General features: G+C 35.7%; 6 protein-coding genes and 1 non-coding gene across 12 annotated transcripts in view; 4 read left to right on the top strand and 3 right to left on the bottom strand.

Annotated features, from left to right (window-relative positions):
* Positions 1–3,147, bottom strand: part of LOC103960281 — a 4,822-nt gene extending 1,675 nt beyond the window's left edge. For 4 of the 6 annotated variants that reach the window (XM_048579073.1, XM_048579072.1, XM_048579071.1 and 1 more), the window contains exons 1-2: positions 2,196–3,147; positions 140–433 (exon numbers count right to left, since the gene is read on the bottom strand). In XM_048579073.1, coding sequence (XP_048435030.1) covers positions 140–433; positions 2,196–2,247 — 346 coding nt within the window. In that variant the 5' untranslated portion in view covers positions 2,248–3,147. Of the gene's footprint in view, positions 1–139; positions 434–703; positions 790–2,195 lie in introns of those variants that run through there. The other 2 variants (XM_048579074.1, XM_048579070.1) reach the window with 2 other exon arrangements.
* Positions 3,148–13,274: 10,127 nt separating this feature from the next.
* TRNAG-CCC lies at positions 13,275–13,345 on the top strand. Its single transcript has one exon. It is a non-coding gene; the product is annotated as a tRNA-Gly (tRNA).
* A 1,938-nt stretch (positions 13,346–15,283) lies between these two features.
* LOC103940825 (protein rough sheath 2 homolog) lies at positions 15,284–16,578 on the top strand. Its single transcript, XM_009351006.3, has one exon. It carries the CDS (start codon positions 15,318–15,320, stop codon positions 16,437–16,439), a length of 1,122 nt encoding a protein of 373 aa, XP_009349281.2. The 5' UTR covers positions 15,284–15,317; the 3' UTR covers positions 16,440–16,578.
* A 5,933-nt stretch (positions 16,579–22,511) lies between these two features.
* On the bottom strand, positions 22,512–23,816 carry LOC103960283 (AP2/ERF and B3 domain-containing transcription repressor TEM1-like). Its single transcript, XM_009372733.3, has one exon. The coding sequence runs from the start codon at positions 23,579–23,581 to the stop codon at positions 22,670–22,672; it is 912 nt and encodes a 303-aa protein (XP_009371008.1). The 5' UTR covers positions 23,582–23,816; the 3' UTR covers positions 22,512–22,669.
* Positions 23,817–35,334: 11,518 nt separating this feature from the next.
* LOC103940823 (AP2/ERF and B3 domain-containing transcription repressor RAV2-like) lies at positions 35,335–36,703 on the bottom strand. Its single transcript, XM_009351004.2, has one exon. The coding sequence runs from the start codon at positions 36,371–36,373 to the stop codon at positions 35,408–35,410; it is 966 nt and encodes a 321-aa protein (XP_009349279.2). The 5' UTR covers positions 36,374–36,703; the 3' UTR covers positions 35,335–35,407.
* Positions 36,704–43,637: 6,934 nt separating this feature from the next.
* On the top strand, positions 43,638–44,284 carry LOC103940822 (small polypeptide DEVIL 3). Its single transcript, XM_009351003.3, has one exon. The coding sequence runs from the start codon at positions 43,773–43,775 to the stop codon at positions 43,923–43,925; it is 153 nt and encodes a 50-aa protein (XP_009349278.2). The 5' UTR covers positions 43,638–43,772; the 3' UTR covers positions 43,926–44,284.
* A 23,196-nt stretch (positions 44,285–67,480) lies between these two features.
* LOC103940830 (transcription factor CYCLOIDEA-like) lies at positions 67,481–70,307 on the top strand. Its single transcript, XM_009351011.3, has 2 exons — positions 67,481–69,307; positions 69,406–70,307. The coding sequence occupies exon 1, from the start codon at positions 68,141–68,143 to the stop codon at positions 69,263–69,265; it is 1,125 nt and encodes a 374-aa protein (XP_009349286.3). The 5' UTR covers positions 67,481–68,140; the 3' UTR covers positions 69,266–69,307; positions 69,406–70,307.
* Positions 70,308–72,089: the final 1,782 nt, after the last annotated feature.

Genomic DNA, 72,089 nt, shown 5'->3' with positions numbered 1-72,089 from the left:
GTCTAGTGTAGATGAACTACAATGACATTAAGATCATCAATTTCTATTGTTCCCATATTGCATACCCAAAAGACCTTCGGCGTTCCAAAATGTAAGCATGTACAAAATCTTTAAAATGCAATGGATTGGAGAAGCATACTTGAATCTATATCGGGAAGAACAGCCAGCTTTTGCACTTTCATAATGTGAGGCAACTGCTGCACACAAGAAGTTATTTCTAATCCAATTATAGGACTAGAGAGGTGCAAAATGTGTAAACCTCCATCAGAATCCAAGATTAGAAATTTGTTGGGGGACAGTGCTTCAGTAGAAAGTGCCTTAGCTGGTATCACTCTTTTCGATTTTGAGGTTTCAAACTCCTTTCCTTTGAATTCCACAAAAAACACTCCCTCTTCACAAGAGTCTTGTTTCAGTTTCACAGACCTCTGCTTGACTGCAAGGTTAAACACAGCGTTAGAGGCACTAGTCAATTGGCCAATGGTAACACAAGTCCATGTGGATCTAAAACCAAGAATCAATGGAAGTCACTTCCATCTAAAATGGACAGGTGTTGTTATCCGGTGAACATACTACAGAACTATATATGCTGCATGCCCTAAGGGGGACAATTTCCGAGGGGATCGAGGTTAGCAATCTGTCTATGAGCTAGAGATTTCAATTCCATGATAAGAAAGTTAAGTTATTTTTCTAATCAGTAATTTACCATCTAGAGGCATCCTTATGATTTTAACCAAAGGACAGCACCCTGCTTACATGAGTAGCACCCATGTCCTAGGCCACAAGAAATACCTAAAAAACAATTTGTCAGTGGAAATACAGATAAACGCATAGATAAGATACAAGTATTGCAGGCTTAGAAACAGGCCTAACTAATGTAACATGAATAGATATGTTTTTTTTTTTTTTTTTTTTTTTTTTTTTTTTTTGTTGAGAAGTAACATGTTACAGCTAAAGTTACAACATATAATGGAAAAGATCTTGTATTTAATCCGTCACGTGCTGGTGATAGACCAGTCATTGTGAGAAAGAGTTTGTGTACATCCATTGTAACACGAATTTCTCATAAGGATCAATAAGTTATCGGATGGATATAAAGATCCATGGGTAGATTATATTGGCTTAAGACAAAGTGATCATGACGCTTTAATGGTAGCAAGAACACCAAAAAAGCCGGATACCAAGATTTCAACGAAGTAATACAGGACTGTTTTTATAGGCACTCATGGTAGGTCATTTTAATCCCAATCATGATCTTTCAGATTGCATGAATTGTGTATAAATTGAAAACCACATTATTCATTCACTTGATCAAATGATGGCAATATCTTTTTTACTTACATGCTGCATAAAAAGTACACTGATTTACTAGAGGATCCAACCTCATCTTAGTGGCTAGCTATTTTACAGTACATCCAGATAGTCAATCTAATGCATTAAGGATATGCATATGATTTTTCAACATCACGAACTTAATTTAATTCATGATTGAAAGTCAAGGACTGAAGGAACGCTAACCACATTTCTTTCTTTCTTTAGTTTTCAAATAAAAAACCCTGCTCTTAACCTGAATTACTTCCCCCATCAAACCTTGACCCTTACACCCCTAAAGTGTTAGCACCAACATGGATTTCAACAACTTCCCAGCCATCAAAGCTTAGTCTTTTCCATCATATGAAAACAATAAATCTTACATGCAATCCTTGAAACTTCCAAGAAAAAACTACACTGAATACTTTTGACCTTTATAATCCTCTACCGCACCTATTCATTTATGAGTTACCAGTTCTTGCACAAATCCCATAACAGGTAATGAGGATTGCTCGAATTTTCAAGACACAACCTAAGATACACAAATTAACTCTAATAAGCCTACCATTAACTTAGAAAAACAGAGGCTTTAGGACAAAATGCAGTCGCAGTGCGTTCGCTTTCCTTATTGATTGTATCGCTAGAGTGGTTATCAGAATTCCAATAGGATTTCTTAAGTTCTCGATTACTTAGATGAACAGTACATAAATCTTTCACATTGCAAAAGAGTTCTATTATCGAACTCTATTAAGTACTAACTCAACAAGGGGCAAGCAATGGACACGTAATCGAAAGTACAAAAGAACGTTTGTGCATTGCATTTTCTACATACAGGTAAGATAAGATCAGCAAAAAGTAATACCAAAACGCAGAATTTGCATACTTACCAGAAACATAATTCCTATCATTCTTCCCACACAAGTTACCACTGCAAGTCATCTCCGAACTCCCCTCAACGCTACCACATTTGTCGCCTCCTGCTTATTTCCACAATCCCCCAAATCACTATGCACATGATCACCAACCACCCCATTAGGAAAACCCAAATTTCGGCCCTCATTTTTCAAACTCGAACTCAAAGTCTTGGCCTTTCGAACCCGCCCTTTAACAAGCTGCCTCAAATTAAAAACCCTAACTCCATTATCTTCTCCTAAGATCAAGACCCCAAACGAAATGCTAATCGACCAAACCAGCTTGCAACACTCAATCACAGCACACCTCATCAACTTCACAACCACCCCATCATCACCATTGTCGCCATCACCAATCGCTTTCACAGCAAAAACTGATATCTTTGAGCTCGAAACGGAGTACATGGCGAAGAAATTGACCGACCCGGCAAGCTTAAGCGAAACCCCATGATGGGCATCAACCAAAACCCCCAATTTCCCATCAAATTTTAGCCCTTTCTGGGTGCAAACGACTTGAGCCCTCACGAATTGTTTCTGATTCTGCAGAATGTAGAACCTGAGCAGGACCTGGGACCCACCTCTGTGAGGGCCGCAGACAATGAAGAGGGTCCGGGTGTTGGGGTTAGGGTCTGGGTTTTGGAGGAGGAGGAAGGTGGAGGAAGAGGAGGGAGGGGCAATTAGGGTTTGAGGAGGAGGGAGAGAGGAGAGGGAAAGAGGGGAGGAGAGAGAGGGGTAGAGAGAAAAAGTGGAGTCAGAGTGCATGAGGGCTAGAGAGAGGGAATGGGGTTCAAACTGGAGGGAAGTTATTTGGGGAGGGGAGGAGAGAGAAGGGTTTGGGAGGCTGAGCTTGGAAGCTTGGACAACTACCATTAGAAGAGGAGCGAGAAGAAGAAGATGATGATGATGATGATGGACCCCCAACAAACAAAACCACCAAAACTGCCTGTCTGAGATTTTTGTTAGTTGTTGTTGTGTGGGAGGAACAAGAGGAACATTGTCTTTGAATTTTTGTTCTTTTGGGTTTGGTTTGGTATTTGGGGAGGGTTTGAGATTTGAGACTCCCAATTTCAGGAGAGATCCAAAGTTGGATTATTAAATTGTTGCAAAGGTAGAAGTCTAGGTTTAGGCTTGCTCTCAATTTTTGTTCTTTTGGGTTTGGTTTGGTATTTGGGGAGGGTTTAGAATAATTTTCCTTTCTAATTTTTAATAAATATTGGAAAATAGAAATTTATCTTTGCAAATATAGTAAAATTGATACAATACGAATAACAAAATCATTTTCTAATTTTCAAATAAAATTGGTGATTGTTGCAGTCATATTTAGAATAGGAATGTGATTGTGTAAATCCTAGTAGATATGGGAATGTATCTTATATTCATATTAAGAGTTGATTACCTATTAAGAGTTGTAATCCTAAAGGGAAAGGTTTTTGTCTACCCTACTACTATAAATAAAGGCACAATGGGATGACTCAAACGCACCACAATTAAATCATTCTCTCTTCTCCCTTAATATTGTCAGCCCCCTCTCTCTCTCTCTCTAAACCCTTAGATAGCTCAATCAAATAGGTCTACAATATGTTATCAGCACTTTCTTGCCAGAAGCTGAGGAATTGACGCATCGTAGAAGGATGTTATCTTCCACAAAATTCAAAGGTTTCTCTTTGTTTTCTGTCAATCAAGTACGCTTAAAATAAAAGAAGATATTTGAAACGTCCACGAAGGATGAAAACATTCCTCATGATGCATGAACCCTTTTATGTTTATATTTTCCTTACGATATATGTTCATAAATTTGTCAATATATATCTTTGTTTCATGCATTACGCAATTAAATTACTATGGGGAATTGTGAGTCAAAGTATATTTATAAATTAGAAGCAAATCTAGGGTATGTAAATCCCTAACCATGTCGAAAATATATATGCAGCGGGCACTATGCAGCACCACCACCGCAGCACCCCATCGTGGCACCATGGACCAACACTGGCCTGAAGTCCAGTCGAGTGGATCACACGGCAGCACCTTTTGGATTTGCTGCACTGACCCAGACATCCCAAGGCCTTAAGGCCTAATCTGACTGATGGACCTATAGTCCATTCACCCAAACCAAAAGCCTACAGCCTTAGGCCTAATGTCCCGTGCGTCTTTAGCCCATTAGGCTTATGCCATGTCACCCCGGCCTGCTTTCCGCAGCCCAGTTTACTGGGTTGAAGCCTGCCCCGATCTGAACCCAATCTCAACTGGGCTCCCTATGCGAACCCAAGGCCAGCAATTTGTTGGGCCTAACTCTGCTCCCCTCGGCCCGCCAGCATGATGCTGGGCTTCTGTCACTCAACCCGTGGGCTGCTATTGCAGCCACACCCGAGCCCCTTTGCTCATGGCACCTAACCCAATTTTTGGGCTATGGTATTTTCGACCCAACGCTACTATTTTAGCATTATTTTGCTTCCACGATCAACCATGTTTGGTTCCGATCTATTGAATTAACTAAAGGTGATCTGCAATCCCTTAATCTGATAATAAATCCAAAATTATTGACTTGAAGATCACTTTTGGACATTAACGATTCAATAATTTATTTTCATACTTTGAACCATTAACATACTTTCGTAGTAACGAAGCTCTCACACTTGAGTTCCCGAAGAAACTCAAACCCACTATATTTAAATTAGTATATTGCGTTATGTGTTTCTTGCAAGAACCTCTCCTTATGAACTAATTGTTCATAAAAACTAAATTGAACCTATAGTTTCATATTTAGTGCCTTTGAAACCTGAAGTTTTCATTCAAAACATTCCACCTAAAACCTGTAGTTTTCATGCATAAATTAAACCAATACATGTCTATAGAACTTGCATGTTCTACGATATATGTCTATGGATTACCATATGACTAATCACGTTTTTTTCCCTCCGTTTTAGAGACATGTCGAACTTGAACAATCTCTATTTCTCCACTGTAGAAATCTCCGAAAGAAACTATCTGAAGTGGGTTCAAGACGTGAAGCTCCATCTGATTGCAAAGGGCATCAAAGCCATCCTCGAGGCACCTATCGACGAAGCTCAGAAAGCTACTGCAATGATCTTTTTTTAAAGACATATCCTCGATGCACTACAAACCGAGTAACTCGCTCATGAGGACCCACGCACCCTCTGGCTTGCTCTGGCCAACCGTTTCGATCACCAAAAAGACATATACTTGTCTGAAGCAAGACATGATTGGCAGCATATTCGCTTCCGAGACTTTAAGTTCGTGAATGAGTACAACTCTGAAGTTTGTAGAATCTGTTCACTACTGAAATTCTGTAAAGTGGAACTAACCGAATCAGATCTCCTGGAGAAGACCTATTCGACCTTTCATGCCACCAATATTGTCCTGCAGCAACAATATAGGGCACATAAATTCACCAAGTTTTCGGATTTGATCTCTGTACTACTTCTCGCTGAAAAGCAGAACCATTTTTTGATGAAGAATTATCAAGCTTGATCAACTGGCTCAAACGCCGCGCCTAAAGCATATGAGACCAATTCTAGCAGCCACAAACGACGAAAAAACCGTCGTGGTCGTGGCAATGAGCGGCAAGCCCAACCACGGGCCCAAGGTCAACAAAGTGCCACACCTAAGGGAGGAAATGTGACCCAGCATCGTCCACCACTCACTCCTAAGGCCCCAAACTTCAAGAACAAGGGCAAAGCTCTCATTCAGCCTGCTTCATCTGAACTGGACATATGATACCATTGTGGATCAAGGGATTATTGGTCACGCGTGTGCTGAGCTTTTCCTGAGGCTATTGCCAAGTATCATTCTTGTCGTGAGTCTAACTTTGCACATGTGGATCATCCGGAAAATGTAACTACATTAATGGAGATATCGGATTTTCAGGAGGCATCAGCTCTTATGAATGAATAAATTAGACATGTTTTTAGGGCATTTACACCTAGTGGCCGAACCCATTAGGAGTGGCGGCCCTTCCCCCTTATTTTCTAGGTTTATGGTTTAATTTTGAACAATTTTTCTAAGTCTTTGGAATAATTTATTTGGTTTTGGTTTGTTTTGAATTATGGATTGTTATTTGAATGGATATTATTTCTCGAATTGCTTAATTGAATGAATGGACTTATATTTATGCATGTGATCAATTCAATCAATTTATTTGTAGGTATGTCTAGTGGGGAAGTTAGTTGTCTGGCAAATAATGCAACCACGCACACCATCTTGCGTGAATAACACTATTTTACTAACTTGATACCCAAGAAAGCTCATCTGACAACTCTTTCAAGCCCATTCAACCTGATTGAAAGATATGGAAAGGCCTTTATCATGTTGTCCAATGGTACAATCTTAACCATTACAGAGACACTCTATTCTCCACATTTCAAAATAACGTTGCTGAGTTTTAGAGATATTCGAGATAATTAATATTATATTCAAACCACTGAAGATAATGGTTCTAAATTTCTTTGTATCACTTCGTACGAATATGGCCAAAAGCATATTCATAAGAAGTTGGAACGTCTCCCGAGTGCGTTGTACATCACAACCATTCGTGGCATAAAAGCCCACAGTGTGGCCAGCCTTATGCCTGAGTTCTAAGACACTTTGCTGCTTTGGTATGATTGTTTGGGACATCCTAGACGTGATATAATGTGCCGTATCCTCAAATCATCACATAGGCATCGGTTACCTCCTTATGTTAAACTATCACCATGCAAAGCGTGTTCTTTAGGGAAGTTGAATACTTAACCTTCACATACAAAAATTATTCACAACCCCCCTAAGTTTCTTCAGAGGATTCAAGGGGACATTTATGGACTTATCCAACCAACATGCAGATCATTTAGATACTTTATGGTGTTGGCTGATGCATCGATACAATGGTCACATGTTTGCCTGCTGTCCAAACGCAGCACTACGTTTGCTAAACTCCTAGCTCAAATAATTAAGCTTCGAGCTCACCACCCTGATTATCCGATTAAGTTGATTCGACTGGATAGCACTGAAGAGTTTACATCACAGACTTTTGAAGATTATTACATGTCAGTAGGGATTGATATGGAACATCTTGTACCCCATTTTCACACCAAAAACGGCATGGCAGAAGCTTTCATAAAGCTCCTTCAATTGATAACTCGGACTTTGGTCATGAGAACCAAACTGCTCGTATTTGCATGGGGCTATGCAATATTGTACGTAGCTATGTTGGTCCACCTAAGGCCTACCGCTACTCAACCACATTCACCGTTACAGTTGGTCACTGGATACAAGCCTGAAGTCTCGCATTTATGGGTGTTTGGGTACACCATTTATGTGCCAATAGCGCCGCCACTACGTACCAAAATGGGTCCTCAAAGAAAATAGGAATCTATGTCGATTATGATTCACCATCAATTATTCACTATTTAGAACCCTTGACAGGAGATTTCTTTACCTCATGTTTGGCAGATTGTCACTTTGATGAGACAGTCTTCCTATCATTAATGGGAGATAAGCATGCTAACGTTCCTGTAGAACGCCGCGAATTATCGTGGTATGCTCCCACTATGTCTCATTTAGATCTTCGCACTGCTCAGTTTGAAACTGAGGTGCGCTGAATTATAGATCTTCAAAGCATTGCTTAAAGCATGCCAGATGCTTTTAATGGTCTAGCAAAGGTGACAATATGACATATACCCGCTGCAAACGCATCTGCAAGGATAGATGTACCCCGCGTACATCCACAACTCGCCTAGGAAGGCTGTACCATTCCCGAAGGTGGGGAGGCTGCACCTTCCACACAGCAAATTACATTGGTGGCTAGCCAATCATCTGCTCCGACCCTGAAGCGTGGCAGACCCCTTATTCAAAGGATTCACAACCTTGGAAAAGGAAAATGGTACCAACTAGTGACCCTAGTTTGAATCTGACCATCACTCACTCATCCGTTCTAACGCATGAGGTTATTCTAAATTACGATGATGCTTCAAATGAAACATGCTGGCCTCCCGAGAATCGCAAGATTTTGGTCCACTACGCAGTATTAGATGAGGTTTGGAATAAGAATGAGATGATCATTAACGATGCATTTGGGTACTCAGTAGCTACTGGCATCATGCTTAGTATTAACCAATGACACATGGCTGAGTCAAGATTAGTTAAAAGAAAGGTAGTTGGAATTGAGGTTGTTAAGGAGGATAATATTGGTAATTGAGTAAGGAGGTTAGAGGGTAATGTTGTAATTGTGATTGTGATTTGTTAGTACATATAGCCATTTAGTCTTCCACATGAAGTAAGAAAGCTTTGTAAGAATTCTTCACTTTTTACTAAGAAATCAAAGAATCCTTTACTCTTCCGCTTTGCTCTTAATCTTTGTATTCTTTAGAGATTCATATTTCTGTTAACACTTAGCAATGACATTGAACCATGTTCCGTCAATGAATGCCGACGTAGAACCGATTGGTTAAACTGGAAATAAGCAATCCAGGTCGAACTCGATTCGCTCAAAATATGAAATAGAATATTCATAATTATGAATATGTGGAGAAAATAAAAAATAAATCGATTTATGGTTATGAAAATTTAATTGAGGAATTTTAAAATTTTGTTACCAGAAATTATTATAATTTACGTAATTGTATTATTGAGATTTTATATTATTTTTGGAGAATTTATATTAATTTATTTGAATCTAGTTTTAAATTAAATTAGTTATGAAGTTTGAAGTTTGGAAATTAATTATCTAAAATCCATATACCTTTCGAGATCAAATTTATATTTTTGAATAGAGCTCGATCTTACGAACGCGTAGGCGCAAACCGTTTGTGAAACGGAATTATAACGAAGAAGTTATTAACGTTTAAAATCAAGAATATTTTGACAATTTTAACCTTCTTTAGAAGGCTCTAGATTTTCTGGAGCCATGTGATATGTCACGTGTGTGGCTAGGATGAAAGCAACATAAAAGAAGAGTGAAAGATGGACGGTTGGGATGAGAAAGAGATAAGAGAAATGAGAGAAATGAGGAAGGGGACCAGCTAATCAGGAGGGAAGGAAAGGAGGGGAAATGAGGGAGAAGAGAAAGAGGGAACCGGATCCCTCTTCGACCCGCCAACCCAACCCTACCATATCTCCCAATTCAAGCCCCTGTTGATGATGGGACAGGTGCCAAAATGATCCTTACCTCAAACCCAGTCGTTCCCTCTACTAATTTGATCCAAAAATATAGGAAAATTGGCCTTGAATTTGGGAGAAACCGCGCAGTGGGTGCGGGGGTTCTTACTGTCGATTCTCCCATTTCTGAAGCAAATTCCATCAATCACCACCACCGATAGAATTCTCTTGAGCCCAGGAATAAAGCCCAAACAAGTTTGGGGGCAACAGAGCTGCTTTAGAGTCGAATCAAGAACACCCAAATCAAGGGTTTCCTACAGCTCGAGGGCGATTTGAGGTATTTCCCGGCCGAATTGGACTTCAGCTCAAGTATGAAAGTTGTTCCTCTCATTGAACTCTACTTACCTATAAAATTTGGTAATTTTTAGTGCTAGTTTGAAAATTGGGTTTCCGTTCGCCAGAAACCGCCACCCATGGCGCCACATGGCCAGTGGGCCGATGCTACCATTTTGTACAAGTTTGGATATTCTAAATACGAATTTGGTACCCATTGGATGTGTTTCAATCATTAGAAATAATGTTGGATATTTCGTTTATTTGGAATATAATCGAAAATGGATTAAGATTGAATGGTGAACTACGAAATGCTTGATCCCGTTCAAAGGTACGTAGGTAGTCCAAAAGGGGTTAGATGCAACCTTAAATAATCGAGACAAATCTTATGTTGAGAAATTAAGCTAAGAAAAGGAATTTGGTGAATAATTTGAGATTTGACCTTATGTTTTGGTAAATAAATGTTGATCATAAATTTTGTGAGGGAAAAATAAATTGAAGTAAAGAATTGTCATTAATGGTAGTTAACTAAACAAGAGTTTAGTTTGGGCCTATCACCAATATTATTTTCTGAAATAAATATTTTGGGGTGGGGCGTTACATAAAGTGTTTGGACCAATCGTTTCGTACACTACCACGCGTGAAGCCCGTTGGCTACAATTTGGTTTTCGTGAGGAAGCATAATGAAAAGAATGAAATGGTGTGGTACAAAGCACGCCTCGTAGCACAAGGCTTTTCTCAGCGCCTTGGGATTGATTACGAGGAGATGTATTCCCTTGTAATAGACGTTATAACGTTCCGCTACCTAATCAGTTTGGTAGTTTCTGAAAAACTAAATATGTAGCTTATGGACATGGTAACCATGTATCTCTATGGGGATAAAGTTCCAAAAGGACTTCCATTGACTGGTTCAAATAGGTCTAGACCACAAAACATTCTCTCAATTAGGTTGAGGAGGTCACTCTACGAATTAAAACAATCCGAGCAGATGTGGTGCAATTGTCTAAGTGAATATTTGACAAGTCAGGGTTATGTGAACAATGAATTATGCCCATGCGTGTTCATAAAGAAGTCACATTATGGGTTTGCAATCGTTGCAGTTTATGTAGACGACATGAACCTCATCGGAACTCCTACAGAGCTTGAGGAAATTGCTATGCATTTGAAATCGGAATTTGAGATGAAGGATCTTAGGAAAACTCGATAATGTCTCGACCTGGAGATCGAGCATTGTTCAGATGGAATCCTAGTACATAAATCGAACTACACCCAAAATGTGTTGCGACATTTTAATGAGGATAAAGTGAAGCCTTCGAGTACACCCATGGTCGTTCGAACTCTAGATGCTAAACGAGATCCCTTTCATCCAAATGAGGATGAGGAAGAGATTTTGGAACCCAAAGTTCCATACCTAAGTATAATTGGGGCTTTATTGTAATTGGCTCAGTGCATTAAACCCGACATCTCATTCGTTGTTAATCTTTTGGCAAGATACAACAATATGCCCACACGCAGACACTGGAATGATGTTAAAGACATTTTCCTCTACCTCAAGGGTACAACGGATTTGGGCTTGTTCTAAACTCGCGAATCTTTAAGTGTTGTCGCCCTTTATGGTCCTCGGATTGATTCTCACCTTATTAGTTATGCAGATGCTGGATATATGTCTAACCCACATAGGGCACGTTCTCAAATAGGCTAGGTCCATTGAAGACCACACTATATATTGGAGGTCTACCAAGCAAACGCTAGTTGCGACTTCTTTGAACCATGATGAGATGTTCGCCCTACATGAAGCATCGTGTGAATGTTTTTGGCTGAGAGCAGTTATGGAACATATTCGAAGCACTAGTGGTCTTACATCAGTCGTTAACCTTCCTACGACGATCTTTGAAGACAATGCAACATGTATCGAGCAGTTAAAGAAGGGAAACATCAAGGAAGACAACACCAAGCACATAACCCCAAGTTCCTTTACTCACACCAGTAGCAGCAGCATCAGAACATTGAAGTTAAGCAAATCCGTTCCCAGAACAACTTGGCCGATCTCTTCACTAAGTCATTGCCCAAGTCTACTTTTCAGAAGCTCGTCCAAGGAATCGGTATGCGTAAATTATCTGAGTTGAATCGCTTATAGTTCTCTTATTTAGAAATTATGTCTAACTCAGGGGGAGTATCCTAAAGCATACTTACTTGATCTTAATGTACTCTTTTTCCTACGATTAGGAGCATTTTTCCCATTCGGTTTTTACTACCTAACGAGGTTTTGATGAGGCACCCATCCTGGGATTATTATACTCCGTTGAGTTCACTACCTTTGTCTTGTTTGACGTTTGTTTTAGACATTATGCACACTTCTCACTTTTCTCCTTAGTCTATGGGTATTCCCCACGCCTTGGGTTTTACTATAGCGAGGTTTTGTGAGTTTTACTACAAATGCATACTTCCTTAAATTTTAAGACTCGCGTTCACCCGTTGTGTCGATGACTTCATCAACTATTCTACCTTATCTGCTGAAGATTTGATGCAATGGTTTGTTGAATAATTACACACTCAAGGGGGAGTGTTGCATTCATATTTAGAATATGAATTTGACTGTGTAAATCCTAGTAGATATGGGAATGCATCTTATATTTCTAATAGGAGTTGATTACCTATTAAGAGTTGTAATCCTAAAAGGAAAGGTTTTTTCCTATCTTACTACTATAAATAAAGACACAATGAGATGACTCAAACACACCTCAAAATTAAATCATTCTCTTTTCTCCCTCAATATTGCCGGGCCCCTCTCTTTCTCTAAACCCTCCCTTGGATAGCTCAATCAAATAGGCCTACAACAGTGATCTAATTTTCAAATAAATATGTTTTTAGAGAATATTGGTGAATCCAATTTCCAAATAAAAATAAAATTAGTTTGTTTGTGAAGGGCACAAGGTCTCCGAGAGCATGCACAGGTTTCTGGCTTAAACTGAGATATGCAGGGCTTGAACGATTTCGCTCGTTGATCTCGTACACGTTGAGTTATTGAACTTTTACTGCAAAAGAAACCAAACAACATTTTCCATCAATTAATACAATATGTGACGTATGGATGATTGATTAATTTCACGCACAATACCGTCACATATTGCTAGATTTCATACAATAAATCAATTGAAGTTGACAGATGTTCATGAAAAGAAATGTATGACATGTATTCGCGTCAACTTATGAATTTATCAACATTCAAAAGGATAATGAACAAAAGTTGTACAGATTACCAACCCTACCATGAAAGGTTATGCAACTCGAGCTTTTGAAACTTGGATGCCACAATGCATGGTGAAGAGTTGGCCTTTAGAAACGATTCAGCTTCCAACAATCAGGGACAAAAATATATCAAACTTGGAACTCATTTATATTCGTGTCGTGTTCATATCAATCTATATATGACTCAATACAAATCAATATTCGTATAAACTGATTAACATTAGTTGTCTTCTAACTGTGTATACCTTGGGTTCTATACTCGTGCAGAATTCGACTCAAATTACTCGTAAGCAATTAGATATTTTGAAACTCTAGACGTGATAATACATGGCCGTGAATTAAGCTTACATATTTATCAGTTTGTGATGAAATCTTCACCAGCAAGCGCATCTGGTGTAGTGGTATCATAGTACCCTCCCACGGTACTGACCAGGGTTCGATTCCCTGGATGCGCATTTTGTTTTTTTTACCTTAAACTCGGCTCCAACCAAATCGGCCTCAAAGAATGGGGAACTGTTGTCGCAAGTAAAGTAGTGGCAAATATACAGCAGGTCCAAATGTGTGAAATACTTGCCTACGTGCCTAATTCACTTAAAAGTAGAAATTTATACGTTACTACGAATCACAGTTAGATATATGTACATATTATTTGTGAATTATTCATATGCTAATATAAGTAAACTGTATAACAGGTGATGTTGAACCATGAGGACGAGAAACCATGAGATCATTTAAATTTAAACTATTTCCTTAACCTTTCATCTTCGATGTGAAACACCTTTAGCAACATCAGGATTTATGTGATACAAGTATATTGTCATTGTGATGTCTCTTGCTCATTGTGGTGTCTTGTGATTATAATATAAACTCATATAAACAAAAATTTATATGCATAATATTATATCGTTAACACAAAACGTCACAATAACCGAACGCGTCTTTTAAAAGTATGCATACTTAATTTTTAGTGGTGAGATAAGAGCATTGGGCTCGACACGTGAATAGAATGCTTTGATGCAACTAACTGGATTTCCCTTCCATCTTTTATGTGCATGAGTATGCTGGTGCACATAAATCCAAAGTTTGAATCCTGAAATCCCCACCCTATACACCTACAGCGAGAAACAAAAGACGGAGAAAAAGCAGCCAAAAACAGATCCGATAAATGCGTTGATGCGTCTCGTCTTTATAAACAAGAACAAGACACAACAACACAAACAATTACCCCTTTCAACATTACACTCTCATTATTACACGTGCATTGATGCACATTACACATACCATTTGTGTTTGTGCATTTGCATTACTTGGGGAGTTTCAACCAAATATGGTTCGCGGTGATTTGGCTAGTCCCTTAGAGATGCTCTTATCAAGAATTTAATCACAGTGCTCTAATTTTTTTATTACCTTTTTGTTTGAGCATCAATATGATTAATTAACAAGTGACATGCCCATTAGCTGGTTAGACTGAAGACGATTGGAATTGTCTCATAGCCGATTTTATTGTTGTCTAATTTAATGCGTCTCCTTTTTGAATGTTCACCAAACAAGGACTAGTACGGCAAGGATAATTGCTTGTTGATTAGAAATACTCAACAGGATTGATTATGAACTTATTATCTAACGTTTTCAAAACATGAAAGCTCACCGAGGATACTTGTAAATTATTTTGTCGAAATGTAATCAATTTTTCTTTGTTTGTAATCTCATAGTTAACCATATTCTAGTTTTTTTTTTTTTTTTTTACGCTCTTATATAGTAAAAATTCTAACTCCACCGCTGTCGTTGAGACGAAGCCACCAACCAACAAGTCTAGGCCACACCAAGGCATATGCATTTTTCCCCATCAACATGGTAATTGAACAGTTACTAGAGTAGTACATATATGGATAAGATTGGGGGTTGAATTCCACTCGGCATCTTTGCTATCCATGCACAGTAATTGTGAGGTAGGGAGTTTTGCTGTCCAGTATTGCCCTAGTCCAGTCCAGTCGCCTGTCCACCACTCTGACTAATCACTGTCACTCACCCGCCTCCTTCTCTCTGATTCCTGGCCTTCTGATCCTGCTCTCTCTCTCCAATGACTAATCCCATCGGGGCAAATCCTCCACTATCATTCAATGCGCCCTAAAACCAGCAAATACGACTGCCACCGTTTCACTTTTCACTGATGCCACCACCCCCCACGAAGTGGCGCGTCTCCTCAAGCTCATTCCCCACGCATCAAGTATCCATCCCCATCTATATATTACAAACAAAGATATCCCCTTCTCCATTCCATCCTTAATAATTTCCCAAATCCGTACTATTTAGTAAGAACGGGAAGTGGAATTGAGAATTGGGTTTGTTGGATTGGAATTGGAATCAGTTCCTCCTCCGTCAGCGGTTGCGATTTCTCTCAATTCCGGCGGAAGACATGGCGATGAAATGAAGGAGCGGCAGCGCTGGCAACCGGAAGAAGACGCCTTGCTGCGAGCCTACGTGAAGCAATATGGGCCGAAAGAGTGGAGCCTGGTCTCCCCGCGGATGGGGAAGCCCCTCCTCCGTGACCCCAAGTCCTGCCTGGAGCGGTGGAAGAACTACCTGAAACCCGGCCTGAAGAAGGGCTCGCTCACCCCAGAGGAGCAGGCCCTCGTCGTCTCCCTCCAGGCAAAGCACGGCAACAAGTGGAAGAAGATCGCCGCCGAGCTCCCCGGCCGCACCCCTAAGCGCCTCGGCAAGTGGTGGGAGGTCTTTAAGGAGAAGCAGCTCAAGTTGCAGTCTCAGAGGCAAAAGAACAAACACCTTCTGTGCAATACATCGTCGTCGTCGACCCAGCTGCCACCGGATATGAATATTGCGGTCGCCGGAATTGGATCTCCGGAGAAGGCCGTTAAGGGTCCCTACGACCACATACTGGAAACCTTCGCCGAGAAATACGTCGTCCAGCCAAAGGTTTACGGTGCTGCGTTCCAGTCCACCACCATGATGCAAGAACCCGACCCGGTACTTTCACTCGGGTCGGTCGGCTCCACCGCGACGTCCGTAACTGCACCTTCCGTTATGCCTCAGTGGATGAACATTAACCCGTCGTCAACAACGTCATCCACGTCCTCCACCACCCCTTCGCCTTCGGTGAGCTTGACGCTGTCTCCCTCCGATCCGGTTCCCGACACGGACCCGACCCGTTTTTATCAGATGGGCACTCTGATTCAGCTGTGCAAAGAGGTGGAGGAGGGGATGCAGAGCTGGATGCAGCAGAAGAAGGAGGCGACATGGCGGCTGAGCAGGCTGGAGCAGCAGCTGGAGGCGGAGAAGGGAAGGAAGCAGAGGGAGGCGGTGGAGGAAATCGAGGCGCAGATAAGGTGCTTGAGACAGGAGGAGGTGGCGTTGGTGGGGAGAATAGAGAGGGATTACAGGGAGGAGCTGAGCGCGCTGCAGAGGGAGGCGGAGGGTAAGGAGGCGAAGTTTGTGGAAGCTTGGTGCGGGAAGCATGCGAAGCTGGCGAAACTTGTGGAGCTGATTGCGGTCGGGGTTCGTAATCATGGGTTTAGCAGTAAACCATGTTAATTAGAACTAATTATGTGGTTTGGTTTAGGAATTTTACTTGAATTAACACTCTCTGCAACTTGTCATCTTTCATTTTCCTTCTCTTTTTTCTGTTATTAGTGACAAAAAATATTCTTTAAATAAAAGTTTTTAGATATAACTTTTAGATTATGATAAGAAAATTAAAGTAATTATAATATTACTTTCGTTTTATTTGTTTCTCCACACGATTTTAATTATATTATAAAAGAATATTGAATTTGGGAAATAACATAATAATTCAACACTAATAATTGAGCATCAACCTCCTATTAAAAATAAATAAAATAAGCACCAACCTGTACAATTGTCTATTTAACTCAATATACGCTATTCTTTTCTCAAAGTAGTATTAATAATTAAGGTTAATCTCAGTGTACTACCTTTCAGTTTTTTGGTTTTCAACATTTGGTAAATTAAGTTTTTTATTTTTATTTTTATATTTCAGAGCGATACCTGAAGTCATAATTTTAGGACACATTTATACATTTATTAAGATTGCTGTTAAATCTCCCATTAATTAGTGATGTAGTACCCACGTAGACAATAACTGGGAACCACTTGTCAATATGGGGCTAACGTGGATATTAAAAGATAAAATTTTTAAAAAATATAAAACAAATTTAAAATTATACTCTTTTAACATTTTAATGTTCACATGGTGCTCAGTCATTGTCTGCATAGGTGCCACTTTACCAACTAACGGTATATTTAATAATAACCTTAACCCATATATGAAAGTGCCCCAAAATTATAACTTTAAATACCACTCTAGATGTTTGGGCCAATTGAGTAGTTAATTTATGTTGGGCTGCCCGAACATTCTTATTGATCCTAAGATCAATTCCAATGGTGGGCTAAAAGCCAAATTATTGTCCAAAATTTCCCCCCAAAGCCACTCCAACCCAAGGAGAAAATTTGGGCTAAATGCTAAACCAAGACCAAATTCCCTCAAAATTTAGCCCAAAAATCAGAGTGCATTTCATCCAATATTTATCGAAATTTAAATTTTTTTAGATTAAAATGTTCATAAAATTAATTTACGACAGTCTACATATTTATTTAAAAAAATTAATTTAACAAAAAAAAAAAGCCTAAATTTATTTATTAATAATCCTAGGCTAAAATTTTAGGCTAAAACAGTTGGAGTTGAAAAGTTGTTTTTGGTCTAAAAGCTAAATTTTTCGGGCTAAAATATTTGGTTTTTAGCCCAACCATTAGAGATGCCCTCAAGGAGTTATATTTTTCTTTGGGCTCGGGACCGGGAGTTGACTGACAAAATAAATTGGGAAATTCATTAGACTTATTCATATGGGGAGCTTTTATAATCTTTTACCTATAAAAACAAAGATTAAAAAATATACCAGTCCAAGCCCAAATTCATTGAGCCTTTGATTAAATTTTCCTTGATGGAGTCAGATATTTTTTTTTTATAGAAATATTCAAAAGATAACAGAAAAATATGAAAATAGGGACTTCACCTCGTATCGAAGACACTCTTAAGTTTAGGCTAAATTCGATAAATATTGTCACTATTTCTTACACATGTTAAAATCGGAGAAACTCTTATATTTCGTCCAAATCAATGTTTGATAATCCCTAAAGTTTTATTTTGAATTTTTATTTTTTCCATTGAAAGCAACCAATACTGATATCAATATTCGATATATCTGTTTATACTTTCACAAATTTGCTTATCAATATTCCACTAATACCGATATTTTAAACGTTGACTATTACAAAGCTTCCACAACATGCATTCTCAGACTTAATTGCCTCTCTCCTCTCCACTGTAGGTGATGCGAAGAAACCTTTCCCTATCTCTATTTTCATTATCGATTTCAGACATCAAGCACCTGTAACATTTGGAAGAAGAAAGAATTAATCGTCATTCCAACCCCAACTAATTTGGGACCAAGATGGAGATCACTGCGGCCCTCCTGCTCACCATTGAGATGGACGGACATATATAAGCTTTTCAGTGTAGCCGATCTCTGTTTGAATATAATCAACAAATTCACTTAGCGATGTATCTCTACTGGTATTGTGAAATGACATGTAGAGTACCACTTGAATACTCGTTATTTGGGAAAATCTCTCCTCATGACGGAATAAACATTGCCTAGAGCAGAAGATTTGAAATCTTGATATTCATAACATACTATGGCATTGACAATGACATTTGACACTTTATACATAAAACAAATCTCTCGTGTAAGATTGTCGTAGTTAAAGGATATTTGACACTTTATACATAGAACAAATCTCGTGGAGGGTGTTTGACACTTTATACATATAACAAATCTCTTTTGGAAGATTATTGTGGTGTGATATTTGAAGAATATGCAGTTCCTTAAGCTGCAGTTTGCTAATAGAATTCATTCATGCGTAGAGTTCATTACTTATTCTTCTAGGGAGTGTGTTATCCACATACTCATTTTTACTTCCAACATGCTCTTACAATTTCTGACCGTTGGATAAAATGAATTCAAAAACATTGAAGAATAGAAATCAACAGGGATGTGTAGAAAGTAAAAATAGATGTGTGAATAGCACCACCCTTCTTCTTAACTTTGTTATTTTCTCAAATATAAATCAGAAGTAAACTTGTCTCATGGGATTTTTATAAAATTATCATGTCTCACTAGGTCATTGAAAATAACTTTTTTGGTCTTTTGGCAACAACAAAAGCTATGACAACCAACATGTAATTAACAAATAATTGAATTGTCTCTCTATGCAGTGATTCCAAAACATGTCTCTAGCTACAGGAAGAAAAAAACTCATGTCTTGTCTTTATAAGCATTTTATTGTTTCATTAAGAGAAGTTCTAAACTTGGTCTCATGATTAAATGTACCTCAATATATCTCAGGTTTTTTACGTCAAGTAGTTTAGATTTAAATTCTTCAGATTTTTGCAGCCTCGTGGCCACTCAACTTTAGGCGAGGGCAGAGCGTGGCGCGGTCAGGTTTGAAGGAAGGAGACATGTCGTTCACCTGGGATTAGGGTATTGGACGATAATGGCTTCACGGCTTGGCTCGGCGTAGCCGCGGCTCAGAGCTTTGGGTAAAATCCACTATTTTCTATTCTTTTCAATATTTTCCCAAACATATCTCAAGTAATTCATATATTGAATCACAATAATCATTGCAAAATATAATTCACAAAACATAAATTAGGTTTATAATTAGTTGGATGATGAGCACTTTCAAGAATGTTCGTCGAGATTTTGATGGGCTCAGCTGTTTCTCATAATGTGTTTTGTCCATTGACCTTATACCTTTACATATATTAATCATGATGAGTTTGTTTGCCCTGCAAATATACAAGCGTATAAGGATTTGATATCCCAAATTTTATTGGATTTATACTTAAATTTACACAATCATATTCCTATTAAAATGCTACTCACAACATGTTGAATAATATTGTGCATTGTTAATTACTCATTATTGTTACCAAGCTTTAGTTATATAAAAAATATTTATATGTGTTTACTCCTAAAATCTCCTTAGCCTTGGAAGTAGGTCAAATGATTGATTGTGTGAGCAAACCACTACTAGGTATTGGTAGTAGACATGTTGGATGAGATTGCGCCTAAATCGATATTGACTTCTAATTGAGTGTGGTTGTGCATCGAGTACAAAATTAGCTCCATTTGGTTCTTTTATAAGCCTTCAGCGATAAAAGGACTTGAACAATTTCTTATCTAAGGAATTAATCCATGAAAACAAGAACGGAATTGCCTAGTTATTACCAACGGTTCTAAAAAACGCTAGATGCTAGTCGGGCAGTGGACTAGCGCCTAGCGGCTAAGCGACGCCTAGGCGGATTTACATAAATTTACACTATATATTATAAAATATGAGTATATGTGTATAATTTTAGGACTTTTTTTTTTCTAATTTTATACAAAGAATATTGGGCCTAGTTTGTTTTTTATTTGAACAAAATAGTGGGCCACAATGGACCCAACTTGAAAGAAAAGCCTTTTTTTCAATTAAACTGACAGCTTTTCCGGTTTCTCCAATGCTAGTCCCAATCAACCATCACTTGTTTAGTGGCTCTAGGCTTGCATTTATTATCAACATATCTCCTCTTCTTTCTCTCTCTACAGAGAGATCCCCTTCTCTCTCTTTAGTCTTTTTTTTGTCACTCTTTCTTTAGTCTTTAGTTATGCCTTTCTTTTCCTCCCATTTTCAGTTTTTCTTTCGACTATCTCTCTCTCTCTCTCTCTCTCTCTCTCTCTCTCTCTCTCTCTCTCTCTTCAACAGAACGAACATATCTCTTCAACAAATCCCCTTCTCTCTCTGTAGTAACCCATCAGACGGATTATGTGTATTGTTCATCCCTGTATATTCTCAATCTACTTAGGTTCATCGATTGATGTTGGGTGCAACAGCGCAGGTTTGAAGATTTGGGTTGTGGGTTGTGGATCGTGCGGATGAGAAGGGAGATTTGCAGAGCATCGACCGCCGCCTAGGCCGCCTTGAGCGCCTAGAGACACCTAGGCAGCCGCCTAAATCCTTGCCACCTTACCTGAACGATTTAGCCCAAATCGGATTGGGACTCCACCGCCGAGCGCCTAGGCCGATTTTTAGAACACTGGTTATTACAATGAACTTCAAGAAAAATAATTGAGCAATCTAAAATCTATGTAGGGAATGTAATACTAATGCACTTATGCCGTAATATGTGTATACTTATTAATACTTCTTCTTATGCTTATTAGTCATAAGATGTCAACGATACTAATCCATTTGTATAATGACATATGACGTATGTGTTTGCATTTCAGGCACATTAGAAAATTTTTCAGAGGATAGGGGTCTAGCGTCTAGACCGGCCTAGACAAATTTTTTTATTATATAACATATAAATAAATATCTATACTCATCTTAAACAACACTGAACAAGAAAAAATGGTATGATGCAATCTGATTTTGTTTTTTAACATCGAGGTCATGTGTTTATTCCCTAAATCATTTATGCAATGATGTTAAATACCTCTAGCGTACCTAAAGTCACGAGAGTGATAGCATAACAAATACAAAATAGTACGTTAAAGTAGCTATTGATTTAGATTGGTAAGTTATCCTGTCAAATTACTTGCGTGAAAAAGAAAGGATTTTTTCTCCTTTGTAATAAGTCATTCATCTTTTTTCTCCTTTGTAAGGAGTCATTCATCCCTTAGTGATTATGTAGCATTATTTTGCTTCTCAAATCAAAATCATTTATTCTATTTATCATCATTTAAAGGTCGTCTTTAAAAAATTTACTAATTTGTCAACCGTTCAATCGTACGATCTTTAGCCATTCATTCAAGGATGTTACTTGTTATCATAATTATCGATTTACTTGTACATATGGATGCTTAAATGGTCTCCAAATCTATGAATTTTTATGGAGAGGATCTTTCAATGAGCTAAAGAAAATGATTGGTTCCATTTATGACGTTTGTACAATAAAATAATGTCAAGTTTATGTTGAAAAAGGAATGCCTCCTTAGAATATTGTCTTATGTTACAGATGAAGTTTTTGAATTCAGCGATATATTTACACTAAGAGATCATTTGGGCTAATCCATATAATAGGTCAACCATATAATAATTTGGCACGAAAATCGCCATTCACAAGAGTCGAACAAAAAACCTCAGTTATAAATGAAAAATAAATATCACTAGACTGTAGTAGGTGGCTTGTCAAGGCTAAAGTTTGAATCATTGTTTTTCGTATTTGCTCAAATTCTTTTAGTAATTTTATTTTTTTAAAGGAGAAAAATATGCAAGTAGTGGAAGATGAAAGAAATTTACAATAATTCTATTTAAATAAACAAATATTATCATATTTTTTACACACTGTCTAATTAATACAAATGAACTCTACTACTCACTTACATTAAAGATTTTGTGAGTAAGTACAGTTTTGTGCGTTTATATAACGTTCCCCTTAAATTTACAAAACGATGGCCTGTCATTTGGTTACAGAACGATGGGATTAAGATATTCTCGTTCTTTTATTAAACTTGAAAATTACCCAATCGTTCTATATGCCACGAGCTTTGTCATATAATTATTCTAATTGCACACACTGCAAGAGAAGGCTCTCTCTTTATCAAGCAAAAAGAAAAAGAAAATAAAAGGTTGACTTTTAACTTATTGAACATGGTCCAAGCCTCCAACACCTGCTATTCTCTATAATGCACATGTTTTCATGATATGTTAACTCCGAACAACCTCACCACTCCATCATCTTGAACCGTCGCTAAAGGGTCAGCAACCCTGCCATGCATCTCCTCGATCCCCGAAACGTCAACTTTTCTAGGTCTACACTCAATGAACAGCTTCTTATCCTCCCCTACCGATTTCTGAAACCTCACAACATCACCAGCTTTCAGCTTCTTCTCCTTCACAAAACGAATCCACCCTTTGCTCAACACATAACTCTGACTACTACTCCAATAACAGTACCCAAACCTCCACACCTTCCCCAACTCATCCTCAAATTTCAACAACACCCCTTTACCAAACCCTACACTCAGATGAACCTCAAAATGCTTCTCGGCATGTTGTTTTGGTATAACCATGCGGTTCAATCTCCCTACGTCGCTTGGTGTTGCCACTTTCTCGAAAAGCAACTCCCTGTCGCGACTACACGTGTCCATTAAATCAAGGTAACACTTCGTACGCTTTCCACCATCGTCAAGGCCTAGAGCACCACCATTGTGCAACTTATGCTTGTACATCTCGAGCTCGTTGGCATAAGAATGTTTTCGAAGCATGTCAACGATTTCAGCCTTGGAATGGTATTCCAAGAAAAGAGCCTCCGTGACATCAGGTCCGTAGGGTTTCATTTGGCTTCGACTGAAGTGTGTGATGGCATCAAGACCCCGGAACTTTAGTAAGGCAATGTTGTAGGTTTTAGCAGCTTCTTCTTCTTCATTGAAGGTTCCCAACCATACACGATGACTCTTCTCGTATATTTGAGCTCCCCACCTGCCATTTGACTGTGGCACTACTCCTTTGTACCTTGAAGAAGGCAACTTGTTTGAACTTGCACCGTTTGCTCCATTCATTGTTGAGTAGTCACTTGTGCTCGCATTCCAGCAACTCATCAAATCCATTGTGATCGGGAGGAAGAGGAAGACGAGAATTAAACTCTATTTCTATAGTATTTTGATTCGTAGGAAGAGAAGAGTGAGAATCAAACTTTGTTTCTAGGGTAATGAGTTTGAGGAAGATGATGACAAGAATTGACCGCTTGGGTTTCTAGACTTGACAGACAATGGTCACTAATGTTTAGGTAGTATTTCTTTCTCCATGATGAGTTTCTGGCACACCGACCTATTGGGGGGAGGATTGAACTTTGTTTCTAGGGTATTTGGATTTCTAGACTTGACAGACAATGGTCACTAATGTTTAGGTAGTATTTCTTTCTCCATGATGAGTTTCTGGCACACCGACCTATTGGGGGGAGGATTGAACTTTGTTTCTAGGGTATTTGGATTTGCATGAGAAGGGGATGAGAATCAAACTCTGTTCCAGGTTGTTTTTGAATCATAAGAAGAATGAGACGAGAATTGAACTGAATAATTCAAGTGTATTTTCTGTTCTTAAGAGAGGAGGATGAGACACGTAGGCCCAATGTTTAATTTTATTTCAGAGAAGTATATGGAAAGAGTGTGTGATGTTCATATATATAGTTGTAGGATGGTACGTGCAATAAAAGTAAAAATATTCACAAAGAATTTTGCATTTCTATCAAGCTCTCCTGTTTATATATCTCCTGATTATATATATAATCTTTAAGGGAATGGATTCTCATTTTTTTTATAGAAACGGGAATTAGTTGTGGGGTACATACTACATCAAACTTTAACGATCCGAACTGTCTATTTTTTAAGTTGCATCTCATAATCATTGCAAAATATTAGCCAAATTGGAAATGTTTAAGACATCTAATTGTGTTCAAAGAAATTAACGAATACTTTGTAATATAATAAAAAGAAACAATAAAATTTTATCTTGATAATAAAATAGGCAAATAGTTTCAAATTGAATTGAATTTTTGTAAGGATGATTTATGAATCGAGACTTACAAAATAGATAATTTGGATTGTTGAAATTTGATGTAGAGTGAACCGGACACCTAATTCCCTGTTAAAAAAATAGAAATCCCTGTGCATAAAGGGCTATATATATATAGGAAAAATTAGAATCCAATCCCTAGTCACCAATGTTCATAAATTAAAACCTTATTGGTTTTCAGTTTTTGATCAAAGTCCGTTGACTTCTTGACTTTGTACACCTTAGCATTTTACTATTCAAATACTTCCATGTCATCTTTTTTTTTTTTTTACAACAAATTTTAATTTATAATTTGTCCCACATTATCACGTTTGTAATTGAAAATCCCAAAATTCTCTCACTTAAATTTATGCTTATATTCAAATTCAACATTATTATATTGAATATGTATCTTCAAATTTAAATTTCACGAAAAAAATTTCAAACTTATTTTTTCTCCATGACCATCATATTGCAAAATCATAACAAATGAACATTATATTGCTCTGAATGCAATTTTAATTTCATTGGCTACATTCTCTTCTCTTGTTCCTTAATCCATGTACCCAACTTTTATTCTATACTACCATTGTAACTTTCTCTTCTAAATTTTGTGTACCCATATATGTATAACTTTTTTTCCTATAAGATTTATTTAGTATGTAGCCTTAAGTAATTTGGTCTTATGGTTTGCTTCCATTTTTCTATCCTTTAATCATTTTTTACATTAAGAATTTAAATGGGTATATTGTTTTTCTTGTTGTTGTCACATATGGATTTTAATGTTGAAATTGTATATGGATGCATTCTTTTGAATTACTATAATTGTACATGGGTACATTCTTAATTATGGAAACATTTATCTTTTATCATGACATTCAATTAAAAAAACCAATTTTTTTCTAAGGGTGGAGTTTGTTGTTTAATCCCATAAACGTTAAAGTTCAAATCTTATGGGATTTTATATCTCATAAATGTGGTAACTTATTTTATTTAATTGCTTTAAATGTTCAGACAAAAAAAAAATCTTTAAAGGATGTCTATATTACAATATTTAATATATGCTTAATTTAAATAGTTGACATGAAAATTGATTAATGCTAATATTCTGATGTATACAAAATCAAAGGACTTTAATCAAAATCTAAAAACTAATATGATTTCAATCAATGTACACTAATGATTAAGCATCGCATCCAAAGCATCCTCCATATATATATATATATATATATATATATATATATTACCTGTTGGCATCTCATGGTACTAGAAGGTTCCTTCTTCTCATGTCCCCATGTGGGAATTTGTACGATGGGAGGGGAAGAGTGGTTGGAATCTGAGGGGATGGACCTGGACGTGTCCTCCATGCATGCGTGGCATGTTCTGATTGGTTTTCTGCATGTTGTGATAGTCACAAAATATATCACCTTGCTCAACACTTTGGCTTTGGCACATTATCCCAATTCGGCGTTCACGTCTGCTTCTTTTGACCGCCCATGCACATGGAAAGTGAAATATGCTTGGACATTAGAGGAACTACATGTTTAACTTCTTGTAAAGGACTTTAGATATATATATATATATATATATATATATGGCACATCACTTTTTGCTTTGTTTCACTTAGATGAATTACTATTCGACTTCACCAAAATCTTGTTGAATTCTTTTTGTTGGCACATCACTTTTGCTTTGTTTCACTTAGAAGAATTACTATTCGACTTAGAAGAATTACTACCAAACCTTGTTAAATTATTTTTGTTGGCACAACACTTTTGCTTTGTTTCACTTAAAAGAATTACTATTCAACTTTACCAAAACCTTGTTTTTATTGCACTGTAGATCTTTTGTTGGATGAATCCTCCACGTGATGCAGCAACACGTCTCCAAATGTGTGTACTGACAGTCAAAGTGACACTTCCACTTTCAAACGAAAAAGACAAATGGTGAGCTTTAAGATTTATTTTGGCTCCAAGAAATTTCAACCTTAATTGGTTAACAGGTTTTTTATTTAGGAGGTAGATTTTTTGCTCTCTTTCCGTACTCTTTTGTGCCTTTGTTTTATGTGCCAACAAACAGTGACACTTTCACTTTCAAACGAAAATAACAAATGGTGAGCTTTAAGATTTATTTTGGCTGTAAAGGATTTCTAGCTTAATTGGTTAACATGCTTTTTATTTAGGAAGCAGATTTTCTGCTCTCTCACTTTCCGTACCCTTTCGTGCTTTTGTTTTATGTGGTCATAGTTAAGTCACATCAATATTTTATATTATTTTTTATAGAGATAATAAGATAAAAATGAATAGTAGTATAAAATGTTGACATAGTTTAACCGTGACCATACAAACAGAAAGACACTAAAGAGCACGAGAAGTGAGAGGACAGAGAATCTGCCTTCTTTTATTTAAACACAACATCTTATCTAAATTCATCATATTTCTCTCTACACTCCATTAAACAATTTAAATTTAAATTCTTTCTAGAAAAATACACCCCTATCCTCCCAAACTACCGTTCATCACTAATACACACCAAACTCAACCTAAACTCTGGACATTGATAAATAAAAATAAAATAAAAAACTGTAATTATCCACAACATATGTCACACAGGTTTCGGCTTCATCTAAATAAATTTATGTTTATATCTGCTTAAATATCTTCATGTATTCATGTATTATGAAAGGGACCATGGAATTCTTTCATATAACTACTATTAATGTTCTATGAAAGTTCGAATATAGTGCCAAAACCTCAACAATCTTTGAGCCTTATAGAAATAGGTTAGATGATTAATTGTGTGAGCGAGCTACTATAAACACTCTGATACCATGTATGAATTATAATCTTGTTAATTACATTCATAACACAAAAGCTTATATATACAATCGTGTGTATTTGACGCATAAGTAAAGATCTCTACAAATCAAGAACACAATCAAAATCCGCTTACAATATTAATTCCTAAACTTTAAGAGATACAATTTCCTTTGGCAGGACCCCTTCTCTAACAGCAGCAGGTATTGGTAGTAGACAAAAAATGATATTGACTTTTAATTGAGCGGTTGTGCATTGAGTGGGGAATTAGCTCAATTTGTTTCTTTTATATGCCTTAATCCAATAAAGTACTTAAACAATTTCTTATCTAAGGAATAATTTAACCATGAAAAGCAAGAACTCCTTTAATCTCCAATAGAAGGTTCCCTGTATGACTCGAAAGGAATAATGCATGTGACTTAAAGATATGTTTTACAGTTCAAAAGGAAACTTCTGCTACACTAAACATAAAAAAGTTCGGATTCTATTCTTAGTTTTATTTTTATCTCATGTTTAAAATACACCCTAACGAATTGAAGAAACATGGAAAGAGAGAAATCCTCCCCGGGCCTAATGATGAACAAACAGTAAATCAAGGCAGCGTCCTTGTCCCGCACAAGGTTCTCACGTCGTGGGCTTGTCTTCTTTCGGTTTCACGCTATGTCGATGGACTCCACATATGTAGCGCACAAATACCCTTTGTCCAGCTTGTGATCATGTTCTTCTTTTGACACATGTTCTTTTAACTTGCATTCTTCTTGCCTAAAATGTGATGTTATCTTAAAGTTATCTATAAAGACAAGTGTTGAAAGGAAAACATGGTCATAAGATAGACAGAGTATTTGGACACAACAAATCTAAACTCGTGTCGATGTAGCTAGTCACCTCATCCTCTGTAAAATATTGACTAACAGTACTTCTTGCGAGCAATATATCTTTCTACTTACGGATCACATTATACAAGAATAACTTATTAAAATCACATAAATTATGTTCACATATTCAACTATGATTTGTTTGGCAATAAAAATGGCTTATTTGTGTAAACATTAAACAATCATCACTTTTAGACAAGAAGCAGGACCAATTTTGACAGTAGAGGTATGTTGAAAATTAAAATAACAAGGAATTCCAATCATAACACCATCCTGGAAACATTTGAAAAATATTAGTATTTTATGGTTATTAAATATATATATATATATGGGTTTGCTTGTTAGTTTACTATTTGGGCCTAGCCCATCTGAATTAGAATTTCTTATATTTTATTCTCTATAATATAACTTATAATTTAGTATGAAATAAGTCCGTGAAGATGTAGTCATTCAGTTGTAGCCGTCTTGACAATCTCGTTTAATAATATAACGTTCATAATTATATTTCATTTGTTCATCCGTTTATTTTTAATTTGGTATCAAAGTAAGTTTGATCAATCTGTTACCGTTCATTATCAGTGTGTGTATTTGTCCTTTTTTTTTTTTTTTTTCGTGGAAATTTTTTGTTCTCTAGTTTGGTTTATTTTTTGTCATTCATTCATAGTTGAAGAACAAAAAAATAAAGCTTCTGGAATTGAAATCTAGAGCTGCGCCAAAGTCGAGTTGTGCCAACGCTAGATCGAGTCAATCCATCATCTATTGCTCTTCTCGTATACATTGTTGCCTGCAATCCTGACCACCATCTGCTGCTACTGAACTGTCGTCGTCACTACTAGAAATTTAGCTAAAAGTCATCCTTTTTATTTGTGTCTATTGTCAAGTGTGGATATTCTCATTGGTGGCAAACCTCAATGGCCAACAAGCAGCCACTATACTAGAGAACATGGTCTATGTAGAGGATTCTATTGTAACAATGGCAACCAATATTGCATTGGTGTGTATGTGAATAGTACAACTTTTTTATATTTTATAATTATTTCTAAAATTTAAAATATCTCATTGTCCCTTTTATTAGTGGCTAGATTTGAGACTAACATTGGCGCCTTTCATACTCATACACACACCAATCCTATGTGTCTGTATTAGGATCGGTGGCTTTTAAAGTATAGGCACCAAAGTTGGTGTGAATCTACAACATTCCAAATGGCTAGCAGGTTCAAATTGGAGAATCATGCATTTTAGTAATAGGGCCACTATACTATATTAAAACTCAGCTTCAACATATCAAATTCACATGAAATTTAAATTTACAAAAGGATTCACATTTCCAACCAACCAAACTTTATATACAATAGAGAGTCTCAATAACAAGGTTTGTGCTACATAAGAAAGCATATTGCATTCGCCAGTTTGCCAATCAAGTAACGTCAAAGTAATTTAAGTTCCACTACTACAATATTAGCTTTAGGTGGCGGATGATGGTGACGGATATTAGAAAAATTCTATCGGATAAATTATATCCGACACATCATTTAATTAGTGGCGGATATTAGAAAAATCTTGTCGCTTATATCTGACATAAATTCCTGGCGGATGTTTACTGGCGGATATTAGAAAAATCATGTTGGTTATATCTGACATAAATTCCTGGCGGATATTAAAAAAATTATGTCGATTATAACCGTCAGAATTTTTGAATCCTTTTTTTAAATATTTTTGATAGATTCTGGCGGTTTTTAAGTTAATGGTGGCGGCTATAACCGACATAAATTGACTATTTTATTATTTTACTTTCTGGCGGTTATTATTTTAGTATTCTGGCGGTTATAACAAACAAAAATGAAAATTTTATTATTTTAAAATGTTATATTGATAAAAATAAATAAACACATATTTTTCAATTTTTTTTTTCACTCATGACCCTAAAGTCTAATAAACCCAATTCTCACGAGCCATAAATTTTCTAAGAGAATAATAACAATAGATTACAATCTGAAGCTCTATCATTTTTGTAATAAAGATTATGCTCCCTCACAGGCAAGCAACAAGATACAAAGAAATTCAAACAATTTTTTTCAATGCATCACAAAGCACATTGTTTGGCACATAAACACACATGAACATCTGGTCTGCTCTATCATGTCTGGCATATTGTCTGGCAATTTTTTTCAATACGTCACAAAGCACATTGTCTGGCACATAAACACACATGAACAACTAGTTTCGTAAAATGCATATCCTATCAAATTGATAGATTTAACATACACTTAAGAGTTAATGCTATACTTCCATATAGTATAAAATAAGAGTTATCCACTAGTGTAAATATTTTAAATTGAAGATCGAATTCATTCATTGCATTCTTATAGGATCGAGGAGTGTAGCTGCAAAAAATCATCAAAATCCGAGCTAAAATAACCATTAAATTTTAATTTTTCGTTTATAATCATCGAAAACTTTTGTTCCGTTACCTAATCTCTGAATGTTTGTTTTTTACGATTTTTTACGTATGCAATCTTGGAGTGTATACAAACAAGTTTGACGGTTCGATCGTTGAAAAACGTTTCATAGAATGCATATCACATCAAAACAGTAAATTAAACCAACACTTAGAGTTAATGTTATACTTCCCCATCAAGTATAAAATAAGATTTTGTTGTATCCACTAGTGTAAATATTTTAAATTGAAGATCGAATTCATTCAATGCATTCTTATAGGGTCGAGGAGTGTAACTGTAAAAAATCATCAAAATCGGAGCTAAAATAACCGTTAAATTGTGACTTTTCGTTTATAACCGTCGAAAACTTTTGTTTTGTTGCCTAATCTCTGAACGTTTGTTTTTTGTGATTTTTTACGTATGTGATCTCGGAGTGTGTACAAACAAGTTTGACGGTTAGATCATTGAAAAAAGTTTCGTAGAATGTGTATCGCGTTAAAACGGTAGGCTAAATAAACACTTAAGAGTTAATGTTATACTTTCATTAAGTATAAAATAAGATGACTAGTGTAAATATTTTAATTGAAGATCAAATTTTTTCATTGCATTCTTATAGGGTCGAGGAGTGTAGCTGTAAAAAATCATCAAAATTGGAGCTCAAATAACCGTTAAATTGTGATTTTCGTTTATAACCGTCGAAAACTTTTCTTTTGTCACCTAATCTCTGAACGTTTGTTTTTTGTGATTTTTTATGTATGTGATCTCGGAGTGTGTACAAAGAAGTTTGACGGTTGGATCGTTGAAAAAAGTTTCGTAGAATGCATATTGCGTCAAAACAGTAGATTAAATAAACACTTAAGAGTTAATGCTATACTTTCATTAAGTATAAAATACGATTTTGTGATATCCACTAGTGTAAATATTTTAAATTGAAGATCGAATTCATTCAATGCATTCTTATAGGGTCGAGGAGTGTACCTGTAAAAAATCATCAAAATCGGAGCTAAAATAACCGTTAAATTGTGATTTTTCATTTATAATTGTCGAAAACTTTTGTTTTGTTACCTAATATCTGAATGTTTATTTTTTGTGATTTTTTACATATGTGATCTCAGAGTGTGTACAAACAAGTTTAACGGTTAGATCATTGAAAAAAAGTTTCGTATAATGTGTATCGCGTTAAAACGGTAAACTAAATAAACACTTAAGAGTTAATGTTATACTTTCATTAAGTATAAAATAAGATTTTGTGGTATCCACTAGTGTAAATATTTTAAATTGAAGATCAAATTTTTTCATTGCAGTCTTATAGGGTCGAGGAGTGTAGCTGTAAAAAATCATCAAAATCGGAGCTCAAATAACCGTTAAATTGTGATTTTTCGTTTATAACCGTCGAAAACTTTTGTTTTGCTACCTAATCTTTGAACGTTTCTTTTTTGTGATTTTTTATGTATGTGATCTCGGAGTGTGTACAAAGAAGTCTGACGGTTGGATCGTTGAAAAAAGTTTTGTAGAATGCATATTGCGTCAAAACAGTAGATTAAATAAACACTTAAGAGTTAATGCTATACTTCCATTAAGTATAAAATAAGATTTTGTGGTATCCACTAGTGTAAATATTTTAAATTGAAGATCGAATTCGTTCATTGCATTCTTATAGGGTTGAGGAGTGTAGCTGTAAAAAAATCATCAAAACCGAAGCTAAAATAACCGTTAAATTGTGATTTTTCGTTTATAATCATCGAAATTTTTTGTTCCGTTACCTCATCTCTGAATGTTTTTCTTTTTGAGATTTTTTACGTATGCGATCTTGTAGTATCCACAAACAAATTTGACGGTTAGATCATTGAAACTAGTTTCATAGAATGTATATCTCCATTAAATTTGCCTAAATTTTGAAGTGTGAAAAGTAATTTGTGCTAAATTTTTATTTATGTTTTTCAAGTATTGATTAGACAATATTTAGTTTGTGTGATGACATTTTCATTGTACAATTATATTTTTGTTTCTTTATTACATATTTTACATGAGTTATAATTTATTAAACCAAACAATTATTTATTTTTGACAAAAAAAAAATATTTATTTAATTTTTAAAAATGTATTCTATTTAAATACATATTATTTATTTATTTATGAAACCAAACAATTATTATTTTATTTTTTAAATTGTAACAAAATTTTGGGGGGAATTTAAAATTTTATGAGGGAATTTAAAATTTTGGGTGGGAATTTTGCCGCCATTTTTTCTTGTCGGTTATAACCGACAGGAATTAAAATGTTTATGTCGGTTTGTATTTTAAAAAAATGTTTCTGTCGGTTTTAACCGACAGTAATGTTAATTTTCCAACTTAATACTCCTCATTCCCCCCTTTTATCTTGTCCGCATTTCCTTGTCTTCTCTTCTCCCCACACACGAGCAAACTTCATCTGAAAGCTGAAAGGTATTCCTTTTCATATCTTCTCTCCCAATTTCTTTAGTGTTAATTTCGATTTTCTTATGCTATTTGTAGTGGTGCTTTTTAGGGTTTAATTATTTGATTCGCAGCAATGGCAAATCATGTTGGAGAACTGGGAGCTGGAGCACTAGGAGCTTTCCATTATCATAGATCTCATCAACACTATAAGTATTTCGATTCTCATTCAATTTTCGGAGAGAGATTCAATTGCACGAGCAATGCTTGCTGTGATTGAGTGATTTTAATGGAATGTGATTGAGTGATTTTAAAGGATAGTGAATCATTTTCTGTGGATTCCGGAGAACTCTATCGCCGGCCTTCCAAGACCGGTCGTACGTGAACGGAGGCGGCTCTCCATTTTCAGTGCCATCGTCGTCACAAAAGCTTCTCTCTAGCTCCAGATACTTGCCGCCTTTTCCGTTGGCGATTCTTGCCTTCTCTGTCTCCGTCCGGAGCTTCGTCGCTGGAGCCCTCTTTCATCGACCTAATCGCAAAGGCTAGCAATGGCGTCGAGGATTCTACACATGCTTGCTCTTCTTCTTCTTAGGGTTTTTACTCGGTCTATTGTCGTTCAGCCACGTTGATGACGACGAGATTTGAGGCCGAAGCTTCCATTCATATGGAAAATGTGATGTCGGTTTTAGTATTTTCTGTCGGTTTTAGCTGACAGAAATTATCTTTTTTTATTCATTATTAATATATTCTCTATCGGTTATATCCGACACAATTTCTGTAAGTTTTAGGGTATTTTTTATCGAAAAATTCATTTCCTGACGCTGGCAATTCTATCGCTTATTATATCCGCCACTGCATCCATTTTCTATCGGATTTTGCTTAAAATCCGACAGTAATATACGGTTTTTGTCGGTTTTTAGACCGCCAGTTATAGATAATTTTGTAGTAATGTTCGTCTACCTACTTGTCAGCCTAACTAAGCCAGTCTGCATTTGCTTATTTGCAAACTCATGTCTGTGTATTGTCATGAGTTTGACCAAGGGTTGTTGAAAAATAGTAGTATTTTGGTTATTTTAATTATTTGGGTTTGCTTGTTAGTTTAAGATTTAGCCTAGTCCATTCGAATTATGGTTTCTTAATAGTTTTTCTCTCTATATGTATAGCTTATAGCGTACTATGAAATAAGTCAGTTAAGATGTAGTTATTTGGTTAGAGCCATCTTAACAATCTTGTTTAATAATATAATGTTCATAAATAATAATTATATTTCATTTGTTTGTCAGTTTATCTTCAATTGAAACTTGCACAGGAGTAGTTCTCAATTTTGCATTTGTAGTTTTAGACTTGCAGCCTTGTTCATCTAGACCTGGTTGGTCCATGAAAAACTATAGGTACGTAGCTACTATTAGATATATGTCAACAATCTGCGGCAAAGCTTATATATGCTAATAATAAATGCGAATAAATATTTTACAGAATCTAAACAAAATACAACAATAATTAAGCAGATAAACAGAAGACTAGGGCTTACGTACCACAATGTTCTTGAAACAGAAATTTCGTCCCTACTCAATGCTTGTAGTTCTACAGATGTCTGCTTCACCAGGATTCAACCATCAAGTTAGAGTTCCAGCACTGGAAAACTTAACTTCTGGTGAATTTCTTTGTGGTTCTCTTAGAAAGAATGCTTTGAATTGTAGAAGGAGAATTATGTTTTTCTGTGTTCTAAATGTCATAAAGATGGATGTATATATAATATGATTATGTCTGTTCACAACAGGTATAGAGAAGGGATGTATCTGTTGGGAGACATATTCTTAGAGAGATGTTTGCTTTATACATTCTTTCACCACACTTCAAACTTCATCTCAAAAGGATGAGTCTGTTGGTAAAAAATAATTAATTAATTAAATTCGTAATTAATTAAATTCGAAAATAATTAATTAAATAATTTAATTATTAGAGTTCGAGCCGAAGAGCCCCAAGCCCAAGGTCAATCTTTTGATAATTAATTATCAATTAATTAGTACATCTCAAAGTCCAACTTCAAGGTGAGTCCAATTTATTCTCCATGGTCCATACCCTCTATAAGCCGACTTGTCAAAGGTGGTAATCTAAACATACCATGACAACTTGTTTACGCACAAAAGAAATTTGTGTCAAAATTGATGTTTGAACCCTCCTTTTTGTATGTTTGCCCTTTTTATTTAATTATTGTGTTATGATATATATTTGGATACAAAACGATGGCATTATAATGATAAACATACCAAAAAGGATCTTCTCATTGACAAAACACGAAAAAGATAAACATCCCAGCAGAATTACAATTCGTTCTTTTCACCTTAAACTTGCTCCAAGCCTCCAACACCTGCTATTGTCTACAATGCAACTTTTACATGTTTTCATAATGTTAACTCCGAACAACCTCACCACTCCATCATCCTGAACCGCCGCTGAAGGCTCAGCAACCCGGCCAGCAGGCATCTCTCTGAACCCCAGACTATCGACGTTTCTAGGTCTACATTCAATGAACAGCTTCTTATCCTCCCTTACCGATCTCTGAAACCTCACAACATCACCAGCTTTCAACTTCTTCTCCTTCACAAAACGCGTCCATCCTTTGGTCAACACATAACTCTGACTACTACTCCAATAACAATACCTAAACCTCCACACGTTCCCTTCCTCATCCTCAAAATTCAACAAAACCCCTTTACACAGTTCTACACTCTGATGAACCTGAAAATGCTTCTCAGCTTGTTGTTTTGGTATCACCATACGATTCAACCTTCCTACATCGCTTGGCGTCGCCACCTTCTCGAAAAGCAACTCCCTCTCATAACACGCGTCGATTGGATCGACGTGACACTTACTTCGCTTACGACCACCATCACGAACTCCGGCGTTGAGCAACTTATGCTTGTACATTTCAAGCTCGTTGACATACGAGTGTTTTCGAAGCATGTCAACGATCTCAGCCTTGGAATGGGATTCCAAGAAAATGGCCTCGTTGCCATCTTCTATGTAGGGTTTTATTTGGCTCTGACAGAAGTTTGTGATGGCATCAAGTCCCCGGAACTTTAGCAAGGCAATGTCGTAGGTCTTAGCAGCTTCTTCTTCTTCATTGAAGGTTCCCAACCACACACGTTGGTGCTTCTCATATATTTGAGCTCCCCATCTGCCATTGGGCTGTGGTACTACTCCCTTGTACCTAGAAGAAGGCAACTTGTTAGAACTTGCATCCTTTACCCCATTATTCGATGAGTCACTCGTGCTCTCATTCAAGCAATCCATCACATCCATTGGTCTAACTAAATTTAGTTAATACACGGCACAGCACAACAAAAGTAAATGGAAGGACTATATATAGAGAGAGTGAAAGGTATCTAGATTTACTCGATCCAGCCGCTGACAAGGAGGAGGTTCAGACACTAGGGTTTTTTATCCCGAGGAAGCAGAAGACAAGAGTTGAACTCTTGTATTTCTGATATTGATTTAGGGCTGAAGATCATAGGGAGGCTCATTTTTTTCTCCTGAAATATGAGAAGAGTGTATGGTATATTATATAGTTGTGTCGATGCGTGAGATGGTGTATTTAAAGTAAGACCAACTTGAGCAAGTTGATGGGTTCAACTAGAACTTTTTACATTTTTTATGCAAAATTCATCCCCCTTGATCAAACTCTCCGCTGCTATTAATACCTTACCTGATCTGATCTCATGATGCACTAGTTGCCTGCTTTTCACGTCTCTAGAATGGAGGCAGATTGTTCGTCCTGTTGGATGCTCTTTTCATCTCTTTCTATTTTATACGATCACAGTTAAACCGTGTTCATATTTTATATTAATTTTTTAATAAAAATAATAAGACAAAAAGTAATAAAAATATAAAATGTTGACATAATTTAACCGTAATCATACAAATAAAACGAGATAAGTAGAGCATCCAACAAGAGGAAAGACAATCTGCCTGCTTCCAGAATAATAATGTGTTGAGCTTTTGAGGCCTTTTCCTTTTGGCTTTTGCTTTCCTTTTCCCATCCAAAACTTATCTCGCTGTATCTTCACCACCGTGACATGATCTGTTGCAGCGCTTGTTTATTAGGTATTTAATGTGGGTGAGGGGGGATGTTCCTTGATCGGATGGGATTGGTTGAAGTTTACTAGGCTGGACGTGGCACCTTTTGATTGGCTCTATACGTACGTGGCCTTTTGTGATTGGCTGTTGCATAAGGGATATTTGTCTTATTGTATCCAGGGTTCACACTCGGTAGTTGTGATAGTCACTAGGATTGCATAATATTATCCTTTGCCCAACATATGGCAGGTTATCCCACATTTCGCTGTATCACGTCTGGTTTGTTTGTCAGTGCATGCATTTGGCAAGAGAAGAATTACTATTGTAACTTTTATCAAAAACTTGATGAACTGAATCTAGCTAACTTGCTATTCCCAGGTAAAAAGTTTGGTAAAACATATTCAGTTGTGTAGTGATATATAAATATATGTGCATTAATAAAGAGCTTGTGACCAAAATGCAGAATCACTTTGTCATATCCATCGTTTGAGTTTTCAGCTCAAAGAATTGGCTCAGGACAATGATTTACAAAATTTAGTTGAAAATAACCATTAAGAAAAGCCTTCTTTTAAAAATTGTACTCTCGCCTGGTCTTTAATATACCTAATATATACATTGACAGTGGATATACGTACATTGACAATATTGACAATAAACTTGATAGGAAAGAAATGATTGAGTGTTCTATGTTAATATGGTCGATGTGTAGATATTTTCTATCTTGTTGATATACTGGTCAAACTGAATGACATATAAAACTAGATGTAAATACATATTTGAGAAAATGCTAGATGAGGTTGGTGGTTTTGTGGGAGGGGTGCTAAACCAATTGCTGTAAACGAAATTTTGATAATGAAAATCTACAAAGTTCATTGTATTTTTTTTATTTTTTGCATCCAAGCGAAATTGAGGGGTCAAATGTAGGATAGGAGCTCAAGCACCAATTTGAGTCCCACTAGTAGGGCTTCGTATTTCCTTCGTTGTTGCTTTTCCTGGAACTCAAATTTTAGGACCTCCATGAGTGGTGCATCCAATTTTTCTCTCAGGGTTAAGGTAAAGCCCAGACGCCACTTGAATAGTTACCCTTAGTTATCTACTCAGCCTCAACCTCTTTGAGGGAATATGTTAAAGCATCTTGCCCCATAGCCTGTAATGCTTAAGTAGAACACCAAAGAAAAATTGAACGATTTCATGTGTAAAAATAGTGTGGAGTGCGGCAATTTTCTCCATATTTCATCCTTCAATAACTCCGGTGAATTGATAAATACTTTAATCAGTTGAGTTCTAATTCCCCATACTTTGGACATTGACCATTTATATATTGGTTGGGGCTCATGCATTCATGAACTTTGTTTTGCATATTGGGCTTCTATGCAAAAATCGATTTGCAAGGGCTTCCACAGTTATATCTATGATCTCTCATGTGAAAGAAGTACCAAGTTTTAATCTAAGCATCCGACCCCAAAGATTGAATTATTAAAGTCTAAAGGATCACAAAATGGACCACCCTAGTGTTGTGTGATGTTTGCTACATACACCCATCAACTAGAAAACGCGTAAGATGGGTACAAAATAGCTCGTTCCTCTATCCAGATTGGAAGTTTCTGGGCAGAAACAGGATGGTCCATCTTGTTTGGGGTTTGTGGAGTGTTCTGAATAGATATTGAACATTTGGGATTCTTTACTATGTAAGTTTCTTTGTTATTTGTTTTATTGTTGTTTCAAAATATCGGTCATCATTATCTTTTGTGGGAAACCAATTCTTGAAAAAAAATAAAATAGAAAAAAATAAAAAGACGATTTTGTCCTCGGTGAAACTATGAACTCGGACTCAGGCTCAAATTAATAACATTTTTATCATTAACTATCCACACTCTTTTATTATTTGAAAGTGAACTTACACTTGCTCATTTTCTTCTTTTGCACAATTCCGTCTATTTTTTATTTTGTAGATTAAATAAAAATAAAAAAAGGGACAAAAATGAATGTAAATGCGCATAAGGTAATAGACGTGTAAAAATAATTTTCACTATGTTTTCTCGCATATGTCGTATACAGCTCGTGATAGGAAGGAGCTACTGCACTAAGTTGCTTTGGAAACACCAGCTTTAGGTTCTACTGTATGAATTTCATTTTCATATATAGCATGTTTCCCTACATATATGTACGATTTTGTTCAACACAAAACAAAATAAAACTCAAATCGTTTCTTGTTTGTTACATTGGAAGGAATTGGGCTAATTTTATCCCACGTGAGACTTCTGAATCTATCTCGCTGGGGCAAATATCAAGATTCAAGAGGCTCCCAAACATTGATTTTGAAGAGAAACATAAGAAATATGTTGAAAGTGAATTTCACATTGAGAAATGAGAGACCTTGCATGTGTTTATTGAGCAATCTCTTATATTGCCAATTGGTTCTATGGGGGAACCTCAACTTCTTCATCGTATCAGAGTAGGTTATCCCATGTGTGAAACCCAGGGGTCACACATGCTCAGCGTCAATTGATTTGTGTTGTCCATATGTTAGGCTTGAAAATGTGAGTGAGTCCCACATTGAAAAAATAAGAGACATTGCATGTGCTTATAAATAAGTAAGCTACTCCAAATATTTCCAATTAGTTTTCTAGTGTAACTAAACTTCTTCAAAATAAACCAAAAAATGTTCCATTATTCCCATGTTTTGCCTGGTAGGTTCCTCTTAAGATTTCCTTGAGTCTTTTGGAATCAAGAGCTTCTCGCAATTTAGTCAAGCTAGAGTACTTTGTACAATTCAAAACCCGAAGATTAATTAAACAAAATGCCCCAAAATCTAGTTGAGATTTGCACAGTCTGATCCCAAACGAAACTAGGCGACTTAATACACTGAACAAATTAGTTTAGAGATATTCGGAGGAACATAATCTTTTATTTAACCAAGAACAAACTTTGTCCGTTCTTCACTTTTATTTTATGCCCAAGTTTAAAATAAACCCTAACGAATTAGAAAACATTGAATGGACACAAGTGATAGGAGCCCGAAAGGCCCCCTCGAATGATGAACAGTAAAAAATCGATGTTATCTCAGGCAGAACCCATGTCCCTCACGAGGGTCTCACGTGCTGGGGTTGTCTTCCTTCGGATTTACAACCGTGGCAATGTGACTAGTTAGTTATGTCTTCCTCAACAATTTCTTGAAAAATATTGTTTGATTGCATATACAAAAGTAACGCGTTAAGATGGGCACAATCACATTGTTAAATTAGATGTATAGACTGTAACTAAATTTCTCTTCCTTTAAAGGGAAAAATAGAACACCAAGTGTCAATGTGACCAGCTAGCTACATCATTCTAATATTGTTTACTATAAGATATTCTTTCTGAAACTAAGGAGAATTTGAGCTCGCGTTGAAAGAGACCCGAACACTTTTTTAACCAACTGATCTTAACTTACATCCTAAACCTTAACTCTTTGTAATTTATCGAAGAACACTACTTGGCTCATTAAATGAAGATCACAATTTCAATACATTACAAAAGTAACTAATCACAATTTAACATCAAAAGAAAAACTTTTTATGAACTATCTGCCACCTCACAATTTAACATCAATTTCCATACCAATATTATAAAACATTGTATTAAAAGCATGAGATAACAGAACATTTTCAGATAGTCTATTTAACATTTCTCTTCCTAATAAACAACACTTTGCATGTAAGCATGCCAATATTAAAACAAAAGAACAGCCAATCAATACTTTGAGACAAGAACCTGGACCAATTTTGACAGTGGAGGTTGTCAATTGAGATTTGGATTTTTTTTATGGACTTTGTCTCCTGAAACCGGATCCTCTATGAGTTTCTTCATCTATAATGTAAAAGCTGCAATGGGTCCTACTGTTTGGTCTGGTAGCTTCCCGGAAACATCCTATTCAAGATGGGCCAGGCCCAGAATCAGATAAGGCTTAGATTGGACTCACCTGGCTCCTTCCGGCAAGGAAAAAGATCTGGAGTCTAATTCAATCAAAAAGCTGTTTTGATGGGATTTATTTATTTTATGAATTAATGTCTCCTATTAATTTGGTGGATGACAGTAGATTAAGCATATAGTATGCCAAGTACTAACCTAACTCGCTAACTAAAATATACTTAACTTTTGGTTTGCCCCAAAAATATACTTTTAGTACTTGTGCATCGTCCATATGAAGATTGAAAAGAGAGATTTTTCAGTGTGTCTGGAAGACAAGCACATACGTTATATGTTATTATATAAGTAGAGGGACACTTAAAAAAATAAATTTCTTCCATTTATATAATAATATATGGTGTGCTGTCCTATGTTATGGGTATATTAAAAAGATTTCCAAACAATGCTTTGAGAGCACTCTAAGTCTCTAACTATGGCAATTTGTTCTAATTATATATTGATGTGTATTTTTTTACATAGCATTGACGTACATGTTGTACTTGTATCATGTAAATCCTTGTCTAGGCGAGCACATATTAAATTAGATTTGTTTATTGAAATACTAAAGTAAACCCACTAGATGGGTTTGAAATTTTGCATTCCGTACTTACTATAAGGTACAGTAAAATAAGTTGGGTTGGTCGGTCTCTTGGTATAATAGAGAAATTATTGTTTGGTATTGAAAGTCTGAAACATGTCACTTGGTATTATTAATTCACTCATATTTTAACATAATTGGTTAGTAATGCTCATACCATAAGGTATAATAAACTCGTCGTCCATCTGGATTGTAAGACACAAATTGATTATATTATGCAGGATTGTCCCCCTAAATACAAGTAAATTTAGAAGATAATTTTCACACACTTATTTTTTCCTCATGCACATCCCTTTATTTTTTGCAATTAAATTAAAATAAATAAATAATAATAAAAGAATATAAAGAAATATAAGTATGCCTAAAGAGAAAAAGGGTGTGCAAACAATTATTTTGTTAAATTTCAGGTAGATGAACCGAGGGTCCAATCCAACAACACTATACCGTCCCCACTTTACTATCTGCTCAATTCGTCTAGGGGTGAGATTTTAGTTTAAAAGACCTTAGTATTTGTTAGAATGGAGTAATTATATTTAAAGAGCTTGTTTTCAAACCTTCGGACCGATGTGAGACAATGCATTTCAACGTATTTGCCTTTAAGTTTTTGATGAAAGTCAGTACCACCAAGTGTCTATAAGTACTAGAACAGCCTCTTTGGTCAGCCCTAATCAAAATCAAATCACTTATTATGCATAAATTCCCCAAAACTAAAGGGATTAAGATTTGGTTCATGCACTAAGTTAAGTTGACCTAATTTTTTTTCTTTTCCAAGTGACATTCATGGGAGGAGCACGAGACTAAACATGTGGGATTATGTTTCATCTGAAGGCCAAAACAATCAGATAATCAAGTAGTTAATTTTAACTTTGGTAGGGTTTGAAGAAGGCATCCCAGATTCTCTGCAAGTTTTGAGTTTCGAGCTTCAATATTATAGTAATTTGCACACACCACGTTGTCTCGCACTGTTCATTCGGATCAGTTCCGCCAATATCCTATTGGATTTATCCCATGTAAGTGGAACTAGACATCTCCTGCTCTATCAGACTTTAAACACACGCGCGCACACGCGCACGGCGCACACGCTAGCTAGCAGAAAATAACTCAAATTCTCAGAGCATATGTGAATTCAATATGATTGTGAAAGAAAATTTTGACTTATCAATGAAATGATTTTTTATTTAATAAAAAGAAAATTAGCTGAAATGAAGATTTATTAAGTTTTAATTATAAAATGATTAATCAAATATTGACAAGAAAATTACAATTTGACCCTCAACAATTGAAATTTGTACTTTCACCATTTCAGCAAACATATAACAAAAATCGATTTTTCTAGGCCAAGTGGAACATTTTCACGTATGATGGGAGCAGAAAATTTTTGGTTTTATTTTTTTCATCAGGAAATCATCATTATTATTATTATTTAAAAAAAAAAAGAGTGTAATATTCATTGATGAAATCATTATTAACACTTATGCTTTCTTTAAGTATTTTTGTTTGGTCAATAACAATTATGCTTGATTTCCTGCATCTTGAGCATGCAGTCGGACGACATGATAAGGAAACATCAGAATTTTACCAAGAAGTTATAATAATTCAGGGCCTGGTGAACGCTGGCATGTCAAGTTGCTCAAATATCTATGAATGTAACTCATTTTTCAGATGATTTTATTTTCTCTTTTTTTGTTTTTGTTTTTTATGAATGGCCGACCAATTTTCCTGGTGGTTGATGCCCACATAAATGTTGGTGAAGAGGATGACGTGTCAGACAGATACAAGGGGGCTAAGGGGTGATTTGAAAAATTGAAAAATGGAAATTTATGTGCATGGAATTTGGAATCCTGCAGGAAAAAAATGGGTAGGGTTTTGGGTGGGGGCCTACTGCAACGTGCATTTTCTTTTGGAACCTTGGACCACACCACTCTCTATTTATATCAACCCCTCCCAAGCTTCCCTTCAAAACATAGCAAAGAAGTTTGAAATCTCTGTGTTTCTCCATCTCTTTCTTTGTTGTGTATTAACAATATATACATCTTTATATATATTCGGGCAAATTGAGCAGAAGAAATAAAGAGAGATATGAAGCTTAGCAGTTCAGGCACGGAAGCTGATCAGTCCAGCAAGAAAAATAGGGTTTCGTGCAGAAGGCTTGGAGGGTATCTTCGACAACAGAAAGGAAGGCTCTACATCATTAGGAGATGTGTAGTCATGCTTCTCTGCTGGCATGACTAATTTTCCATTCATCAAGTCTTCAACATTAGTCGTTTATTCAGAGTGTGAATCTCATGTCGGGAAATTATGAGATGATATATGTGCTTAATCCAACTTGAAGCAAATTAGCAACCATTGCTAGCAGCTGCAGTGAAGTTTTCAGCAAACAATTAATCAACTCTCTCCGTCTCTAGATCTCTCTCTCATTATCTGTGCCACCCTTCTCCTTTATGATGATGAGGTGTAAATAGCAATGAGAAATGTTGGTGATGATGAAAATTGTTTTTTCTTTCCTGCAGAGAACGCCTTTCTTTTGGGCATTTGTTCGATAGAAAATCTCTGAACTAATTAATTAGATATTCCCAGCCAATTTTAGAGTATTTTGTCTCCTTTGCGTTTGTGTGCATATTTTACTAGTTTTGGTCGTTTAATTAATTCTTGGGTCATCAATTTAATCAATTAATAAGTATTTCATTGGGTAAAATAAGGGTGAGAAACAGATAAAGTAACCCATAAATTTGGCAAATATTGCTCAAAATTTTTTTGTGGCAAATATCATAGAAAGGGACTATATATATATATATATATATTCTTCAGCCTCTTGTTACATGTTTTCTCTAATTAGAGAAGTGATCTTTTATTCTCTAGTCAGAAAGATAAAATGCAGGGCCAAAGAGGCAGCTATATTCCCGGAAGAAAAGAAAAAAAGCACCCTGTGAATCTGTGATGCAATATCATAGCTGCCTGCCACCACATTGGTGACGAGTGTTGTGTATTTCTGTTTGTTTGAGAGAGTTTTAAATATCTCCAGTTATGTTTATCTTTCTCGTCATAATACATGTTTGTATGCTATTGGTGATAAGTTATATTTTCTTAAGCTTGTAAGGTGTGTTTTTGATTTTATGGTGTTGTCAACTCAGCTTTCAAATGCATATTGAAAAAGTATGGGTGATCACATGCGAGTTGTACCCTATGATTGGACAATTTAAATTCTACTTTGGATTCATCTTCATTTTAAGCAAACCTACTACTGTTCCTTTCTACCACCTCACATAAGTAACTACTAAAATGACTTTATAACACAAACCCTTAATGGCTTTGTTTTTAGTACATAGTCCATCAAATTCCCTACTTCCATGAGAAAATAAAAAGAAACTATACGGGTTATATTCATGCATTCTTTTCATTATTTCAGTTTATTATTATTTTTTTTCCTTTGTTCAATCTAAAAGATATAAGAAAAAGAAAATAAACTATACAGTGCAAATATCACTTGACGTATTTATATATATGGAACTAGGAGCACTGTTGGACAATATTAACATGGGATTTGCCAATTAATAAGAACCTTATCTCTTCTGATTTCAAGGTTAGCCTGGCCTGCAAACATGCATAAGTCCTAGCTAAGGTCGTGACACATACCAAATGAAAGTAAAAGCAACATGAAATTAGGTACGCGTAATGTTCACACATATATCCACCTTACCTAACCACCTAGTGAAGGCTGTTGGCAGCATTTAGCTAAGCCAATATAATGAGTACTGCTCAAGACTTTCTGACTGAAGACTTGATTATATCGATTGGTCCAGCACGGATTGAAATAGAAGCCGGTTCGACAAGAAGTTTTTGAAAACGCAGTGCACCTAGGTAAAATAAGGAACGAGATAAATACAGAGGTTAAACGAGCATCCCACACCCTTTAGCTAAGTGCGGCTCAGAGATTGAGAGAAAAAACTAAGTTGCTTTCAGATCTACACACGTAATGTGGGAGAAAGACACAATTGGTTTATGTATTACTAGTTGATGTGGAGTTGAGTCAAAGTAGAACAAATGTTGTTTATATTATTAGAAGAAAAAGGCCATTATATATAGTAGATTAATATTCTACTAAAAACTTGAAAATTCAAATTGTCTTGTAAATTATGAGTTGTAGTTCGCCAAAAGTATAGTTATGAACTATATATCAAAGTTGTGCCCTAGTCGAATATTGAGAAGGAGATGCGAGATCTCAATTCACATATTGATTCATCTTGATCCGTCAAAAAAAAAAAAAAAGGTGAGATGAGTTGATTTTCTAATGAATAGACATAAATGGGTTACATGTTGAAAAAATCCAGAACCTCATGCAAGTATGAAAATTAACTTAATTAGGAGACATGTTTGGCATACATCATGTATGAAATATCCATCCCAACTAAAATGGAAACAAAACTGTTTAATTAGACAGGAAGAAAGAATCTATCTCTCAGTTTTGATGAAAACTTATATGACATGAGTATATTAACATGTTCTTTATCAATATCACATCATTAACCTACAACGCTACAACGACATGATAAACGCGTTGCACCTATATCTCCTACTCAGTCTCACTGGATTGAAGATATGAAACTGAAAAAAATAATTATGACGCGGGTCTCACTAAATTTATGGCTCCTGCGATTGTATAAGTCACATGCACGTGCAGTATGTGTTATAAACTCAGATAAGCCAGGATCCTACAGTAATTTCATACTGTTTGCGTTTGGTCCCAAAACAAAGGACGGAGGAAAAAATAAAAGTAAAATTATGAGCATGGGAGGGCAAGTGAGAAGATAACTACAAGTCAAGAACTACACAGTAACCACTCTTCTTTTAAATTCTTTTGCGGCCAATCACAATCTGCCACTCACGATCCGGGAAACGACAAAGTGTTGATTGGTCAAATTGGCAGCCTTATCATGCCCACGTGCACCTCCTAGTCCTCAAGCCCCACCTCTGCCTCCTCCACAACTTCTGTCGGAATCTTTTTCAATCCGAGCAAACGACTTGCTTCTTACGTTCATACTTAAAAGTTTTCAGTTCTGGTTTTGTTTGTGCCATCTTCATATTTTTAGTTTTTATATAATTTTTTAATTTTTGATCATTAGATCGAATGTATTAAAAAAATTAATCGTAAAATATTAACAAGAGTTTGTGGAGTTAAAAATGAGAGTAGGATATATATAATAGAGTTTTCTTAAATATAAAAAATTGAAAAACAAGAAAAAAATACATAAATGAACCAAAATATGCTGGAAATCGGATGAGCCTTGTGTTTAAAGAATTGCCTCTGTCTAATTGATAATAGAAGCCCCTCTTCTATTAGTGCTCCTACGTACATATTGGTATATTGTGACTAGAGTAAATTGTAGCAATAATCCCTTAACTTTAATTCAATTGGAGCAATGGTTCCTCAACTAAAAATCTATTATCATTGGTCCTTCAACTCATCAAAACGTGCAGCTATGGTCCCTCAACTAAAAGTCTATTACCATTGGCTGCTCAATTCTAATCCATTTGGAGAAATGGTCCCTCAACTTTAATCCAATTGAGAAATTGTCCATCAACTTTAACCCAATTGTAGCAATGGTTCTTCCAATATAACTCATTTTGACAAAATTCTAATGAAGTTGACAAAAAGAACCATGGTTACACGTTTTGATGAGTTGAGGGACCCCAATTGTAGCAATAGTCATTCCAACATAATTCATTTTGACAAAATTATGACAAAGATGACGAAAAGGACCATAGTTACACATTTTGATGAGTTGAGGGACCACTAGTATGTAATGGATTTTTAGTTGAGGGATCATTGTTCCAATTTGATTAAAGTTGATGATAGACCATTGCTACAATTTACTCTTGTGACTAGGGCCCAATGGCATAATCTATCATGATTAATGGTACCGTTTGGTACGTGGGACAGGATGGAATAGAGTGGGACAAGGCGTTCCGTCCCACGTTTGGTGCGCCTAAAACGGGTGGAACGAGCTGTTCCACGGGACGAGTTTTGGGTGAATTTTCGTTCCACCTCACCCCCCCGGAACGACTCGTTCCACATCCGTGGAACACAAAATTATAACCTCTCCGTGTCCTTCTTCTTCCTCCTTGTTTCCATCCGAGGGCATCTTTGCTCCCGCTCCGTTCCGTTCCGTCCTGTCCCGTCCCGTTCCGTTTCGTCCCGTCCCATCTGCATACCAAACGATACCAATGTGTCTAGAGCTTTAGGGTTGCAGGCCTGAAGAACGTATATGCTGACCAAATATAGCTGCGTAGAGACCAGAAATTAAAATCCTTGATGTGTGGAATTTGAAACCTAAACCCTAAATCTCTGTCATTAATACTTTGCAAGGATCTTAATTTCTGGTTAAAAAGGTTAGAAGAAAGCACATTTGATGCACAACCTTGTCCTGCCCGCAGTATTCCATTTACATATTCCCTAACGAAGGATCACATATATAACGAACACTTCGAGGAGTTCAGAAAATTAAGCCAATGCCTGCCTGCACAAATACTATAAATTAGATCGATGAGAAAACTATAAGAATCATTTTCAACTTACAAGTACATATATGTTACTCATATTCGAAAGCTTTTCACACATGCATGCAATTTTTCTGTCGTCCATGCATATCAACATATGCACCCTTATAGCAGAACTGTCAAGTAAGCTCAGTTTTAATAAAGTTCAAGTTACAAGAAATCCAGCATTTCACTACTGTACAGACTATCTGATATATATCCCTCTGCTTAAAGTACGTTGGAAGATTGGTTTATTTAGTACAAAGGAACATTTCTATAAGTATAGGACGAGCCTAAAAGATTATGTTTGAGCGGGTCTTTGTTTTTGAACGGGTTCCTATTTAAGCCAACTCGATCATCGTCTAGCCAGTAAAGCAGTCAAGTCTGTTAATCAAGCTGTTAACGACGCATGATTACTAATTAAAAGTCAGAGTGTCGGACTAATCAGTAAATCTCTTTTAGGGACTAATTATAAGATTAGTTTGTATTCCATCAATCTTTACCTATCTCATTTAGTGAACAATATCTTAGTTCCTTAGATGTCTGGTTCAAGTATTAATCAATCTTAATTCTCAACAGAAAAAGCATTAATCTTAACGACTAGATGCTGGGTTGAACAAGCATTTCGACGCTTCAATTAAGCTCCAGAAATCGTGCGCTGCCCCGCTGTTGTAAAAGGAATTGGAGATCAGTGTTTTCCGGGTACAAATTTGACCATTATGATTTTGTCCTGACCATGATCTTCCCTCATTGTGCCCTCCCAACTGTCTTAGGCAGTGATCACTTGATAACCAATACGGTATTACCTCAAACAGAATTTGTTAAGCACCTGACCAGCCATAATGTTAATTCTATGCAAGCAATCCAACACATTAATTTGCACCAAAAAATGGCTTGAAATTTTGGAAGGGACGAATAAAATATCCCATTGTGAATTTCCAATCTCCAGAACTAGAGGAATTGTCAGTATTAGGATGGGGCAATAATCTTCATTAATTTCTGGACGATGTGAAAAGAAATGCCTTTAATATAACATGATTCACGTACCAATCCAAATACAACACTTTGTTCCCCATAAAAAAGTCACAGGCTCCTAGCATCCCCAATGGAATAGGCAAATGAGTATTCAAACTCCTTAATTTTGATGATTCATATAAGCAAAATCAAGCTCTAAGACCATCTCCAACCCTGACCTATAACTTATTTTTCCCCTTCTATTCCATTCCCTCTCCCCCCCCCCCCCCCCCCAAAAAAAAAAAAAAATCCAACCCAATCCAAGCTTAAAATTGGACCTAAAACCTAAAACAAAGCCAGATTTAGCCCAGGATTAGTGGGGCTGGCCCATCATATATGTATATTTTATTTAGTTTGATATTAAACGGTTAAGATCTAATTTGATGAAAGTCAACGGTAAAACAAAAATTTAATTATCCAAATTTAAATCTAACTGCAAAAGTAATTAAAAAAAAATTTTTATGTGTTTCATATTTTTTTCATAGTGTTTAACGAGTTTCATGGTGTCGGTTAATGATGGATAGTCTACATAAATTTTTTTCTTTTAAAAATGTTACTTTAAGAAAAAAAAAATAGCCAATATTCATTCTTTAAAAATCTGAGGCTAAAATTTTAGACCAAAAGGGTTGGAACAGAAAAGCTGTTTCTGAGCTAAAGTCTAAATTTTCTGAGCTAAAAATTTTAGGTTTTAGGCCAAAGGTTGGAGATGATCTAATGGAGTAGTCAATTGAGTAGGCAAATTGCCTACTCCTCCAAAGTAGGCAACATTGCCTACAATACGATGAGTAGGAAATTGGGTCCCACATCTCCTTTTATAGTAAAATACTTTAGCAAAGGAAGGTAACAAAATCAAAATGTAAAAAGTACATCTTATAGATGAAAGAAAACAATAAAACATAATTTTGCCCACTTGGTTTGTCTAATTAGTGACAAATTGTGTTCATGAGGTAATTGAGTAAACAACATGCAATGTCAACATTTATAATACAATTTTGCTTATTTTACAAAGTGGCTTGAACATCTTTGTTAATTTATACAATCGATTATACAAAGTGGCTTTGAACATCTTTGTTAATTCATACGATTTCTAATTAAAAATGCATGATACCTTGTATAATTTAAATTCATGATGATCAAGCTAATTTCTTTTCGCAGAAACCTTTTTCCTGGAAATTTGCTTCTTATTTAAACAAACAGAAACAAAATTTATATACTATATATTAATCTCGGGTGACAATAATAAAATTCTGAAAGTGAACAACGCAATAATTATATATTTCATTAGAATTACCTGATCATCAGAAAGTTATTTGCCCGCCGAACAGGAAATCTGCAGACAGATTTGACAGTAGTGAAACTTGTGGAATGATCGAAGCTCCGTGCTCATCAGAAATGTTTACGTCACACGCTACGTTTTGGCATACAAAAAACGTCTGCGTGCGTAGGTGCGCGCGTGTGAAAGATAAAAGAGGGTTTAGGTTTTGAGTGGCTTATGAGTTTGAGACCTACTTCAAATTTTAGTGTAAAACTCAAATTTCAGGTTCTAAATTTATCCCAACTTGCTCTAACTTTTGGAGTAAATATGAGTTTTAACTCTTGAGGTAAATATGAGTTTTAAACCAAAACTCAATTATGAGGTAAATTTAGCCCAGGATTCCCCAAGTTAGTAGGAATGACCCACCATATATATGTATTTTTTTCTTTTTATATTAAATTCATTCAAAACTCATTTCTGGGGTAAATTTAGCCTAGGATTCCCCAGGTTAGTGGGGTTGGCCCACCAACGGCTAAGATCTAATATAATCAAATCTAACGGTAAAAAAAAGGATCTATCGGTCCAAATTTAAATCCAACAGCTAAAGTAATTAAAAAAAATCTTTTATGTATTTCATTTTTTTTCATAGTGTTTCACGAGTTTCATAGTGTCGGTTATTGATTTTTTAATATTTGTCGGAATCTAAATATTTTTAGGTTAAAATGTTCATAAAATTAAATTAGGATTTAGTCTACATAATTTTTTTCCTTTTAAAAAAGTTACTTTAAGAAAAAAATTATCCTTAATTCATTATTTAATAATCTCGGGTTAAAAATTCAACCCATAAGGGTTGGAGAAGAAAAACTGTTTCTGAATTAAAACCTAAATTTTTTGGGTTAAAAATTTTAAGTTTTAACTCAAGGGTTGGAGATGGTCTGAGAGATTCTGATTTTGTAAATGAAAATGTTAACGTTACGGTTTTATTGCTTAGTGTTATTTACCTTTTTTTTGTCAACTTGTGTTATTTACCTTTAACCATGATGAAAACTTTTAGATAGCTTCTACTTGTTTATTTAAAAAAATTGTCTAACAATAACACAACAAAAATGTTACATTTACCATATTTTTTATATCACATTGTACTGCCTTTATTAGAGAGATGATACAAATGTGATATAAAAATTTGGGTAAGTGTAGCATTACTCACAACACAAAAATTTTATGTAGCTTCTATTAGCTATAATATAGTCATCATTCATGTCATTTAATGATTAAAAGTCTTCACATCATTTTTTTATTAGGACCTTTGAGATGTTATGAAATCTAATGACTAGAAAGGACCGTAAAAATATTTGTAAAAATGTTTGTATATATATATATATATATGTAGATGTGTATGTGTGTGTGTGTGTGTGGTTATTAGGATCCATGACTTATTACATTTTTCATACCACATTTGTACCACCTCTCTAATAAAGAAGGGACCCACATACACATGTGGGTCCCTTCTTTATAAGAGAGATGAGACAATTGTGGTATGAAAAATGTGGTAAAAGTAGTATTTTTGCACACGCTTTTAATACACATTTTGACACCCATTTTGAATGGCTCACTCCACATGTGTAAGTCCATCTTACATTACAGGTCCAAAGCTTAGATAAAGGAGGAGGAGGAGGAATGCGTTAGGTAGTCGATAGCCTAGCACTTTCTTCACGTTGAATCCTTATGATTTATATCCTAAACGAAATTGTGACAGAAGACTTGGTAAAACCAAGCACAATTCGTTCTAGGATTCATACAGTCATCCTCACTTAATGGGATAAGGCTTGGTTGTTGTTGTATTCATGAATCATCCCAAAAAGTTAGAAAATTCAAAATCATTAAGACATTCATTTGTAGTGAAGAAAATAGATGAATACAGTTCTACAAAGAAATAGTAAATTTAATCCAATGATCATATGATTCCGGATTTAGGTATTTTTTTATAGACATGATTTTGAACGTAAGAAATAAAAGATAGTCAGTTCGATCATTGAAATACATAACAAAGTAGAGTCCCACAAAATCATATATCAAAATGTGTGTATATATATCCACCTTGAGGTTGCCCTTATGTCAAATTGGGTGAAAGAAAATGAAAATCTTCACTATTTTGCCTTTTCTTTATCAATTATTTTTAATAAGGATTTATTCTGAATTACAAGAAACAAAAGAAAAATTCAAATTTGAGTGGACGAGATTTGAAACCTTGTTCAAATCAATTAACTCACATTTAACAGTTGGTTCATAATTATAGCAGAAGACGTATCTAGCTACATACACTTTTACCAATCTATTTTAAGTTTTGACTATACAGCTACTAGCTAAGCTATGTATAGCCAATGGTAAGTTGATTTAACCTTAACCAATGTCAATATACAATATTCTTGACATGGCACATAACCCTACTAGTTAATATGAAAAGACCATACACCTAACTAAATAGAGTAGTTTTACGGAGGTTTCAATTATTTGAGGTTTGAACGATTAAGTACTTTAGAAAAGATCGGTTGTTGGATACCTACGTACTAGCAAGATAAAAAGTGTTTAAATTAATTTGTATCACTTAGTACTATGGTCTAGTGATATTTCTCTTCATTTAGAAGTGAGAGGTCTTAGATTTGAATCTCGTGGATGGTGAATTTAATACCAAATTAGGCTGGCATTATATGGTTTTGCCGAACTCTCCATTCTCTTAGTGTAAAAATATCGTTGTACTAAAAAAATAAAATTGTAGATTTTTCGGCTAAGAATGTTTGAGGACATTAATTTTCATATAATACCATCAAGAAAGAGGGAAGGTAATTTTAGTATAAATGCTAATTTTTGATGACCCATTCTCATTTTCAACTACTCTTCCTGGATTTGAATTTCAATTTAGAATATGACCAATGATATTTCTGATTTTAATGCAAGTCACCCTCTACCATGGTGGTAGAGAGGAGTGTTGTCTTTACACCACTATGTATGTTTAAACTCCGTCAACTCCCTATAATCTAACAAATGTATCATTTGACAAAAAAAAAAAAAAATCTACTACGTATTTCTGATTTTAATAGTCATGTTATAGATTTATTTTAGCCAAATAAATAAATCAACAGTATATCAAGGTGTTTTTTTTTTTTTTCTTTTTTTTAATTTTACTAGTATTAGGTGGAGGAGAGAAGTCCGAAACTATTACAATAATTTTGGAGAAAAGAAGTTTCTAACCCGGGACGCATGGTGTAATTTAAACCCAACACCATATCTAAAATGATATTGGAACATGCAACTATATCAATTTATTATGAAAAAATGACCTAATCACGGGAAAAAATAAAACATGCATATGTGGTTGGTCATGGCAGATATAGCTACCTTTTAAGTTTGCCCTAACCAAGCTAGCTACGGTTTATAAAAAGGGTAATGTTAGGTAGATTAAAATTTTAAACTAAATTCGCAAACCAAATGATGAGTCATCAATAGAAAATGAGTACGTTAATCAACACTTAGTAATAATTCAATTATTAATAACCATATTATTTAGTTTACAAAATTTGATTTAAAAATTTGATCTCTTCATTATTACTCTTGTTCCCTTACATATAATTACATAAACCCTAGTGTTATAATTGTAATAGAAAAGGACATCCCTTACATATAATCACAGAAACCCTAGTGTTATAATTGTAATGGAAAGGGACATCATGCAATACGCATGACTGAACACTGACGATGCTTGTACCATTGTCAATACATGAACATTCGAAGCGGAATTGAAGAGGAAATGATCCACACTATTATTTGGCGTGAACAAGGTCGGTCTCTGTCTATCTCTCTGTAGGACAAAGCGAAAGAAGTGGAAGTAGGATTCTCTCCTCTTTTTTTCCCCCTCTCCTTCCTTCCTCTCCTATTTGAACAGTCATGGTTAAACCACGTCAACATCTTATATTAATTTTTTATAACAAGAGAAATACAAAATAAGAGAATGTGAGAGAATGAGATGGAAGTGGATTAAAAGAGAAGGGAAGAGAATCATAGTCCAAAGAAGTGAGCTTTTTTCATTAATTGATTCTGTACACATGAGACGCTATGTTTAACCATCGGCACCAATCTCATGTACCAATTGTGAGAGCAGATCATTATCTTCCATTCGTAAGAAGATATCTAATCGCTTGTCCTAGAAACAACATAGAAAAACACCTAACCCCTTGACGGCTTAAATCAAGTTTTCATGTCTTTTGGCCATCTTATGATATAGTCGTCAATGTCATGCCCCTATATCTTTCTTTCTTCTTTTTTTGATAGAACCTATGATTCGTCTGTGGGTGCCTGGGACGGGGTGTACAGTGTACACAGTATATATATGTATATAGTCGTCAATGTCAAGCCCCTATCTCTTTCTTTCTTCTTTTTTTGATAGAAACCTATGACTCGTCTGTGGGTGCCTGGAACAGGGTGTACACTGTATATATATATATATATATATATGGATAATGAGAGAGAGATTAAATTTGTAAATTAAATGATGTGTCACTAATAAAAAATAAATAGAAAACTAGATTTTAATCCTTAAATAAGATAAAGTTTAGAAAAATGTCTTATAAAAGATTAAAAATTAATTTTAGTCTCTAGACTCTATTTAATGCTAGCATATGTATTCAATGTTTCTTTTTTTATTTATAATTTTATGAATTTAAATTTTATGAAAATATTATAAATTTTAATTTTCATTATGGTAGGCATCTTATATAAGAAAATATTTTCATAGAGATTTTTCGGTACACTTATGTCTTTTCATATTTCTTATCTGCCACTAATTCATAAAAATATATTTAGGTACGAACATTTTAGTACAATGGGTTAGTATAATATGTTTAGGTACGAATGTAACATCCTACATCGCCCAGGGGAGTGACCCTTAAATGTATATTCCCATCCTATCTAGCACGAGGCCTTTTGGGAGCTCACCAGCTTCGGGTTCCGTAGGAACTCCAAAGTTAAGTGAGAAGGGGGCTAGAGCAATCCCATAATGGGTGACCCATTGGGAAGTTGCTCGTGAGTTCCCAAAACAAAACTGTGAGGGAATGGTAAGCCCAAAGCGGACAATATCGTGCTACGGTTGTGGAGCGAGCCCGGTAAGTGATCCGTCCCAGTCCAAAGTTAAGCGAGAAGGGGGCTAGAGCAATCCCATGATGGGTGACCAACTAGGAAGTTGCTCGTGAGTTCCCAAAAACAAAACCGTGAGGAAATGGTAAGCCCAAAGCGGATAATATTGTGCTACGGTTGTGGAGTGAGCCCGAGAAGTGATCCGCCTCAGGTCGGGATGTGACAATATGGTATTAGAGCCAATCCCTGGCCAGAAGTGTGCCGATGAGGACGTTGGGCCCCTAAGGGGGGTGGATTGTAACATCCCCAGGGGAGTGACCCTTAAATGTATATTCCCATCCCTACCTAGCACGAGGCCTTTTGGGAGCTCACTGGCTTCGGGTTCCGTAGGAACTCCGAAGTTAAACGAGAAGGGGGTTAGAGCAATCCCATAATGGGTGACCCACTGGGAAGTTGCTCGTGAGTTCCTAAAAACAAAACCGTGAGGGAATGGTAAGCCCAAAGTGGACAATATCGTGCTACGGTTGTGGAGCGAGCCCAGGAAATGATCAATCTCGGGGCGGGATGTGACAACGAACATTTCGGTACACTAGTTTAGTATAATATATTTAGGTACCGACATTTCGGTACACTAGTTTAGTATCATATAGTTAGGTACAGAATTTTGGTACACTTATGTTTTTACACATTTTCTTATCTGTCACTAATTCACTATAATATATTTAGGTACGCGCATTTCGGTACACTAATTTAGGAAAATATATTATGATATGGATGTTTAGGTACACTAATTGGAGAAAGTTAAATAAAATTGTATAATAATAAATTTAAAATTTAATGTAATAACATTAAATAAGTTATCTATTAAATATAAAAACTTTGACAAAAAAAAATTCTATTAAATATAAAAACAAAAATATAATATGAATTTGAATTAAGTACACATTAAGGGTCTAAAATCAATCATCAATTTAACATCAGGTTTTTTTTTTTTTTTTTTGTAATTTTAATATTCTTGAAGGATTAAAATTCAAAAACCCCTAAAATAAACACGTTGGTTAATATTTAAATAATAAACACTAATATTTAAACAGTTAGATTGTTATTATAAATAACAACGATTGATAATTTTATACTGCTCGTAGAGGAAAATCCTGGTAGAAGTTTACAACAGTGATCTAATGTGATTTAAGTTATCCTCAATGTCTATCTTAATTTGAAGAAAGTGGTAATACTTTTGTACTTGGAATTCTTATCTACGTCATGCGTTCTGACACACCCCGACCGAGATCAGGGCATGCTGGCCATCACGTGGAAGTGACGTAGCCATGTGCACAGTGCGGAAGCTAAAAACAGTAATGTAAAAGTATGAATAATTTAAAAACTAGCATACAATAAGTGACAATATGAGTGCTAGCGTAAGTGAAACGCTGAATTCAGAGCATAAAGACTACAGCAGTCCAAAGAAAATGATACGACAAAGTCCACCCGAAGGTGACCTTACACTGGTGAGTATCTGTCAGAAAAGCCGGGACGCCCTCTGGGAAAACCGCCGAAACCGCTAAGCTACTAGAACCTGGAGGGGCGCAAAACAAAAGCGTGAGTGGGCAAAAACAAAGCTCTTTGAAAACCATTTCATAAAATACATTCTAACCCCTCGCCGTAAAACCTGTATACTTCCCAGAAAATAAACATATATACGTATGTATAAATATGCCAGTCATGCTCAAAGGTATGCCATGTCAAAGTCTCATAATGATATGCAAGTGCTCAGGTATGAATCACATCAATAGCATAACATCTGGCAGCCGGAGTCACCTAAAGTGACCTGTACGGCTAAATCTAGAGCTCAAATCTCAATCTCAACAACTAAACCTGCCCACGAGTCGGAACCACCTAAAGTGGTCTGTACGACAGGCCTGGGTGTAATACATATAAACGCTCTAGTGCTACGATCGCGTGAAGGCTGTGCGAATAATCGCGGGTCACCTACGAGTCAGAACCACCTATAGTGGTCTGTACGACAGGACTGTGCACCTAACTTGGATTCCAAGCTGAGCGTATGGTGCGGGAGGTGAACGACACGTGAAGGACTGTGCCCTACTCTGGGCGGGAGCACTAACATCTGGGTGCAGGTTATGAGCTCTCTAGGCACCTCTAATCACTATTTAATGTAAATGTTAATCAACGCTTACCTGGCACTTACCTAGGCCTCCGCAGCACCAAATATAAATATGTATATGTATGCCACTACTAATGCATATGATAATGCATAAACAATAAGATATGGTGCATGGCATAAAGCAAATAACCCTTCTTAATTAATTTCTGGGAATATAAATGTATATAGGTATAAACGGAAAACCAAAAGCCCACTCACTGGTATGTGGAAGGGTCGTAGCCCCCCTGCCTCGAATGTGCACGCTCGTCCTCTGGATACGTGTCACCTATATGCGAATTAACTATAAAAACGTTAACTTTAAAGCACATAACCTTCCGTTCAAAATAACTTTTCATACATTGCTCAAAATGGACAAATGAATATACCAACGTGATCTACACAACCTCACGATCACACCCATATTTTTAAAATAATTTTTGGACTTCCCACGCGCCCTCACGCGCCAAAACAGGCACGGACCCACGCGCCCCCACGCGCGGGCACGTGCCATGCACACTGACGGTGTCCAGTGACGCCGTCAGGAATATTCCGTTAAACTAACGGAATATTCCGTTAAACCTAACCGTATTCCGTCATTAACGTTAGGAATATTCCGTTAAACTCAACGGAATATTCCTGTTTCTTCTCCGGCCTACCCTCGCCGGACTCCGGTCACCGGAAAACCGAGGAAACTTCAAACTCACTATTCTCCTTCGTTTTTCAACCAAATTTCAAGATTCTTGAACCAAAATGACGCTTAGACCTAGGAGAATCACGATAGACTAGTTTTAAGGGCTAAAAACTACGCGATCATACCTGTCCACGAAATAAAAAACCGGCCAACTTCGTACAGGACGATCCCGACATCCAAATTTGTCCAACGAAGCACTCCTAAGCTTCTTGGGACCTCACAAAGACATCTACGAGCCTAAAAAGTCCAAAAACAAGCTAGATTAAATTTGCATGAATAGTAACCAAAACTGAGCTCGTGAAATCGACGTGAAAACGTCGGAGTTCCTACCTGAAAATGGTACCACTGGACTCCTCTCAGCCTCACGAGTTCGATGGTGTAGTTGGTTCCCTCGATCTGTGCTGGTTTGGGTGAGTTTGGTGTTTGTCCGTACGTTTATGGTGATAGGAAGGGAGAGAGAGACACGGGAGAGAGAGAGAGAGAGTGACAGAAGGTGGTGCAGGTATGGGAGTGTGTGTGTGGCCTAAAGACATGCCAACACAACACAAAAACAACCAAATTACGTATCGAAAACAAACTAGGGGCAAAACGGTCTTTTCACACGTACGTTTCCGATAATTCCGGGACGGGATGTCACACGTTCAACCTACTGAACTAAGATCCCCAACAGGATCCTCTCTTGATCCTTTTGGTGAGGATTTTAGGAATTCGTGAATTGTATTTGTTCATCTTATATCGTACAATCATCAGTTACTGTTTGTGTTTAATTTTAAATAAAAATATTTAAAATGATTTCTAACCGTACAATGTACGATGATCGGATATGATTCACGGATAATTGGAATCCTCTCACATCCGGATTTCTAAGATCCTAAGAATAGATTAAACAAAAAAGCACGAATTGAGAATTATGATATATCAATCTGATCAAATTAATTAATAGGGCTGAAGGGAGTTTCCGATGCGGTGAAATATACGATGGAGGGATTAACAAAACGTTCAGATGAAAGAACACAAATTGATCTAAACACAAACTGAAATCCATTACGTTTTTCTCCTAACTTTATATTAATATATAGTATGAGTAAACTTATAAATTAAATTACATAAGTTGACTTAAATAAAAAATCATAAACACTTATTTGTAGACACCTAGATGTTTTCAGAATAGAATGATACTTCCATTCTCACACTTGTCCACTACAAAGATTATCCTACCCTAAAAAGGTAAGAGTAAATTAAATTTTGTATCATAAACTTTGGATTACATAAGAAACTCATATCTTATTTTTAAAATATTGCAATATCATACATTCACTTACAAATTCGTTGCAATGTTAGACCTCTGTTAGTAATTCCATTAATTTGACCCGTAAATGATGATGCATCAACTGTGGGTCCCACATTTTACTGTTGTGATGTCAAATTTATGACAAACAATCAATTAAAATTATATGAAATTACGAAATAAAATACAATCTTTAAATTAAATTAAAAAAACCTAACATTAGCAGACGCTAACCCCGGCGACGGTAACCCTTCCCCTTCTCTCTATATCCAACTTTCCTTTCTCTCCTTTCACCCAAGCAGATTAAATCATATCATTTGGGGCCAAATTCATTTGATTGGTATCAAATTTGTTAATGTTTTGTTAAAGAAAAAACTATTTTGAGCATCAGCTTGCAACCGCACCAGCCTGCTCGTACCACCAAATCATCCACCCTGCATCATCGTTCTTCCTTTGCACCTCTGCACCCTGCACCACTGACTCGCCGCTAGACTCACGAGATCCTGACCCGCAATATGCTTGACCCAAATCCGTTTGCTCCTACCCCGCCACTACCACTATTTGACCCCACCACCTGTCACTAGACCGTCACCATCTGTCGCCCGCCTGAAAGCCACCGAAGCTGCTACTACACCACCAGACCCGGAATTCCATCTTTATGAAACAACAGAAGTCCAATCTAACGCCAGACCCGCTGCTTCGCCGGACCAAATCACGAAACTCGTTGCTGCCCTGCCATACGATTTTCATAATTTCATGTTATTCTAATTAGTTGTTTGTCCCACGTGGCACAAATTATTTGACATCAAATTCGTAAATGTAGGATTACAGTTGACACGTTATCATTTAACGGTTAAATTAACAGATAGACTAACAGAAGTATGACATTGTAACGAATTCGTAAGTTGATGTATGATATTGCAATGCCGAAAAGATGATCAGTATAAATTTGTTATGTAGTCCAAAATTAAGGTGGTAAAATGTAATTTACCAAAAAGGTAAACACATAATAATAGGTTGTTATTTTTAATTAAAAATAAAAGAATGTTTCTAAAAACCTGATTTTGTTTAATTAAATAGGAATATTCTGCTAAATTCTGACTCAGTTGTTGCATTTTAGCAACAATTTTTTTGGAATTCATATATTAAGGGCTTAAAAGTGACACGCCGTACTAAAATTTTGTTAATTGTGAATTACTAGTTATCCAACCACTCTTCTGTATCGAAAATCACTTACTTCTTTTAATTTAATTACATCTCAAATAGCCAAATTTCTAACCTATATCAAGTTTGGTCACTGACCCATGTGTCAACCTAAACTCGTTCAAATTCACATAATGATATCCTTCATTGCAGCTTCATTTGGGGTTGTGTATCTGTTTATCTAATGATTAGCTATATAGAAGTTTATAACGATACTGTTTTAGACATATACACGAGATTGACCCAAAAGAAAAATTATTAATAGAGAATTCAGATTCATGCATTTTCTATTTATTGAGTTTCACAAAATTTTAGAACCCATCGACATCCTTATTTTCATACTTTTCATCATTTTCTGCATTGCTTTGATAAGCTATGCCACACCAAGTAATGAAAAATGCCCAATGGCGCTTTTAATTTCAAATGAAATCCATGCGTGATGGTTTAGGTAAGTTAACACATTCTACTAGCTAGGGCAACACCCCAAATGGACTCTACTTGTTTTTCCACCGAACCATCCTTTAATTTCCACTTTATATACTAGGGTAGTGCTATGCACATACTCATTTTTACTTCTCATACACTTCTCTCAAATTTTTACCGTCGGCAGATCGAATGAATTGAAGAAGACCAATGACAAAAAATTAACAAGAATGTGTGGAAGTTAAAAATGAGTGTTTGAATAGCATTATCCTATATACTATCGCACGCCAAAAGGGAGTAAAAGCTGAGAAATTCTAGAGTAGGGAGACGAACCACATGTCTCTTATTATGGTCCACTTACAAAAAAAAAAAGAAAAAAAAAAAGCCCTATATCCCACCCCCTAATTTGTCAGGCCACCGTTTTCCAAAATTCGATCCCAGCTCTCTCTAATAGAAGCTTTGTCCGGGATAGAAGAACCTCTCGTGAAAGAGACCCTAAATGCAGTAGTAATACCTTCCTCGATAACACTACTTGCTAGTTGCTACCCCTCCGTCCACTATGGCTGGGTAGAAGACAAAAGGATGTGCAAGCCTAGCAAATCCACATACAAAGCCACCATCTACAACCACTACAAAAAAAATGGTCATTTGCAAGGGTCAAATATCGTCGGAAAATGCATTTTGCCGTCGTAAATATTTATTTACGGCAGGAAAAAGCCCTCGCTAGGCGTCGCAAATTGATCCATTGGAAATACTTTTTTTTCGACCAACCGTCGAAAATGCTTCATTTATGACGCTTGTGGCTTGTCGTTACTAGTTATCTTGTCGTTGGAATTGATTTTTCAAAATGACAAAATTATTTTATTTTCGACATGTCTATGTGGTCGCAAATACTTGTATGATCGTCGAATATACTTTCTAAACGACGACATCTGTTTTTTACGATGATTTTCTTACGACCAAAACATTATGTCGAAAAATGATTTTCCAACAATAAAATGTTGTTTACAAGAGCGCACAATCGCCGCAATTACGATTACCGACAATTAAGAATTGTCGAAAATACACACAAAAACATATTTGTAAGGGTCAAAAGTCGTTGGAATTATACATTTCCGTTGATCCTACTTCGTCAGCAAAAATAAAAGGATACAAATACAATTTAAAAAAATAATAATTTTCAATGCCAATTTTTATTGAAAGAATTGTTTTATATTAATAATCATATATTCAACTACATATACAAAAAAAAAATCGATGTAAAAATTTTAAAAGTACTTGGTACAATCCTATGATGTCTTATAACGCTAGTTTTTCATGTCCACTTTAACCAACTGTCAATGAGTTCGAATGTAGTGCTACGAACATAGATCCACAATTATTATCTTTATTCTGCAAAAAAAAAAAAAAAAAAAAACTTATATCAAGCACAATATAATTGTCAATTGGTAAGAAACCCAAACAATGAAAATCAGAAAATAAACATAAGATCAACACAAAGATCATACTACCCAAGCATTTTGTATACTATTTTCACAGATTCACAGCATGTAGAGATTCAGCAAAACACATGCATCAAAGTGAGTAACGAGAGACATGATTATACCTTTCTTTTTTAGATCCGCCGACCACGGGATTTCCGCTGCTCTCTGAGATGCTCAGTTCATCGCAGAACCGAGGATTTATGCACTGAGAGTCGAAAAGGTGGAACTGGGCTCGGGTTTGCAGAAGTGGAGGCGTGTGAAATTTTTTTGGATGAAGGCAGAAATAGAGAGAAATGAGAGATGGTGCTGGTTTTGATGAATGTGGCCCTGAGATTTTGAGAACGGAATGAAGGATGGAGGCTAGGGTTTTGTTTCTGATGAGGAGATGCAGAGAAGCTGCGAGGGAGAAATGAGGAGGAGGAGAGAAAGCTAAACGGCGCTGAGCCCTGTCTTCGGAAATAGAGAGTTGAGTTTTTGGACGCCATGCCAAAATTTTGGTCTCCCGCCTCCTTCAATTTTTTTTTTTTAATTTATGTATGATTTTTTTTTTTGTCAGAATGTGTGATTCTATTTGAATTTATCATTTTGACGGAATACGCATTTTACTAAACTAGTTCAACAATCTAACCGTCAAACTTTTTTGTATTTATTCCAAGGTCACATATGTCAAAAATCACAAAAAAAAAAAAAAGACAAATATTTAAAGATTAGGTAACGGGACAAAAAATTTCTACAAACATTTTTTTTAAATAAAAAATAATATTGTTCCATACCATTGATTTGAGGAAAAGAGCCAAAACCCTAAACATTATCAGAATTTAATATCTGCAGTCTGGAAAATTAATTTGAATGATCCAACCGTCAAACTTGCTTTTATATACCTCGAGATCGCATACGTCAAAAATCGCGAAAAAAAAAATGACATTCAGATATTAGGAAATGGGATGAAACCTTTCAACGGTTATAAATGAAAACTCACAATTTATTATTTTAACTCCGATTTTGCTGATTTTTTACAACTACACTCCTCAACCCTATAAATGAATTCGATCTTCAATTTAAAATATTTGCACTAGTGGATACCACAAAATATTATGTTCTACTTAATCGAAGTATAAAATAAACTCCAAGTGTTTGTTGAATCTATCATTTTGACAGATGAATACACATTCTACAAAACTAGTTTCAATGATCCAACCGTCAAACTTGTTTGTATATGCTCGAAGATCGCATACGTTAAAAATCACAAAAAACAGACATTTAGATATCAAGCAAAAGGGACGAAACCTTTCAACGATTATAAACGAACTCACGATTTAACGGTTATTTTAACTCCAATTTTGTTGATTTTTTACAACCACACTCCTCAACCCTATAAGAGTATGACAAACAAATTCGATCTTCAATTTAAAATATTTTCACTGGTAGATAGTACTATTTTAATGAATTTCTTTATTATAGAATACTATATTAAGTTATACACCTTTTTGCTCAACGGTTTTATTTTTAATTTTATGGTCTAATCTTCTCCATATGTATTCTAAGTTAGATGATCTATTTATTGTAGAATTTAAATTAAGCATCAAACTTATTTCAAGAATATTCCAACAACACATGTGACCATTGGTAAATAATTGATTCCAACAAAACCATATGCCTTAAAAACTTATTCTGACAAAGAAAAAATTTTGTCGGAAAAAATATGATTACTTCCGACAATAACTAATCACCCTCGAAAATATAAAAGCATTACCGAGTGGACTTTTTTTCCCTAAAAAATATAAAAACATTACCGAGAGGACCTTTTTTTCCTCGAAAATACTAAATCAATTTCGTCAACATGAGTAAACCTTTGAAAATAACCATTCTATTTCCGATTAGAACTTTACTTGTCGTTAATACAATTGGCGCCAATTCTTCCCGCCAAACAAAAGTGCATTTCTAACGAAACTTGAGACTTTTTCAGAGGACATTATGTGCGTTGGTAATAAAAATTTGTTTCATGCCATGTTATTGACGACCCATATTTTATAGTCACAAAATGTGCTTTTTACAACAGTTTTTTGGGTCCCTCAGAAAATCTTCGTCGGTAATGACTACTTTTGTTATAGTGAACTCACGGCTTTTGGAAAACCTAAGGGTTCATTAATTTTTCCTTTTTTAAGCAAATAGAAAGGTTTGATCTTTTGCATGCTTCATATTTGTATGACAAATACAGGATCTGTTTTTAACGGTCATAATGAATTAGGCTGACTCCCTTTTAAGAAGCACGTACCCAAACGTATATGTTTTTTTAGGGCAAAAGATATCAAGAGAAAAACTTTTATATATACACGATTCGTCTAGGTTATAAAATAATGGATGACAACGTTTACACTTGTAATGTTGTATATACTAACGTGTTATATAGAAATCAACATATATTATTTATAATACCATTTCATCATGTCACACGATGTTGCTTAATTGAAAAACAAAAGAGAAAAAAAGAAGTGTAATCCACTTATAATAAACAGCTTACGCCAATACAGTTGTTTACTTTTCAATTTTCCAATCCTATGAGAGACATTATCTAGGTTGGGAAATGATTTTTATACCCTCATGTTTTTTTTTCCGTTATACATTCTTTTATTGGCTTTTAAATTGAATAATCAAAGAAAAATCAAGACAAAAATTATCCATTTTACAAACCAATCTTTATGACCCAATAGAAATATAACATTTGTCATCCCCCTACCCTTTTCCATCTTTGTAGCCAAACACAATCTCACCCTTAAAACTATTACCAAACTTAAATCTTCTTCTCCCCTTCGTCTTCCTTCCGCCCTAACAAATCAACGACGATACTCATAAAACTTTCCTTAACCTCCAATTATACTTGAGAAGAAAAAAAGAAAAAAAGAAAAAATTAAAGATAGTAGAATTTTCTTATATAATTTCATTAATTGCTCTTTTTTTTCTTCTAAAATTTCATTGAGCCCGACTTGTAGATATTTTTTCACAAATGATAACTTGTTATACATATTATTTGAAAGTTTCAACTAATTAATTACGGTACTTAAGTATAATAAATTCAAGTTCTTTAAGCATCCTGTAATTTTTCCTTTGCACAAAATATCAGTGGAGCAGCTACCCCAGTGGGCCTTAGCTGCCTCTGTCCTTGACCGGCCTCATCAGTTCTGCCATTATCTGCCAGCTCCATATTCCAGGATTCACCAACCTCGCACCCGCCATGATCTTGACCTCAGTTGCAAAGCCGGCGTCGAGTCCTTGTTCACCACCGAGCGAGAAGCCCCAACTAGTCATCCTCACCGCTGCAGAAGTCGGTGGCATTCGCTGCAGTGTGACGGTTGGAAGAGTGATTGTGGGTAGGATCGATAGAGAAGCTTAGTTCAACTGAAACATTCGTGTTTTTTTTTATTTTTTATTTTTTTCTGTCTGGAACCCCCCTTCTTGAATTTATCAGTTTGGTTTACATCTGCCATGGGAAGAAGATTGTTATTGGTAGATCGGCCATGGGAAGAAAGGAATAAGAAAAGATGAGTGCTTGGTTAAGGTTGAAATGTTTGAGGCTGTTTGGTTACTTATTTAAAGGGTGTGGGAGAGAATTTCAAATGACAGATGTTATATCTCTACACTATCACATAGCTTAGTGTATAAAATGAGTACTGTCCCATGTAATAAGTGAACAGATGTGTTCCATATTAAAAGTGAAAGAATAGTAGCACACTTATCATCTAATTATATCTTCACATGTACCATCTTTTTAAGACCTACTCTATTTTTTAGAGTAAAACTTAAATTTAAGGTTCTAAATTCATCTGAACCTACTCCAACCCTTAGGGCAAATATGAGTTTTAACCTAAAACTCATTTCTGGGGCAAATTTAGGCCAGGATTCCCCTCGAGTTAGTGGGCTAGCCTCCCATATATGTGTATTTTTTTTAGTTTTATATTTATAATTTCATTGAATCTAACGGCTAAGATCTATAAGATCAAATCCAATGGTAAAATAAATAGATCTAGCAGTCGAAATTTAAATCCAATAGCCAAAGTAATAAAAAAAAAAATCTTTCAGGTCTTTCATATTTGTTCATGGTGTTCCACGAGTTTTATGGTGTCAGTTTAGTGATTTTTCAATATTTTGTCGGAATTTAAATATTTTAGGTTAAAATTTCATAAATTAAATTAGGATATAGTCTACATAATTTTTTTTAAGTTACTTTAAGAAAAAAATTATTCTAAATTCATTATTTAATAATCTCGTCCTAAAAATTTAACCCAGAAATGTTGGAGCAGAAAACTTATTTCTGAGTTAAAACCTAAATTTTCTAGGTTAAAAATTTTAGGTTTTAATCCAAGGGTTGAAGATTGTCTAATAGAGGTAAGACCCACAAACGCATGTGGATATCATCTCTATTAGAGAGATGATACAAATAGTGGTATAACTAGATGGTAAAAATAACAATTTTGAAATGGGGTGTGCTATCCACACACCTCTTTTTACTTTTCTTACACCCCTTGTTAATTTCTGTCATTTGATCTTCTTTAATCATCAAATCCAACCGCTAAAAATTAAAAGAATATGTGAGAAGTAAAAAATGGTGTGTTGATAACACATCATCTTTGAAGGTGAAAAGATGTGCATGGAAATTATTATCTAGGCTAAGGTGTTGCCTAACCTAACCCTAGTTAATTAATTCAGTATGGTCTCTCTTTTCTGGAAATTTTAACGGGTCTAAAAGTTGGGTTGTTAAAATTTCCCATCAGTCTTTGGTTAGGTTATGGTGTTTCCACAGTAAATGGCACAAACATTTTGCGCTTCCCATGTCCAGTAGCACATCACCCTCAAACTCAGTTAATAATTTTGTCCACACCATTGTACGTTCAAGATTTTTCCCTGAGGATAACTATACTACCCACGAAAGACTTCACCGGAAAAAACAAAAATGAGAGAAAAGAAAAAAAAACAGAGACAGCCAAAAACCCATCTTTCAGCTGTCTCCAACACAAACAATCCCCCACTCATTAGTGCTTTTGTGTCTATACCAGATGATACCATCTATCACTGTAAAGTTCACTCCCCTTGATCTTCTTTTTTAGAACACAGATGGATCTGCAGTTGCACTGAGAGAGTGAGTCTGAAAAGCGGAAGTCATGAGAAGTTTAATGAGTATGAAGAAGCTCTCTTAATTTGACCTGTTTGAAATTAGGATAATTTCTTTCCGGTGTTCAAAAAGAAGACGAGGCTCTCTTAACAAAGATATCATGTTTTCATCTTCCAGTTGTAATAGCAATACTGTAAGTCCCCAACCTAACTTTCCCTTTTCTTCTACAAATTACCATCCTCATCCTCCGCCTCCTCCTCCTCCTCCTTGTGTTAACCTAGTAACCTGCACTGGAGACATTTTGTTTCACCACATTCATGATTCCCTCTCTGGTCAATTTTCACACCAAAATATTTCTTTAATGGCACCCTCTGCTCATCAAACCCTAACCCATTTGGGAGTTTCATCAAACACTGTTCCTCCTAGTATAAATGCCCCCGTATCATCATCTTGTGGAGATCTTCATCATCATCAGTACAGTAACTATGTTCTTCATTCCTCTAGGCAAGATGTAGTAGTAGCACCGGCGAAGAAAGACCAGCACAGCAAGATCTTCACCGCTCAGGGCTTGAGGGACCGGAGGGTAAGGCTGTCCATCGACGTTTCCCGTCAGTTCTTTGACCTCCAAGACCGGCTAGGGTTTGACACGGCAAGTAAAACCCTAGAGTGGCTACTAAACAAGTCCAGAAAGGCCATCAGGGATCTCAGAACACGGAAGAATAACTTGAGCTGCAGTTCTGAGCGGTCCAAGAGTTTGTCTTCCACTTCCGAGTGCAAGGACGTTGTTTCGGACATAAACGAGGTGGATAATCATGTAGTCAGCAAAGAAAAAGAGATGGTGATGATGAAGTTGAAAGAATCTGAATCTGCCGGAGCTTATGTTGCGAAGGAATCGAGGGCAAAGGCAAAAGCAAGGGCAAGGGAAAGGGCAAGAGCGAAAAAGGTGTGCATTACTAGTAGGAGGCCTCAGCAGATCTTGAACCAAATGAACTTATTCAATGAGCAGCTTAATGATCATGAAACAAACATCTCATCCTCATCGAAGGTTAATTTTGGAGATCATCATGTGAATCAAGAACTGGGATCCCTCTTGGATAATCAAGCCCATCATCATCATTTTCAGGAGGAGGATCAATCTGCTTTGATCAAAAGAAACAAAATGAAGTTAATTTCATCGGTAGTTTCAAATTATAATACTACCGATCAGAGTTCCAGCAACAGCTACCTCCAATTTACCAATTCATCTCAATATTGGGACATCAATGGCGCGTTCCCCATGCCCTAGCGTTAATTGTGCCACTGCCACCATAAATTTTAATTTCCACTGGTATGTATGTACACATGTATAGTACATAAAGGCATGCGGTTCTCTTTATTTGTTTAATTTTCAATTCCACATTTATTGATTAAGATGTCCATCTGCAGGAACTGAAATCTTGGGAGGGTTAATTGCGGAATTAACCGGCAAAGACATCTATTATCTTCCAATTTATTAACTTTGATCGAAGAAGTAAGCTATATTTTTGTTCATGTATTTCTTTGAATGCTCATTATATGTTCCACTGTTCTACAGCTCCCCAAGAGTTACAAAATATGATCCCATTGGAGATGGTTTTCCTTAGCAACACATAACCAGCCAGTACTTGATCAGAATTTTATATAGAGACCCCTACAAGTATGCATTTCTTTATGTTAAAACCACATCCCTTATGAAAACATCAAATGACATTGATGAGGTATTTGTTAGTTGTAATGCCTTTTTTTGTTTAATAGTTTAGCTTATGTTGTAAACATTTCTATTTGAATTTAATATAAGGTACCATTTAAGCAGGTATAAATATGCTATAATTAAACAATCAAAACACACCACATAGGTGTATATTCCTGCTCTAACAATTAGTATCTGATTTAACTTAGTGATATCATCAAAGAAAAGGATCAGTGCCAGAAGATACTTGATGAACAGGGTTTATGCTTGCAGTAGTGAGACTATCCAAGACAAATAGTTGTTCCCTGTTTGATAAAATTAATCACCTGATTGATAAGTTTAGGGAATACTGATCAACGTAAAAGACGTTGAGGATGCTAGAAAAGGATGTGAAATTTCTATTCCCCTTTGTTTCAATTTCTTAATGATTGGAAATGTTGCTTGTTTAATTTCTTGTTATGCTAAAGGCTCCTTGGAAATATTTAAGCGACTTTGTTAATATTACTGTTAAAAAAAATATAGCGATAGAAGGATTTAAGGTTGTTATACATACATATAATAGCAATCTCATAAAAGTAAGCTAGATCGCCATAGAAATAGTTAATGCTTGCTGCTAGGTTAGCTGTGCAGATTTGCATGCACTTTCTTGGCTAATATCAATATCTTGAATTTCACAGGAATATAAGGCTTTCTTGTCGAACTGATATCGGATGTATTTGTATTCAACAGCTAACCAGATGAACTATTTATTGCATTAGATGTGTGATATATGAACATGTTTATGCTTTGATTAAGCAGTTTTTGGAAGAATAATCAAACAAATCTTAGTAAACAATATGATCAAGGATAATGTTGCACTCACCGAATTATGTTCATTACGAATGGTATGAAAAGATTTTATTTATTCAAGATATACTGATCGCATGTGTAGTAATAGTTCAAATTTTAGTAATGACCAAATTTGGCAAAAACGGTGGCTCTGGCAATAGTTTTCTTTTTCTTTGGCTGGAAAATCTTTGATGTTGTAATAGTTCAAACACACAAGTTTTATTTAGGGCACGTTTAAAAGTGTTTTTTAAATGATTGAAAGCAGTTTAGGGAAAATGTTTTGGATTTCAAAAGTATTTAAAGTGCTTTTTGGAATAAGTACATAACTGGTGTTTCTTCCATAACTGGTGCTTTTTTAGGATTCATTTGAGTTTTTACTAAAGATTAGTTCTAAAAATATTTTCACCAAAAACATTTTTGGTCAGTTTAAAAGAACTTCCAAATGAGCTTTTATAACCTATAGCTTTACTTGTAGCGATTATGTACCCCTATACACAAGGTAACCCCTAATTTTTTTCACTTCTTTAGTTTGCACATAAGAAGAAAAAAAAAAATTACAGCGACTTAAATTTAAATCGATCCTTTGTGGAGAAATTAGATATTGTTCTTCATAATAATGCATTTATTTTGAAGATTGACAATGTTTCTGGTTTTCTCTTCCTGAAGCTGGTTATCTTATCTATATTTTCATTTGTGAAATGCATCAAAATACACATATTAGTACAATATTTATGTTTTCAAGTTATAATGTAAATATAATATTTCAATGGGTCAAATTCAATAAATTCATGGCTCTCTATTTAATCGCTCCGTAAGAAAATTGCTAAAGCTGTAATTATGTGTTTCTCTGTCGAAATTGTAGCAATGATCTCTCAATTTAACTCAATTGAAGCAATAGTTTCTCAACTAAAAATTTATAACCAATGTTTCCTTAACTTCTCAAAAGGTGCCGCTATGATCATTTTCGTCAACTCCGTCCAAACGAGTCGTGTTGTAAGAATCATTACTATAATTGGGTTAAAATTAAGGGACCATTACTCCAATTGGGTTAAAGTTCATGGACCATTGCTATAATTGGGTTAAAGTTGAGGGACCATTAATTCTACAATTTTTTCATTTAGTTTTCAATATTTTCCCCTTAATTCTGACTATGTGACTCATTTTGATGAAAGTTGTAACAGAGTTAACGAAAATGACCATATAACTACACGTCTTGATGAGTTAAGGAACCAATGGTCATAGATTTTTAGTTAAGGGAACATTGCTCCAATTAAGTTAAAGATGAAGGACCATTGCTATAATTCCCTTCTTTCTCACACACATACACAAGGACATGCATACATGTTGATATATACACTAGCAATATCACATGCAGTAAGAGATTTTCCAAGATATTTTGAATTTTGATCTGTATCTTGATATGGGAACACAACCTAATCTTAGCACGTACTAGCTTAGCTAGAAGTTATATTCCTAGAGAAACTGAAAACAAGTGTAGACAGAGGATCATGAAATTCGTTTAAGCATGCATGTATCTATCTTCCCATTAACCCTACCTTCCCCCGGCCCTCCT

The sequence above is a fragment of a genome, unplaced genomic scaffold (genome assembly GCF_019419815.1).
Source record: "Pyrus x bretschneideri cultivar Hongxiangsu unplaced genomic scaffold, Pyrus_bretschneideri_v1 Contig13, whole genome shotgun sequence".
Classification (NCBI taxonomy): domain Eukaryota; kingdom Viridiplantae; phylum Streptophyta; class Magnoliopsida; order Rosales; family Rosaceae; genus Pyrus; species Pyrus x bretschneideri.
This window is presented reverse-complemented; position numbering and strand designations above follow the sequence as displayed.

Bases quoted from the DNA above. Each gene is read 5' to 3' on its own strand.
- LOC103940825 (XM_009351006.3), top strand. From the start codon at position 15,318: ATGAAGGAGCGGCAGCGCTGGCAACCGGAAGAAGACGCCTTGCTGCGA.
- LOC103940822 (XM_009351003.3), top strand. From the start codon at position 43,773: ATGAAGCTTAGCAGTTCAGGCACGGAAGCTGATCAGTCCAGCAAGAAA.
- LOC103960283 (XM_009372733.3), bottom strand. From the start codon at position 23,581: ATGGATTTGATGAGTTGCTGGAATGCGAGCACAAGTGACTACTCAACA.
- LOC103940830 (XM_009351011.3), top strand. From the start codon at position 68,141: ATGTTTTCATCTTCCAGTTGTAATAGCAATACTGTAAGTCCCCAACCT.
- LOC103940823 (XM_009351004.2), bottom strand. From the start codon at position 36,373: ATGGATGTGATGGATTGCTTGAATGAGAGCACGAGTGACTCATCGAAT.